This window comes from Silene latifolia, chromosome X (assembly GCF_048544455.1).
Source record: "Silene latifolia isolate original U9 population chromosome X, ASM4854445v1, whole genome shotgun sequence".
NCBI classification, from domain to species: Eukaryota; Viridiplantae; Streptophyta; class Magnoliopsida; order Caryophyllales; family Caryophyllaceae; genus Silene; species Silene latifolia.
Genome location: NC_133537.1, coordinates 11,800,173 through 11,872,261, shown reverse-complemented (window position 1 = coordinate 11,872,261; position 72,089 = coordinate 11,800,173). Strand labels below are relative to the sequence as shown.

Genomic DNA, 72,089 nt, shown 5'->3' with positions numbered 1-72,089 from the left:
AATTAAGAAGCTGCAAAAGTCAAACTCAAAGAAGTAACAAAAAACATAAGGTTAGACTTTTTAGTCATTAATTTGTTAAGAGTTTTGACACATAAGGAAAATCTAGTACCAGTTTTAACACTCGGCGTGTTGGTAAGGTTAATTAAGCTTCTCATTTGGGTTTGTCTAAGGTTAATCTTTGTATCCAATCATGTATGGTGGGTGTATTTGGTTTTTTCATCCACATAAGGATAATTATGCAAGTATAACGAAGATGCTACAAGCCAAGTGATGATGAAAGATTCATCTATTTGGGGCATGTTATCATCTGAGTTTCTGACAGTCAACTAACTTAGTTATCATTAATGACTTGTTCCTTTATTTGAATTTGGAAAATACTTTTGGTATGTACCACCTTAGGTGGAATTCAGATATTTTTCGTATGGGCAAATTTAGTTTATTGTCTATTGAGAAATAATCAATTTTGTGTTTTCCTAATTCAAATAATGGTGAATCTATCATTTTTGACAGTTTTGTATAGTTTTGATTGAAATATATTTTAAGTAAACTTGCATTAAAGTTCAGTGGATATAAAGAAGAATTAAGAAATTACAATTTCTCTTCGGTATGACACATTAAAAGGGAAATTAAAGTTTTGTGTCAAAATGAAATTGTTGTCCCCTTTTACTTCGGATATTCAAATTTAAGGGGATAGAGACAAACTAAAGGGCGATTAGATATGAAGTGATTTCAGATGTCTTAGTATTAACATATATGGATAAGGTGAACCATTTTATACTTAAATATTAATGGTTTAAATTATTATGTTAATTTGTAGACGGAATTTAGGCATGGATATCTAAATCCCATTTATGAGAAGTTAAAAGTTCTTGACGTTTCAGTGAATTTGACTGAGTAATTTTACTCAGTAAAAGAATAGTTTTGTCATCTTTGATCATAAGTGTTAATACTTTGGCAATTGACTATTAAGGATAACAACGTCAAAGTTATTTTTAAGAATTGCTAGAGATGTTCGATCTTGTATATGATATTACACCATATGAGGATTTCTAATATAGATGGTGTAGTATGTAAACAAATAAGATCCTAAGGCCTGGTAAGGAGTGTGATTATTCATACTCTTTTTCATATGATTCTAGTTATAAGTTCTTAAGATTGCAGCTATCTCTGGATAAATTTCTAACAATACCATTGACTATTTAATCATAGTGTAAATAATGTACACATCTGGTACATCCAACTAATTAAGGTTGAGGTTTAAAAGTCATAAGGTTAATAGTTGGACTTAAGGATAGTCAATGATTATTTTGTTGGATAGTACTTAATGTTTTAAGGGTAATAAAGTAATGATCCCACAATAAAGCTATTTAAGACGGAAATTAAGGGGTTCGTTGAGAATATTGAGTTTGAGTGGGAGAAAAGGTAATTGACATTGTTTTTTGTCTCTCTATACAGGATCATAAGATCAATTCGGTAGAACAAACTCAAATATCTCAATAACCAATTCATTAGAAGATCCACATAATAAGGTATACAACTACATTAATTACATTGTTTTCATATATGGATAAAAATGGACAGCAAAGTAGTGACAGACTAACTAGTTGTAATAAGAGTTAAATAATGGAATGGTAAAGATGATTTAATCGCCTTTTGCCAAACCATTGAAGGTCCTAACTCATATAAGTGGATTGATGCCATAAAGAAAATAAGTCATTTGATGAATGATGATATTTGTACTTTGTTCCATTACCTAAAGTTGTGAAATATATTGGTTTCAAATATTCATTTGTTACCAAGAAGGGTGTAAAAGGTAATGTGACAATCATGATCATCGTGTCGGTATTGACTATAAGGACTTTTAGGCATATTCGGTTTTTTGGTTATATTGGATGAATGTTAAAGGTTTGTTTTGCAATGGTGACATTGATGAAACTATTCAGTCTAGAACTTGGATTCATAGATTCAAAGTAGAATTTTCTGCAATAAGGGAATTCATCCAATAAAGCTCAAGTAAGGTTTTCCGTCATAAAGATTACAAATCTGCCTTGCTGTCATCTTATTTGTTTTAGATGAATGGGTAGATGATTGTAGATACTCAAGATTCAGTGGGAGTAAGTAAATATTTCTAGTTAATACCATTTCAGTTAAGGAGACAAATGAGTCTTAAATGCCCTAAGGAAAATATTCGGAAAAATTCATTAATGCTTAAATTCATGTGTCTCAGGAAATATTTAATGTGTTTAAGTATTTTGGTATATATTTAGCTTGTATGCGTTTGAATATTGCGTACATTCTAAAGTTTGTTGGACAGATATTAAGGCAAAACGGATTAGGATCTTGGATCCACTAAGGGCAGCAAAATATATTGTTGGTCATTTATATTTGGAACAAAACATTATTTATAGGAGATCGATTCAGGTTGAGATCATTTGGTATTTCGACTCCTAGTTGGTTATGAACATTTGTCATGAGGCTGCAAATTCGATACGGTATTGAAAGACCACTTAAGTAATTCATGACAAATGTGCAGTTATTATAGTTTCTAATAACATTATAAGTGATGTACTGTTTAAGAAACAATTCAGAGTGAAAAGGTGTCAATTATACATGTTGATACAAACTCCATTTCGCGGATCCGCTTATTAAGGAATTACCACCCACGGTCTTTCTTGAGCCAATTGCTCAAATGGGTGTTTCGGTTTTAAGAAAATTCAGTTTAAGTGGGAGTTTGTCATGTTAGACACATTAAAGTTTACTGATTATTAAGTTCTCAACGAAAATAAGGTTTTCGGTTTACGGTTTCACTCTGTGTAATTTTCGTTGATCTCACTAAGGTGGACCAGTTGAAAATATGCATATAGGGATCACATTCGGATGCTATTTTCATGCTGCACTCCCATGCTCGATTCATGTCGTTGGTTATATTGACATATGTGACCATTGAGGGTCCTGCTACGACAAATTGGAGCAAAGGCCGCTTTGATCCTATGTTAGTATAATTGATGGACCGAATTGCATAAGACGGTTGGAAGGTTGATAGCACTGTTGAGCGCGTAAGGTTATAAAATGAATACAATTTTTCAGGTGTCACACACTATCTGTATTTGACCCAAGTGGGAGATTGTAAGAATATTGGGTCCAATACTATTTATGTGGACACACTATTATACAGATTGTATTTGTTTGCTATCGTTTAAGTTTAGCCCAATATAGTGATCCATCTGGATAATATAACACGGCCATATTAATTACGTCTTATAAAGTATGGGCCGGATATCTTAATTGTGTAGATACCCATTAGGTTACTAATGCATGATGGGCGCATTAGATTAAGGAGACTATATATAAGTCACCTGGGTTATGGTCCCTGGTAGCACACAATAACCTAATCTCCCCGCATCCCATCAGTAGAGAGATCCCCATGGTATGTGTGTCTACTAGAAGACCTAATCCTGAATATCGTCCCTTCAGGCGGTTCATCTCAACCATTCGTAATGAAATCAGGTACGCTTCCGCTCTACAGTTTATACCGAGTAATTTAGTATGAAGTTTATGGTCTCTATTCGGATTAATTCTAACAGATGATCCTCTCTATTGTGGAGGAAAAAAGAGATGTAGTAGAAATGAAGAGGATGTAGATAGTGGGAAATGAGGTGGATGAAAGAGGGAATGTGGTGTCAAAAAAATAGAAAGAAAGAGAAAAAATAAGAGGATGAAACCATCCTCTCTATTATGGGTGCTCTTAGCTTTCACTAATTTAACAGTTCTTACACAATAAATGGACTTTTTTCTAATTGGACACTTCCTATTTTATAGGACGATCTTATATGAGAACTGCTAAAGTTTTTGATATTAAGCAGGACTAGAGGAGTTTCGAGTTTAAAAGGATCGTGTTTGGTTGTATTTCCTCCTGGACCCTGTACTAGACCCCTAAAATTGCAATTACGGCCTGGTTTTGAGGCCCAACAATAGTGATTGTTGTTTTATTATCTTGAGAGTGCATTTTGGTTACTGTTTCAACCCGGTGTGCAACAAACATAGTAATTTTATTTAATAAAATTCTAAATTAACAAGATATACTTCATACAAACATAAATTTAAATTGATCTGTGCCGAATATCCTTCACGTAAACATAAAGTTATGTTTATGTTAAATTGTGAAGCATATTCGGCCGAACAACTGATAATGTATGCTTCACGTAAAAATGGTTGTCAAAACAGGATGTGGTTGGTGAAAATAACTTTGGATTAATCCTAGCGGCTTTAGATTAAATGTCTACGGCAAAACGTTCTAGATTGTTTATTGGTCGTGTTCACAAGTCACAACTTTTACCTTTTCACATTTTGTAATATTATTATTGAATTTATACTCATGGCTACACAAACTTTATTAAAGAAGACTTCTTATTTCTTAACAAATTAGTAGAAATGTTAAGGGGTACTACGTGTCACGTACTAGCCCTTGTGGTGCTTGAATAACACGAACCGGGACATACCGTAATAGCCTATTATAAAATACTGTACTAGCCTGGTCTTTGATGCTTGAATAAAACGGACCGTGACATAACGTACTAGCCTATTGTGATTTGTGAAGTGCTGTCCTAGCCCTTGTCATGCTTGAATAACGGGACGGTGACATACCGTACTACCTATTCCCTCGACCCAACAACAATCATTCTTTGAAAGGGCAAAAACATTAAATAAAGATAAGTCAATATAAATAATTAAAAATAATAAAGTCAACGTTGACTTTTATCAATCTCTTAGTCAAGACCAAATCCACTCACAACTTCTCTAGGTATGAAAAGGGAAACAGCCAAGCTTGTTCACTATACTTTTTCTTGGTTGTTTATTTGATTGACCTAACTTTTATCACAAATTCTTGTTTCAGACGGCTATTTTTTATCTGAAGCTTCGGACGGATATATATGATCATTTTATGGATAAATATAACCACAATTGTATAGTCAGTGTTACAGCTTATGGTAACTTGATTTTCAATAGTGGTCACATTTGACTATAAAATGATTACAAAATTCCGTCTTATTGTTTCAGACCAACTGAACATTTATATAATCAGTATGTCATGTAATACGTGATACGTGACAACATTAAGTGATCTAATAACTTGTGGAAAATTGAAGTTTCATATACGATTTCAGTGCAAAATTTGGGCAAATTCATTGAATGTTTGGTTTAATTTGGCTGCTTACATTAATAAAATTGGGCAATATGTTGTGGGTTAATAGCACTTATAGCAGCCCATGTGATTAATTAGATAGATATGCTTGCTGCATTGGAGCAACTATATGTGATTTGTTTACTAATCCTTTCACTTCCTATCATTTGTTTACCTTTTCTCTTGGCATGAAAATCGAGAAGAGAATAGATGATCATTTATAATTTATAATTATTATAATTATTGGATGACAAGTAAATAATAACGGATGTGAGAGATCAAATTACCTTTTGAAAACATGTCTAATATAAAAAAAGTTAAACAAATGAATTAGGCATCCAGAAATAGAATAAGTAAACAAATTATCGGCACATAGAGATTACACTTTTAAGGTTTCTAGATGACCGTCGTAACAACTCAATGAACTACTCTGTATGTTGATACTACTCATTAGTCGATGAAGGATTTTTCCCGCTCGCTATCACCAAACCGAAAAATAACCGTAATATAATTGAAATCCATCACAAATATATTACTTACATATTTTTGTGGCTATGAATAATGTTTTTTCTAAACACTTCCTCCTCTGTACCGCAGACTATTGTTTAAAACCTTTGTATGAGTTATTATTATAAGGGTTTTTTCATCATGTGCCCAATTGGCACATGATAAGGAGCCAATTAAGGAAAATATTACACCAATAATTCTCCAAGTGTGGTAATTATGAGTTCATAATTCAATATCTCATGATATATTGGTGTAATACTTTCCTTAATTGGCTCTTTATCATGTGCCCATAGAAAAACCCTTATTATAAAACGAATCCAACTCCTTTTCAACTATATTACAATAATGATTTGGTCTACATAACAATAATTACAATATTAACACATACATACAACGATCTTAAGTAAGACGATTTATTAAGCTCGACTCTTTGACCATATTACAATACATAAGGGTTTATTTATTAATAAAAAAAAATGCTGATGAGTATGACCTCATCTTTTGAAAGTTTCGAATACAAAATGGTCCTTTGATTATCAACTACTAGTAGATAGAGGTCTACAACGTTAGCTCAAAAGCTATTGAATAATAATCATAGGCCGGTTGACGATCCAATGAGATTTTAATTAACCAACTCCGTCCTACTATTCAAGTCACTACTCACACAAGTGGTCGCGGCTGCTAATTACTACTTCGCCCAACAATTTGCAACAATCGGATCTTTCATATTCCGATAATATTCCAATGTTATCAATTGGACAAACTATTCAATGTGATAATAATAAATAATTAGTATAACTTTCTTACTATAACCTTGTTGATCACTTAAAATAATTGGTAATTGGTTCGAATTAGGGTTATGACTCTTATGAGTATCACCGTTTGTGACATTATTAACTAAATCAGTTGACAACTGTACTATTATAATGTTAAAGGCGGAGTTTAGAATGAGTTGATAAGTAGTAGTTAGATTTTTAGCAACTCATTGCTTACAGAAAAGAAGGTTGTTATGAGCAAGGGCGTCTTAAAACTATCGGAGGTCCGGTGAGAAAAAAAATGAGGCCCTAAAAACTACACTCGAAACTTTATAAACTTTGAACATATTGTCAAATTTCTGTTTGCTTAACAAATAAAAGTACACCGGTAAACTAACTAAATTTGATTAACAAAACCTTCACCATCACACGTCATAAATAATTTAGTGAAATGAACTAAACAATCACAAATATGTACATAATTATGAAATGCTCAAGTAAATCTAATACAACGAATTAACGAGGGGCGGATTTTGGTCAGAATCGTCAGATTAACTAAATTTTTAGGACCTATAAAACGAATTAACCAAAATAATCAAGAATTAGAAACAAAATTTTGGTTGGAACCGTCATATCAAGAATCCGACCCAATAGTATCATGAATTAACCAAATAATTCAGCCCATACAATGAATTGACCAAAATAATCATGAATTACAAACAGATTTTGGTTTGCAATATTTTTCGTGAAACTCGAAATTAAACTCATTTTATGATATACTAACTTTTTACCATGTACAATATACCATAAACACAGGCGAGGACTGAGGAGAACCGTTAATTCATCAAATCATTGATTTCATTTACCCATTTATTACCATAATATTGTTATTTCATCTCTTTCTCGACTAATTTGCCGAAAATCTTACATAACCCAATCCTAATAGTTAATTTCAACTCATTTAACAAACAATAATTTATATTTATATAAAAAAAATCTAATATGTCATTGTTCGTATGTACTTAAATAGATAGAAGTGTAGGACATATTACATTTTTTATTGATAAGAACTTTATAGTTTATATGATAGGATAAAATAATTTCACCAAAAAGCAATTTCAATAGTGATATTTTTTGTATGCTTGGATTATTTTTGTTATGACTTGTGAACCATAAAATGTAAGTGTATTTATTTTGGCACGTCTTATTCTATGGTTGAGGATATTGCACGTACAATTCAAGGTTGTGGCATCAACGCACCAATATATGTGGAAAATAGTCTTTTCCACTTGAATTTCTCTTTGATTTTAACCATAAGAGTTAAATATTCATCTATATCCCATCTTTTTTGGGAACTTTCGTTCCTTAGTTGTAATGACTTGGCATGTCTAAATCTTTTGTCCATTATTGATATATCCATAACCCATACTCCGTACAAGATAAAAAAGAATTGTGGACCTTATGTATATTTGTGATAGGTAGTGTTCCATTTTTCCACCTTTTTTACTCCTATTATAAATAGGGGAGATAACGAGTCGAACTGATAAGCGCGAGCCTAGGGTTGCTCATCTCGAACTTGAAAAGCTCGTATGCCTATTTGGCTCGAGTTAAGGCTCGATATTGGAAATTGGCTCCATCTCGACTGTTATAGTAGGAATTGAACTCTGACTATTTTATTGTTAGACTAAAAAGTTTAAACCAACTCTCTCATTTCATTATGCTAACACTAATACGAGTACAATACAAATTCTTAAAGAAATTTGCTTGCTACAATTAATTAATAACTTTAATTTGTTGATGTGGATATATATCAATCATTTTGATCAAAAGTTTAGAAAGTTTTTTTTTTTTTTTTTCCATGGATAAGATAAATCCACCAAAAAGCCATAAACTTTACAATTTTAGTAAGTGACCTAACAAAATACTCCATCAAAAGATCATTGTATGTGTCATTAATACTTGAGGTCACAATTAGGCCCCTTATCTAGTACTTATCATATGAGGAATTTTGTTGCTTTGTACGGATTGGATCCAACTTTCGTTTTCAATTTAAGATTTCAATTATTTTTTGTTCATCTTGTTAACAATTCTCTTGGTTCTTAGCTCATTAAAAAGGAAATATACAAAGTGGGTAGGCTCACAAAGCTTTATTTTTTTAAAAAAGTAGCTCCAGTAAATTTTGCAAGCATTATTAATACTCTTGAATTTATTAATTTCCTTTAATTTTGAATGTTCGAGTATATTTCTCGAGAAGGTTATTAAAGGTCAAGTCAAAATGACCAGAATAAAAAAATGAGTTTGCGCTAACAAATAGTACTGAGTCTTGATCTGTATCACCTTCTCATAGACATACATGTAGGGTCCATTAACAAACATTAGTGTCCTTTTACAGCTAACTATAATGTTTCACTATTACATCGAGAGATCTTCTCGAGTATACGTAAATATTAATAAAATACTCAATTACTCATTTTAATAGGACATAACAATTCAGATGTCAACTAGCATAATTTGATAAAATCATAAAAGGTGGTACTGTGGTACTCAACTACTCAGGATCTGAATTCAAATCCCGTCAACATTAAAATCGCATTTATAATATAACTCTCTTAACACGAAAAAGAATACAACATAGCAGTTCGACACTTCATCTAAAAACGATACCTAAAAACTAAAATATATCCAAAACGATACTTGTACACATATAGTTTAGTCGGTAAAGGTTAGCTAAACGTTAGTGACATCGTTGACGTGCCTTATCCATTGATTAATAAGCTTAGTAATGGGAAATATATTAGGCAAAGTATATGTATGTGTTCCCACCCTATGTTATTATAAGTCATATAACCAACTAATTTATTGGACAATTCATGCAAACTGTCCAAATTCTATCTTATTTTTAATCAATTGATTTTACATGTCATCAACCGCATGTTTACGACAACCAAAAGCTTACCCATACAAGTAACACCAACGCATATTATACAGTTCAATATGGGTTTTTGGTTGGTAATACTAATAAAAAAAAAAGAAAAAAAAAATTGAGTGGAAAGCAATGTCAACTCAAGTTTCACTTTAATCTATAATATCTATATTAGAAAATAATTATATTGTATAAAGTTGTGATATAGACATTATTATTAACTCATTTCTCTAGAGAAATCTAGAAAAGCAATTCTTGAACTTTAAAAAAAAAAAATATTTGAAAAATAGACAATAGACATACATCAAGTACGTATTAGAAATGTCTAATCATAATACTATATCAAAGTATAGATAAATTTAGAGAGGTATATATATTGCAAAAAATAAAATTAGATATATTGAAATTAAAGAATTTATACATAAGAGCACTATTATTAAGGCCGGTATAGTACAATTATTAACGTATAAAACCATTATTGATTGAGGTTTGATTTCTTACATGGTACTCCGTATTTTGTATTAGACTATAGGTTGATGAGATACCAACTAAATTCGAATCTTAGACTCCGTTTGGCACGACATTTCAGGTAGCTTATTTGACCAAAGTAGCTTATTTGACCAAAATTTCAGCTACCTGATTTTTTTGCAAGTGTTTGACAAGTAACTTATTTGGTCAAATAAGGTACCTGAAATGAAATGCTACCTCGGGTAGCATTTGAGAAATCAGTGACCAAAATGACTTATTTTCCATTTTGTACCCCTTTATTCTATAATATTAAATAATTTTCATATCCTTTTACGTCATTTTACCAAAATCACTACCTTTTTCAAATAGTTTGCCAAATCCATTTTTATATAATCGATTTTTATCACCCTAATTTTCAAATTTCCTTATCGATTCACCTTTTCGGTTTCATTAGCCACTTTTTCAGTTTTAACTACCTTTTCAAATTTCAAATTACCTTTTCGTTAGTTTTTAAACAGAAATTAAAATTCCCCAAATCTTACTATTTGAAATTTTATCATATAATATGTGGGAGTAGCTTTTGTAGTTCCTTCTTCAAGTTCACTATAAGAGCTGTCTTTAAAGAGACCGTCGGAAGCAAGATTTTTTAAACGATTTTATCCCCTAATTGATGTCGATTTATAAGTAGTTACAAGTAGGAAATGGTACTGTTGTATGGTGATGGGCCGCGCACGTCAATGAGACGTACAAGTAGGCAGTTCTCAACCAATCAACATCTTCAAACATTCTCTTTCTTTATTACCGACCGTTTCACGCCACATCGCAAATCAACTCTATTTCTGATTTTTTAAACCTTAATTCTTAACAATTAAAAAACACGCAATTTTTTTAGATAAAAATATCTGTTTTATAATTAAATACTCATTTTAAACAGGCGTAAACAAAACTGAAAAAGATTCAAAGTATTTTTTTTATACTCTCATTTATTTAAAAGAATAATATTGACCCGATTTATTTGTAAAACTTATATCTCCGTCTACAGGAAGCTGGTTAAAATAATATAATATAATAAATTAGTTGAAAAAAAAAGTATCATGATGAATCCAATTTAATAAAGTGACCTTTGCCCTTATTAAGTAAGGTCATATATGTGGGCTTTTGTGTGTCAACGGTTGATCTTTTTGGGCCAGCTTTAAATTGCCCATATCTGGGGCCCACTTTCTAATTACGGCTGTTCCAGCTTAGATTGGTTTACAGATCATCCATTTGCAGCTTAGCTGGTCCGTTAAAAATAAGTGAAAAAAAAACAGTTGGGCAAATCAAGTGAATGGGATAATATATTTATTGATTTTATTTAGAGCATTCTAAAAGTCAATATAAGTCTTCCTCAAAAGAAAAAGTCAATATAAGTCTCAGGGCCGTCCCTGACAATTTGGGGGCCCTGTGCGACATCTTCAACATAGGCCCTTAATCAAGGGTGCATCTTAATAAGTTAATACGGTTGTAATATATATTTTCTATACTTTCCACGAATAGAAATAGATATTAATGTTTCTTTATAACATGTACTTGGAAATGGCATAGTGGTCAATATTAGCATTGTCACAAACATACGACCCAGGTTTGATTCGCGGTTGCTGTTCTTTTTCTTGATTTTAAATATGCAAAATTTAATTAAAAAGGGAGTTACTGTGAGTCGAACTCGCGTCCCCACTGCCAAAGTGACATCCATTTACCACTGAGACAACAAGCGCTTCTTGAAACAAATACTCGCTATTATGTATAATAACAGATCGCAGTTTAGATTGGGCCCCCTTAAATTGGAGGCCCTGTTCGACCGCACGGGTTGTACACCCATCCAGCCGGCCCTGATAAGTCTACAAGTCATATAGGCTTTTTTTTTTTTTTTTTTTTTTTTTTTTTTTTTTTTTTTTTTTACGCTGAGCGAGATATTACAGCAGCTATTTTTAGTCAACATCGAATAGACCTCTGTTTATACGAAATAGCCTATAAAACACGTACACCAAATTTATCACTGAGAAATGACATATCTTAAGTGAGAATACCGAGATTTTACTTGTTTAATTAAGTGAGATATATATTTTTTATATACAAGAAATTCACGCGTGATTATGCGCCTTATTCGTAATCAGGACGACCATATCAACTTAACTATATATTCCGTATATATTTCAGTCAATCAACAACTTCTTTTTCAAATTTATTTTCGCATAGCAAACGGCCTAGCTAAAATAAAATATAATTATTAAAATTCAAAAAATTAAATTTATCAGTCAGAATGAATTTCCACCTAAATATCCAATTAGTTGGATACCTTTTAAATATCACAAGTTATTGTTGAAGGCGAATATATCGGTTTTAAACAATAAAACGAATCAAACAGAAGAATGAGACGAAAAGCAGAATGTTTAGAGCATGACAAGCTCTTATCCTATCTAGTTATATGTACAGTAGATAGTATCTAATCTGTTTTAGATTTAAAAGTTAAAACGTATATAATCGTCTTAAGAGAGACCAACTATCGGAAGACCTAATACGAACTCTTCAAGGTCTTGGAAGAATATTCAGATATTCTAGTTTTATAATAAAGTGACAAGTGACACCTACTAGTAAGTTCGTGTGTTTAGGTAAGATTAAGATGAAATTAAGTTGGGAGAAATGTAGTAGATTGTGTAATACTCCGTTTGTTCTAGTTATTTTTTGTCCTATTTTATTTTGGGATATCTAAGTAAATTTGTCTTTCCTATTTTAGGAATACATTTGATAAACAATTTGATCATTCACACTCAATTTAATTCACTTATAATTTAATAATTGTTTATTTTCTCTTTGCTTGATTTTTATGCCAAAATTAAAGGAGACCAATTCACCGAGAGGATGGGAGTAGATGACAAGTTGAGCAGCTTCAAGATAATTTCAAGCATATTTCTACACTTTTTAATTCCTTAACGCACTAGTTTTGCTTATATTGCTTGCTTGCTTTTCTTGAGCTTATCTCTTTTGTGCTACCTTGCACTTTCTATTCGAGATTCTATATGCAATGAATCAGGGTACGTAATGCGTGTTATATTCTCTTGTATTACTGCCTCAATCAAAGAGGGTTAAAGAATATTTACCGCTAAAACAAAGTATTTAAATTGGTTTTTTTAGAATGATTGTATCGATTTTTGTGTAAAATGGGTTAAATTGGTCTTTTTTAGAATGATTGTATCTATCTATTTGTCTCATCCACGTATTTATTTGATCTTTTATGAATATATCCATCTTAAATAAGAATTTATGTTAAATATTAATGTTAAATATAATTGGAAGATGCTCCTTTATTACAAATTCGGCCTTTAATAAACGGTCATCTTATCACAATTTAAGTTATATTTTTGATGGGGCATATTCTGCACCCGCTGACCGAGTCAACATATTGAGCAAGGTCAAAGATATCCACAGCAAGTCAACGACTTAGACAAATTTAACCGACGCACTGTCGCTGTCTCTTGTGTCGGCTCTACCGGGACAACTAGCTTGTAGGGCACATATCCGCGTACTCATATCCAAGACCCCTCGGCATGGAGTCAACAGGGCCCGCCGGCCTGCCATGGGTCCCTCGGCCGAGGGTAGATCAGTCTTTCCACCTGCTAGCCACTTGACCACTTGGCCACTACGTGACAAAAGGTGAAAGTCTATAAATACTCCTCAACCCTCATTGAGGAAAGGATCCAGAATCTAACCTAAACACCTCATAATCTGGTAATATCTTCCTTATCTCTCTACAACATATACTTCGCCAAGTAACACACAACTTAATCCCTTTAAGTTCACCGACTTGAGCGGCGGAGTCGCACGCTCGGTGCAAAGCCGAGCCCTCGCTTGTTCATCGTTTCAGGAGAGACCGAGAGGAAGAATCAAGGCAAGGAAGGACATCCATTCACCAAGCTTGCGTGGTAAACAACACTCAAGCCCGGAATTACACCCGAACAATTGGCGCCCGTCGTGGGAAAACAGATACTAGAAGCTAGTCAAATCCCTTAAAAAAAAAAAAAAAAAAAACACAAAACCCACCCAACAAGCTAAGAAGATGTCGAAACAACCAGAGATGGTGCTCGTGGAAAATGAATTCTACCAAGATGACACATTCCACAACTCAAATCGGGCGGTCCCACCTACCGTATCACCGATACGACGAACGGATGCCGAAGGAACAAGATACACCGCTGCCCGCCGACCAAGTCACTATCATGGGACATGTGGTTGATGAAGCTAAATCGAAGCTACTCCTGAACTAATGGGTAGCACGCCGACTCACACTCCACAACGACAAGAGCGGCGGCACCCCCACAAGAGACCAGGGCCCAAAAAGTGACTCGAGAAACTTGAACGAAGCATTGGAGGAAGCGACCATGTCAAGACGCCGGGAGCCCAGAGTGCAAGTGGTAGACTGAGTCCTTCCCGCACTCGCGGAGGACAAAGTCGCCGCAAAGACCGACGAGGCCTGCCCCTGCAGGAGTGAAAGAAGTCCGACTCACCGAGTTGGAGAAGAAGTCCGACTCACCGTAGTCGGAGAAGGAGCCCGACTCACCATAGTCGGAGAAGAAGCCCTTCCCGCCACGGGGAGAGGAGCCGGACTAAGGATGCGAGGAGTCGATCGCCGCGTGTCATTCGACACGTGGTCGACACCCCTCGATGCCTATGTCCTAGAGGTCCCGGTGCCGACTAAGCTAAAGTTGCCACCCATATCATACAAAGGAGAAGGCGACCCAACCGACCACGCCGAGGCTTTCGAGTCTTACATGTCGGTATGGGAGCAACCTGATGAGGTTTGGTGCCGAGTCTTCCCAACGACTCTGCATGGGATGGCACAAAGCTGGTACAAGGGGCTACCCGATGGGTCGGTATACTGTTATGCCGACCTAAGGGACACATTTTTGGCCCAGTATTCTTGCAATAAGAGGAGGGCCGTCGAGACATCGGATCTCCTGACTATCAGACAGGAGGGAGGCGAGTCTCTCCGAAGTTATGTGAAGAGGTTCGACGCCAAGGTTCAGCAGATTCGTGAGCTGAACAGCGAACTGGCGGCCTTCGCACTGATGAAAGGCCTCCCGAGAGGAGACTTAAAAAACGAGCTCATCAAGTGCGGAGGCTCGAACCTAGACTCCGCCAAGAAGATGGCCGACCAAGCCATAAAGGTGGAGGACTATCACAAAACCTGGGTAGGCCCCAGCGAGACCGGCACTCGGAGAGAAAGAGCCGCGGGAGGACCACCGGATGAAGGACGCCGTGACAATAATAGGTCACGGTCTGACAAATCCGCCAGGAAACAGAACTCGGCGGGCGCCGGGGGGAGTTCGGGACCGTACTACCAAAAGCGGTACAATGGTCACACCCCCCTGGTCGTATCTGCTGCCGAGGTCTTCTCCCTGAGCAAGAACGAGGGTCAGAAGTGGGAAAGGCCTCCCAAGGCGAGGGGGGACGGTGACACGAGCCAAGATCTTGAGTACCACGCCACACCGGTCACTTAATCGACAACTCGCCGACATCCGAAGAATGCCATTGAAGAGCGATCCGGAAGGGGAGCCTCAAAGAAATATGTTGCCGGAGGCCAAAAGACTAATACCGGCGGCTCAAATAAAAAATCCGTCTTTGAACGGATAGGAGTAATCCATGTTGTCATCGGGGGCAACGAGAACGGTGGGTCCGCTCATGGGCACAAACGGCACCTGAACGAGCTATATCAGGCCATCAACTTTCTGCCCAAAACAGCGATCCCCGCTTTCAACATCCCCGATATGACTATTGGGAAGAAGGACTACGAGGGAGTCATCGCCCCGCACAGCGACCCACTTGTAGTCCACTTGGACATAGCGAGGTGCCTGATCGACACAGGCGCCTACACGAACATTATGTTCAGGGAATGCTTTCTCAATCTCGGTCTAAAGATTGAGGACTTGAGCCCCTGCACCAATCCATTGTACAGTTTTTCCGGGGCCGGCCTGGTACCCCTGGGTCAATCGGGATCACGGTGATGTTCGGCGAGGGGAATGCAGCTAAGAATGTCCTATCCGAGTTCGTGGTCATTGACGGCTCGTCCGCCTACAACGTTCTCATAGGCCGAGTCACTCTGAGCGAGGCCGATGCAGTAATGTCCATCCGGGCCCTGACACTGATGTATGTCTCGGACCGGGGGGAAGCGCATAAGCTCGTCTCAAAGGACGAAAAAGACAAAGTAGTCAACGTCCAGATATCTGCCAGAGGGTGCAACATGCAATCCCTCAAAGTGGCGAAGAAGTCAGAGAAGGGGAAAAGCCCATCCTTACAACAGAGGGCGACATCATGGATGCCACTTTCTGCATGGTCGAAGGAGCGGAGACCGAAGAAGTGGAAATTGACCCAGGGCGCACCGTAACTGTCGGTGTCAACCTGGAGCCAAAATTCAGGGCCGCTCTCCTAGACCTGCTGAGGAAGAACAAAGACGTCTTCGCTTACTCAGCAGCCGAGATGCCAGGCGTGAGCCGGAGGTAATTGTTCACAAGCCGAACGTACTCTCCACCGATCGCCCGTCAAGCGGAAGATGAGGAACTCCTCAGCCGAGAAAGATGAAGCCATCAAAGCCGAGGTAGATAAATTACTAGCGGCGGGCTTTATCATGCCTTGTACTTATCCCGAGTGGTTAGCTAATGTTGTAATGGTGAAGAAATCATCGGGGCGTGGAGGATGTGTGTAGATTTTACCAATCTTAATAAAGCGTGCCCCAAAGATTGCTATCCCTTGCCTCGAATAGATAGTTTAATCGACGCCACAAAGAGTTACACTATGCTGAGCCTGCCGGACGCCTTCTCGGGTATCATCGGTATTCATGGCCGAAGAAGACATGCCTAAATGCGCATTCATATCACCGTAACGGCACATACATGTATAAAATGATGCCGTTCGGTTTGAAGAACGCCGGCGCAACTTACACAAGACTGGTGGACAAAGTGTTCCAAAATCAAAAAGGGCGAAAAATTGAGGCTTACGTCAACGATGCTATTGTAAAAAGCAAGTCCGACAAATGAGCACTTAGCCGATTTACACGAGACATTTTGTTCACCGAGGAAATACAAGATGAAACTTAACCCAATGAAATGCAACTTCGGTGTCCGGTCAGTAAGTTCCTCGGCGTGCTTGTCGGCGCCGGAAATTGATGCCAATATAGAGAAAGTCCAAGCAATCCTGGACTGCGGAGCCGAGGAATCGAAAAGAGGTTATGATGTTGACCGAGAGGATGGCGGCTCTAGCCCGTTTTATCTCTCGGTCAGCCGACAAGAGTACCCCATTCTTCAAAGTGTTGAAGGGAAATAAGGACTTCACTGGGGGAGGAACAGAGCACGGCTTTCAAGCAATCGAAAGCTCATCTTCAAACTCTCCCAACCCCGTCCAGCCGATCTTTGGGGAGACGCTATATCTATACATAGCAGATTACCTCGGCCACGGTCGGTGCGTGATCATCGAGAAGAAGACAAACAACAACACCCAATCTACTTTGTCACCATACATTGTTGCCCGCCGAAAGAAATTACCCGCCGATTGAAAAAGCGCCTTTTGCCGTCGCTCGCCGCAAGGAAATCAAACCTTACTTCGACGCACATCCCGTGACGGTCTTAACCGACCAACCATTGGAGAAAGCACGAAAAATTTGAGCAATCCGCAGCTCATAAAATGGGCAAGAGAGCTATCCGGCCGGCATTCAATACAAGCCGAGGCCCTCGATAAAGGGACAGGCACTTGCAGATTTCCCGGCCGAGTGCACATATCAAGAAGAGCAAAACCCCGGAGTATGGAAAGTATACACCGACGGGTCCTCCACGACGAACAGCTCAGAGCCGATACTTATCATCAGCCCAAACGGGGACGAGTTTGAGTACGCCTTGAAATTTACCTTCTCGGCCTCAAACAACGAATTCGAATACGAGGCGGTGATAACCGAGTCGAGCTAGCTAGAGTCACGGGCGGAGCGGAGCACATCATTTTGAAAACAGATTCACTTTTAGTGGCTAATCAAATCCGAGGAGAGTACGAGACTCGAGACGACGGGATGGTAAGATACCTGGAAAGGGTAAAAGCGACACTTCAAAATTGAAATCTTTCCGTATACAATGCATTCCCGTGTCCAAAACAACCGAGCCGACGCTCTCTCAAAGCTTGCCGTTCAACCATCAAGAATGTCACGAACCGTCTTGGTGGACATCGGAATGCCAAAAGCATTACCGAGACCGTCGGCATGGTGGGCGACATAGAGGCCGAGACAACGTGGATGACTCCGATAATGAAGTACAAACCGATGAATGAGTTACGGAGGACCGCAGCTCTCACGAAGATAAAGAGGATCGCGGCAAGGTACTTGGTGTTTGAAGGAGAATTATACAGGAGGTCCGTGATAAGACCACTCTTGAAATGTGTCGGCCCAGCCGACGCGGAGCTAATACTGACAGAAATTCATGAAGGTATCTGTGGTCATCACATGGGGGCAAAAACACTAGCCCATAAAGCTCTCTGAGCCGGCTACTTCTGGCCCACCATGCTTGAGGACTCCAGAGCCAAAACCAAAAAGTGCAACAACTGTCAAATGCATGCTCCGGTGATACATGCACCTTCCCGAGACTGCAATGGGTATTTAGTCCCCTTCCTTTTGCACAGTGGGGGATGGATCTACTAGGACCATTTCCAACGGCATCCGGAGGAAGAAAGTACTTGATTGTCGCCGTTGACTACTTCACCAAATGGGTTGAAGCTGTCGCAGTGCCTGCCAAGACGACGGCGGCCGTAAGAAAGGTAATCTGGAAAAATGTCATATAACTCGTTTTGGGTTACCCCAGGTCATGGTATTTGACCACGGCCGAGAGTTTTGGAGTGACACAATAATGAACTGGTTGGAAGAACTTGGTATCAAATTTGCATACTCCTCCGTCTCCGCCACCCACGAGCAACGGACAAAGGAGGCAGACCAATAAAACAATCCTCAACGGTTTGAAGAAGAAAGTTGAAGACCTAAAGGGAAGATGGGCCGATGAACTACCCGGCGTCCTATGGTCCCTCCGGACCACGAGAAAGAAGCAACGGGTACACCATTCCACTTAGTCTACGGGTCCGGCGATCCCCGCCAATTGAAGCAACGGTGCCGACATTCGAACGGCCACCTTAACCCGGTTGAAAATGAGGAAGGTCTTAGAACCTCCCTAGACTTGGTCGAAGAAAGCCGAGATACAGCACGCCTCAACTTGGCAGTATACCAAAACCGAATGAGAAGAGCCTACAACCGAAGAGTCCACAAAAGGGACTTAAAAGTAGGGGATCTAGTCCTAAGAAAGTCGGCCGCCACCAACAAAGGGAACATTCATGGTAAATTGACGGCCAACTGGGAGGGTCCTTACAAAGTGGTTGAAGAAATGAGGCCGGGTACATACCGGCCGACGATATGGAGGGTGTGCCTTTGATGAGCCATTGGAACACCGACAACCTCGGAAATACTTTGTATAGCGGCGAGGTGTCCAAAAACAAGCACCCCAACGCGTGTTTATATGTATTGAAAAATCATCCAAGTTTTCCATCAAAGTGTTTATCCCCTCCGTAGTCATATCGAGGTAGACGCCACGCCCAAGCCGGCAAATCACCCCAAGAAGTAGACGCCACGGCGATCACTACCAGCGCAGCTTGATACTGCGCGAAAGCGACCAACATGCCTTAGGAACGTATAAGTACAGTTGAGACGCAATTCTAGCCGCCTCGGCCAACCGAAGGCCTGGCAGAGGAAGCGATCAATATGTCTACAGATACGAACGCTGTCGAGTCGTAACCTCCGCCTCGGCCAACCGAAAGCCTGGCAGGGGACACAACGGTCGATACGCTAACATGTTCACAGCGGCGGTTGGAAAACGCAAATCGGACGCCTCGGCCAGACCGAGAGTGAAAGAGGAAGCGACCAACATGCCAACATGTTTAAAAAATGTTAAACACAGTTGAGATACGCATTCTAACTGCCTCGGCTAGGCCGAAGGTAAAAACGAAAAGGCGCTCAATTAATAACGAAAGAAGACAAGTGAAGGATTGTGATCAAAGCCCCGGCCAAGCCGAGAGCCAATAAACAAACTTTATTGAAAATGATTACAAGGAGAATACAGACGACGGCCGTCCCCATAGGGATAAGCCAAAACACAACCTACCAAAGTTTTACAAAAAACAAGGAAAAGAAGAACAAAAGGTTACAGACATATCATTTGAAGCGCCAAAAGATGGCAGGGAGGAGAGGCTTAATAATTGGCCCCCGAACAGCTGAAGCTATCCGAGATGCCGGGAGAACCTGGTGACGACCGCCCGTCTCCCTATGCCTGTTGCTGCCCGCCATCGGCGACGTTAGCAGTATCATCGTTGGTAGGCGACCCAGAAGCTGTCTTGGCAGCCTCAGCCTCAGCTGCCCTCATTCTCTCAGCTTCCTCCTTGGCCGCCTTAGCCTTCTCAGCAAGGGCCGCCTTCTCCGCGGCCTCCTCTTCCTCCTCTTCCTCCTCTTCCTCCTCTTCCTCCTTCTTCACCCTCGCCTCCTCAGCGGCCTTCGCCTCCGCGGCCTTCTCCTTAGCTTCAAGCTTGTCATCAAGCAGCTCGTCAAATTTTTGCCACGGAAAGGAGCCATCAAGAAAGAGCTCCCCAATCACTTCCCTGGCGGCTTCTTCGGCCAGGTCCCGGTATTGGGCGCACATGTTAGGGAGGATAACGCGTTGGAGCGTCTCAATGTCCTCCTCCCTCTGGGCGATGATAGCCTCCTTATTCCGAACCACCTTCCCCTGGGCCTGAAACATGGACTTCCATTCGTCCCTCTTCTTAGCATTAAAGTCGGCGACTTTTTGAAGGTGGTCACGCCCCTCCAGCAGCTTAGCGGCATCAGCCTCCGCAGCCTCAGCCTTGGCTCTCTCAGCGAGGACTGCCTTTTCAGCGTCCTCCCTAAGTTTTCTCTCAGCACGGACCGCCTCTTCAGCCTCAGCCTTGGCCCTCTCAGCTTCCTTCTTCGCAGCATCGAGTTCAAGCCTGAGCCGCTCGAGTTGTGGGGCAGCTTCAGCCATGGCCTTTTCTTGCTCCACAATAAGAGCACCGGCCACATCAGCCCACTTCGACAGCATCCTGGCCAAACTCAGGCCCTCCGACCTAATCTGGACGGGGATAGGCTTCGGGAAGGAGGAGACGACGGTGGCATCTTGACCACTTGCTGCGCAGTTTGCTTCTCAAAGACGCCGTTCAACAAAGGTGTCCGGTGAGACGGCGGCGGTGGATCTACAAAAAATTCAACCAAAGCATCCATGTCAACATTCATGGACATACCAGAGAGCCTGTCATCAGGAACGCCTAATGAACCGGCTAAGTCTGAGCCACAGGATAGATCTGTACCAGGCTTGGCCTTCTTGGCCGGAGGACGCATTTCTTTGCCGGCCTCGGCAGCAGTAGCAGCAGTAGAAGTAGAAGCATCAGCGGCAGTAGTAGGCTCTTTTCTCTTACGAAAGAGAGGAGATTCCTCTGCCACGGTGACCTCCTCCTCGGCGGTAATATCGACGATCTCCACGCCTCCTTTTGACCGCGGGGATTGGAGGTGGAACTGTTGTTGACGCCGTCGCCGCCGAAGACTTTGTTTTTCGCGTCCGGCGCGGTATGTTACCGGCAACCTTCGCCTGGGCCGCCGTCGTATCTAGGGCCTTCAGCTGCTGATCCATGAGATCATTTGGCGGCGGTCCTGATCACGGTCCGGGCCTTAGGATGCAAATTAATAATCGTCTTGTCCTTGGCAAGTCCCATTCTCCTAAGGATATCTTCGGACGGTCCGGCCGAAACGGTCTGCAAAGGAAACAAAGCAAGGGTTAAGTAGAAGAAATAAATCAAAGTTCAAATAACGAAAATATTAAAAGCAGAGATGGGCCTCACACCGACCCCACTCACCCCATTCGAGGGCCGGTATGAGGCCGACGTGGCAGAAAGCAGCTCATCCCGAAGAATGATCTCGTCGGGGGGCATCCATCCCTTCGGCATCCCATTCTTCTCGACCTCAAACAAATGCCTCATCGCCCGCTTCTCATCCGCATTAAGAGGGACCTGCGGCGTCCATCTTAAGCTTACTCCGGAGACCCATTTGTCATGCTCCCCTTACTCTCGCATCGCAAATTGACACGGTCGAAGGACCGGGCAAAGGGGATAATCCTCCCGAACCTCAACGTACACCCACCGCGCCTTCCAGTCCTTGCAGAAGAAAGCTTATCAACGGAGACATAACCCGCTCCGTCTCGCACGCCGTACCACCCAACGCGACCGGGGGGACGGCCAAGGTGATGAAGCCGGCGGAATAAGTTAACCGTTGGGACCTCCCCTTGAAAAGGCAGAGCCACACAAAGCCGACTATAGTCCTAATGGCCAACGGCGCGGTTGGGCCACGGCGACGTTCATGGCTTTAATTATGGCCATAACGTATTCATTCAGAGGAAACCGGAGCCCATACTCCAGGTGTCTGATGTATACGCCGATACAGCCCGGAGGAGGGCAACAGACGGCCTGACCCTCTCTAGGAATAACAATCTTATACTCCCTGCCGAAGGAGAAATGATGTTCGAAGAAGTCAGGACCAGAACAACGGGCAAATTTGTGGGTCCAAGCACGGTCGAGCCGACCTTACAGCGCCGTCGCGTGATCCAGACGTACGGCGTCTCGTCATCAGGATGAGCCATTTCCTCATCATCACCGTCATCATCAACATCATCATCATCCTCCCAATCCTCCAGAACTTTTGGATCAACTTCAGGAGAAGGAGACCTAGGGCCCTCGGACCTTATCGAACGGGCGGCTAGTGCCTCCTCTTCATCAAGACGCGACGGGAACCCCTGGCGCAGATTACTAGGTCCGGCATCAGCAGAAGACATGTTCACAACAAAGAAACTTAAACGATTAAAAAGTTAGAAAATTTGTTTGTTTACCTTGGGAAGAGTGTTACGCCGAGTAACGCTCAAGACTAGAGAGAAGTTTCACAAAGAAAGTTAAGCAAGAAGAAGAAAATTTTTGAGAAAATGAATTTGGAAGGCCAAATTCAGGGGCTAACTCTCCTATTTATAGGGCAAAGCCCACTCAATCCGACCAATCAGGGCAAAGCCCATGAAACGTCAACCAATCAACAACGAGACACATGTCAAGCATGCAGCCATGGAATGTCAATCGACAAACAGCTTAAAAACTTCTTCAACACGCTCCTTGACAGAATGCCAATCGACGTATCTTCTTCAACACGCCCCTTGGTATCTACTTGCCAAACGGCCACGATTCAACCAAGCTTGACAAAGACCTACTGGGGCAATCAAAAGCACACGCACTCACAACCTCGGTCTCCAACCGCGCCACTTTCTTTTCCACATCGGATGTCCATTACACATCCATGTGGAGGGGGATATGGTACGGTCTAAGCAAAGACCAAGCCGAGGTAGAAGAAGCCGGGGCATAAATTTTTACTTGCGCAGAATACGCTCAACACTCATCGAAGGTCCATACCACGGCATAGACTACGCTGGGCAAATTGATGGGGCATATTCTCGCACCCGCCGACCGAGTCAACATATTGAGCAAGGTCAAAGATATCCACAAAGAAGTCAACGACTTAGACAACCCTAACCGACGCAGCCAGCCGGCTGTCTGTCTTTGTGCCTCTACTGGGACAACTAGCCAACCGGGGCACATATCCGCGTACTCATATCCAAGACCCCTCGGCATGGAGTCAACAGGGCCCGCCGGCCTGCCATGGGTCCCTCGGCCGAGGGTAGATCAGTCTTTCCACCTGCTAGCCACTTGACCACTTGGCCACTACGTGACAAAAGGTGAAAGTCTATAAATACTCCTCAACCCTCATTGAGGAAAGGATCCAGAATCTAACCTAAACACCTCATAATCTGGTAATATCTTCCTTATCTCTCTACAACATATACTTCGCCAAGTAACACACAACTTAATCCCTTTAAGTTCACTGACTTGAGCGTCGGAGTCAGTACGCTCGGTGCAAAGCCGAGCCCTCAGTTTGTTCATCGTTTCAGGAGAGACCGAGAGGAAGAATCAAGGCAAGGAAGGACATCCATTCACCAAGCTTGCGTGGTAAACAACACTGCTCTGGAATTACACCCGGAACAATTTTTTTTTGAAAAAAAATCCTCTAAAAACTAAAATTAAAGTAAAGAATGATATGAGTTAAATGGAGTATTTAAGAATATGGATTAGTGTTGCATGAAGAAAAACCTAAGTGAGCTATTAGCTCAGAAGATGAAGTAAATTGAAATTAGCTGAGATTAATAGAGCTAAAATAAGTTAAACTAAACTGAATTGTGAAATTAAGTCAAAATGAAGAGAGCGTTACTCGAGTCATAAATCCTACACGACTAATCAAACCTCTACTACATTCAATTCAAAATTACTCGCTATATAATCTCAAACGTATCTTGAATTAATCAACATGCATAAACCTGGCGTGTGCTCCAAAAATTTAAAAAAGACATGCGACGCAATAATTATATGCATCAACGTATTAAAAATCTTTGTGATTAGAAAATATGTAGAATTATTAACAGAAGAGTTTTGTATGTAATTTGTGTGTTTTGATTGCATTCACTGATGTCAAATATATATACAACCTATGAGATCAAAACTAGGTTACATAATTGATATGCTATTCCTAATTGTATGCTAACAAGAAAGATATGTGCATATTTTGTGCTACAAATAACCGAAACGCAATATTCGGAGAATATTGCCTCTAACACCCCCCCTCAAGTTGGAGCATGGGAGTCGGAAATGCCCAACTTGTCGAGTAAAACATGAAACTGCGGTCGACCCAAGGCCTTGGTTAAGATATCAGCCAATTGAGATTGTGTATGAACATAGCACGGTAAGACCACACCATTCCGAATATGAGTACGAATAAAATGACAATCAATCTCAATGTGTTTTGTACGTTCGTGATAGACCGGATTGTTGGCGATATGCATAGCACTTTGATTATCGCAATGTAACCGCACCGGCTCATGGAAATTAATACCAATGCCGCCCAGCAATCCCGTCAGCCATAATATTTCACATGTCGCAGCCGTCATAGCTCGATATTCGGCCTCCGTAGAAGATAAAGAAACCGTGGCTTGCTTTTTCGTTTTCCAGGAAATAGGTGACCCACCCAAACAAACGAAATAGGCAGTGATAGACCGTCGAGTTATCGGACAACTTGCGTATGCAGCATCACAATAAGCTTCCAGCTTGAGTTCCGAATTAGCATGAAAAACGATACCTTGACCCGGATGACTTTTCAAATAACGGACAACCCGCAAAGCCGCTTCCCATTGAACACAAGTCGGCTTTTGCATGAATTGTGAAAGTATATGGACCGAGTAAGATATATCGGGACGTGTAAGAGTCAAGTAGATGAGCTTACCAACCAACCGTCTGTAACGAGCGCCATCATCGAGGGGTGCATCTTTAGCGAGAGCCAATTGGTGCTTTTCATCCATTGGAACACTAGCGGGTTTACAACCACTAAGGCCTGTCTCGGAAAGCAAATCAAGAGTATATTTCCGTTGACAAACAAAGAGGCCCTTCGAACTAGACGCAACCTCAAGACCCAAGAAGTACTTCAATTTTCCCAAATCTTTCATATGAAAGCATTTGTTCAAATAAGACTTAAAATTAGAAATAGCTTTTCCATCATTTCCAGCAATCACCAAATCATCGACATAAACGAGAATGTGAATTTCAATCCCATTTTTGCGACATGTAAACAAAGAATTATCGGAAGCGCTAATAATAAAACTATAAGAAGATAAAGCTGTAGCAAGTTTGGCATACCAACACCTTGGAGCTTGACGGAGGCCGTATAAAGACTTGCGAAGATGACAAACTTTACCCTCAAACCCTTTACTAAAGCCAGGCGGCATTCGCATATACACTTCTTCCAAAACACAAGATGGGTCTAACTCACAAGCCCAAGAATGCTCTTATCTCCCAAAACCAATTGGCAATGGGAGAAACACCCCTAGGCCTTATAAGATAGACAATCTCTCTCTTTTTCACCGATGTGGGACTCACAAGTGGATTTATACTCCAACAAAATATTTTGGAAATATTATCACAACGTAACATGATTCCATGATATAGGATTGACCTTGAAAGATTCGTAAAATCTTTTGAATCCCAATCTCTTTCGTACTTGCCAAAATCCTTGATTACATTTCAACAACGTTCAAATTAACTTCTTGTCCCCCAACTAAGGCTATGTTTGTCAAGACATTTTAGGTACCTGATTTGATTAAATTAGCTCATTTGATCAAAATTTTAGGTACCTTATTTTTCGTAAGCGTTTGTCAAAAAGTTTATTTAACCAAATAAACTACTTGAAATAAAATGCTACCTAGAGTAGCTTTTGAGATTTCAGGTAGCTGATTTACTTTTATTTTACTTTTTTTGCCCCTTAAATCTATATTATTAAATAATTATCATATCATTTTACGTCATTTCATCAAAATCAGTTACCTTTTTAGTTAGTTTACCAAACATTTTTTTATAAAATCAGCTACCTTATCCGTTCCTAATTTCCAGCTACCTTATCAGTTATCTTTTCAGGTTTCAGTTATCTTTTCACTTTTCAACTACTTTTTCAGATTTCAGATACATTTTCAGTTAGTTTTACCAAATAGAGCCTAACATTACAAATATGATCGCAAATTTTTATGCAAGATTGATATATCCGTTTTAATAATAAAACGAGTTAAATAGATAGACATGACAAATGACATAATATATTATTTGACTTGTTTTAAACTTAAAACAAACATAGTTATTTTAAGAGAGACCAACTAAAATATGATATCCCCGCATTTTGATTTCATAAATAATTGTAATCGGACAGTGATAAACAATTGTGGAACAGCTAGCCTAGATCTTGTACTCCATGATAATGTGATATGTATTCTTTTCTTCAACTTAATTAAATTTAGTTAAATCTTCACTAATCGTACTATTAGTAAACTACATTATGTGTTCAAATATCCAATAAGTTTTTTTTTGAATTAGTTTCGTATTCTTATTAAAACAAATTTGCATTTGATTGAAATACAACCGGAAGCTGTTCAAGAGAAAACTCGATTTTCAATCTTTTGTATACTAAACCTGTTTTCAAATTATATAGTCTTCTATTATTCTTATTATCAAGAAAAAAATGATTTTTGATTGAATAATTGAATGTTTTAATACATTAAGTGTTGTGCGGAAGCGTGAATATCTCGTGTTGGGCCTCTGCTGCATCTGTGTCTACAACCCATAATAGTACGATATTGTCCGCTTTGGGCCAAGCCCTCACGGATTTACTCTTGGACTACTTACCAAAAGGCCTCGTACTATTATATTTAGCAGATACTTATAAAGATGATCTTCTATCTTTATTCTACCGATGTGGGACATGGGTTTGCACCCTAACAATCCTCCCCTCAAACCAACGACCATCATCTTGACTCGGACCTTGACCTCTATGGAGGACTCCCACACTTTACGGCCCCAACTCTAGACACCCGAAACATCACAAGTCTTGATAACCTCCCCTTAGCCGACACACCATGCTATCACGAGCCATGTCTTGCACCAGATGTCACCGCCTGGTCAAGTGAGTGCCCTCACATGCTCCTGAGCCTGCATGTCCATGTGCCCTTCTTGGGAATTTGCTACACATGCATATCGAACATCCATCCAACCTGGAAAGGACCCACCAGACCTGTGGCACCTAATCAACAGTTCTAGTACACAAATGGTCTTTGTCCCACAAGACCTATGACGCCTTTCATCCATTTAACCCTGGACCGGGCTTGCTCAAGGACTCACCTCGAGCTAGGAGTTCCATGCCTTCAGTGTACAACTTCAAGTATTGGGCCTGCTGATGAATCCTCGTGTATAGCCCAAGTCGAACCTTGGGCTCTGATACCACTTGTTGTGCGGAAGCTACGATATTGTCCGCTTTGGGCCAAGCCCTCACGGATTTACTTTTGGGCTCTTTCCCAAAAGGCCTCGTACTATTATATTTAGTAGATACTTATAAAGATGATCTTCTATCTTTATTCTACCGATGTGAGACATGGGTTTGCACCCTAACAGTAAGAATTATAAATTGCTTTATTAAAAATATGGTCTTGTAAAGAAATCACATTTTACACGACCTTGTCTAATACGGAGTATTTGTATAAGACAGATCAATGGGTAATACTTGTAAGGAAATTAGCAGTTAATGTATTATATAACTGGTTGTATATACAACTTATTCAATGTAGTTGAGCTTTGTTATAAAATTATCGAGTTCTACTAACAAAATTATCGAGCTATGATACAAAGTTATTGAGCTTAACAGAATAATTATTAAGCTCAATAACTTCGTAAAATAGCTCAACAACTTTGTGACGGTTGTACAATGCTACTATACAACTGGTTGTAGAATAGTATTTGTGGGAAACTAGCCTGTTATTCTAGACTTTTTAGGGGGCGTTTGGTTCAAAAATTAGATATGAAATGGAATGGATTCTAACTCCAAGGGGTATGGAGTTAGAACCCCATACATGTTAAAGTTGTTTGGTTCAATCCGGGTATGGGAATAATAATGTGTTGGGTGGAATGAAGTTGGAAACTTGGGGAGAGAGATGGGTATGAGATTCCAAGGGGTTGGAATGGAGTTAGAATCCATTAGGTATCTAACTCCATTCCAAAATGCTCCAACCAAACATTGGAATGACCTAAATCCATTCCAATCCATTCCAATCCAAAAGCTCCAACCAAACACCCCCTTAGTTCTGCAATAAGCTTGTCTATTATGTGTGTACTGTCTTACACAAGTTTATCGTAAAATAAGCTACTTTTGTACGAGTAACTACTTTACACTAATAATAATCTTATAGGAACTAGTTTAAATCTCATGCAAATGTACGGTTTTTTTAGATCGTAAATATATATAGAAATTAACATTTAACAATTAAACTTTAAATTTAATATTATAGTCTACAATTATTAATGATTAGTATTAAGAAGTAAAAATTAAATTAATTTATATTTTCATTAAAAGGTAAAATTAGTGATTATTATTAAGAGGTAAAATTTATATTTAACTTGTTAAATTTAATGTTGTAGTCTACATTTCTTAAATATTACTCCCTCTATTTTTTTTATATATGACTTTCTCACATTTCGAGACACTCACTCCCCTCTTCAATATTTTTCAAAATATAAAATTAAATATTATGATATGTATACTCATATGAAAGAACTTTTCGTGAGTAATTTAATTGTATAATTTTTAAAAAATTTGAACATATATATTTTTGTAAATATTAAAGTCAAAAACTTACCTCGAAAAAGCAAAATGTCCTATATATACAAAAATGGAGGGAGTAGATACATTTATGATAAAAAAAATGATGATAAATGAGTATTAGTAAAATTTACTCTAGTAGTCTGAGAGTGTATGATATAATGTCACAGGTAAAATGTATGGTAGTCCAAAATAATTGGTAGAATAAATTTCTTTACAAAGATTGACACACGAGAGTTGTAGAGTATATGTAAAACCCAACCTTTACATAGAATATCCTAAATTGCTAGGCCCAACTTGTAGAAAAATGGTTTGAACGATAGAATCCCTAAATTCACCTATTCTTTTAGTAGATAGAGGATTATAACTAGTTAATATTTAGAGTAAATTATCAATTACACCCACGCTTAATTCACTTTTGTACATTTACTCCTACGTCATTTTTTTTGAAATTACACCCAAATTAATAGTTTAGGTTATATTTTGCACCCAAAATCGGTTTCAGGCTATATTTCGGTCAAAATTCAAATTTTTTGGGTTAAAACAGTAATTTTATGACGATTTTGCCCTTTCTCCTGCTTCATTCTCTTTTTTACCATTCTCTCTCATCTTCTCCAATTTGATTTCATTCATTGTGTTCCTCGTCATAACTCTATGCCCACTTTTAAATCCTCTCCTCTCTTATTCTTTGTTGAAGTTAGCATTCATATGCAACTATATGCTTTTAATATTTAGGCTCGTAAGTTTCCCGTCGAAAAAGGAGCTCGTAGGGTCTTTATTTGACAGCATGTAAGTATGAGTTTAGGCGCCTCCTTTTCAAAACCCAAGCTTTCAACCCGAGAAGGAAAGCCAAGACTAAAGAAGATTTCGGATTCTTAAAAAGGGGAGTATCCTTCTCTTTAATGAGAGGAATGAAGATACTCGATCGTGTTTAATTTAAGGTTTTCGTTTAATTTTGTTAAAGTTCTTACTAATTAGGTTGCCTTTTGATTTTTATCTTTTGAATATAAGCTACAAACAAATAAGAAAAAAGAGAAAGAAGGAGAACTACATAAATTTGGGGATGAATGAACAATCTTTCAAATATAGGAAGTCAATAATTCAAGATACGATTATGACGGAGATTTAGGGGAATTTTTAAATGTTTGAGGAAAATATTTGGGGAAAATTAGGTTGGAGAGATGTGATGGGGCATATTCTGCACCCGCTGACCAGTCAACATATTGAGCCAGGTCAAAGATATCCACAGCAAGTCAACGGCTTAGACAGTCTAACCGACGAGGCCTGTCGGCCTGTCAGATGGGTCCCGGCCGGGGCAACCAGCCAGCCGGGGCACACATCCGCGAACTCATATCCAAGACCCCTCGGCGGTGAGTCAACAGGACCCGCCGGCCTGCCATGGGTCCCTCGGCCGAGGGGTAGATCAGTCTTTCCACCTGCTAGCCACTTGGCCACTTGGCCACTACGTGACAAAAGGTGAAAGTCTATAAATACTCCTCTACTCTCATTGAGTAAAGGATCCACAATTTAACCTAAGAATCACTATTTATCTGGTAATATCTTCCTTATCTCTCTACAATATACACTTCACCAAGTAACAACAACTTACCTCTCTAAGTTACTGACTTGAGCGTCGGAGTGAGTTCGCTCGGTCCAAAGCCGAGCCCTCAGTTTGTTCATCGTTTCAGGAGACCGCAAGGAGGACTCAACTAAAGACGTCATTCTACAAGCACGGGTGGTAACATATAACTGCTCTGGAATTACACCCGGAACAATTGGCGCCGTCTGTGGGAAAAGATACTAGAAGCTAGTCACATTCATTCCCAAAAAAAAAAAAAAAAAAAAAAACAAAAACCCACCCAAAAGCTAAGAAGATGTCAAAACAACAAGAGGTATTCGTAACTGACGAAACCGAGTTCTGCCAAGATGATACCATCCACAATTCTGGAGTTGCGCAGCCCTCCACCGGCCGGGTAATTCAACCGGAGTACGGGATGCCAATAATACCAGATACGCCGCTGCCCGCCAACCAGGTCACCATCATGGGACATGTGGTTGATGTAGCAAAATTGAAGCTACTCCTGGACCTCATTAGTAGTACGTCGGCTCACACTGTCACACCGACAAGAGCGGCGGAACCCGTCCAGGAGACCAGGGCCCAGAATGTGACTCCAAGAGACTTAAATGGAGCACTGGAAGAGGCTGGCCCTGTCAAGACGCCGGAGGAGCCCAAAATGCTAGTGGTAGACTGAGCCCTTCCCGCACCCGCGGAGGACGGCGTCGCCGCAAAGATCGACGAGGCACCCCCGCAGGAGTGAAAGAAGTCCGACTCGCCGCAGTCGAAGAAGAAGCCCGACTCACCGTAGTCGGAGAAGAAGCCCGACTCACCAGAGTCGGAGAAGAAGCCCTTCCCGCCACGGGGAGAGGAGCCGGACCAGGAATGCGAGGAGCCGATCGCCGCGTGTCGTTCGACACGTGGTCAGACAGCCCCTCAATGCCTACGTCCTTGAAACCGCCGTGCCAACCAAGCTAAAGTTGCCGGCGTTCACATACATGGGGGATAGCGACCCCACCGATCATGCCGAGGCCTTTGAGTCGTACATGTCGGTGTGGGAGCAACCCGACGAAGTCTGGTGCCGAGTCTTCCCAACAACCTTGCATGGGATGGCTCAAAGTTGGTACAAGGCTGCCCGACGGCTCGGTATCTTTTACGCCGACCTAAGGGACGCCTTCTTAGCCCAAAGACTTTGCAATAAAAGGAGGGCCGTGGAGACATCGGACCTCCCGACTATCAAGCGAGGAGGGAGGCGAGTCTCTCCGAAGCTATGTAAAGAGGTTCGACGCCAAGGTTCAAGCAGATTCGTGAGTCGAACAATGAGCTGGCACCTTCGCGCGATGAAAGACCTCCCAAGGGGAGACTTAAAGAACGAGCTCATCAAGTGCGGCGGCTTGGGCTTAGACGCCGCTAGGAAGATGGCCGACCAGGCCATCAAGGTGGAAGACTATCACAAGACTGGGTAGGCCACGGCGAGGCCGGGCACTCGAGAGAAGAAGAGCCACCAGGAGGACAACCCGGATGAAAGACGCCGTGACAATAATAGGTCACGGTCCCGATAGATCTCCCGAAGCGAGCTCGGCGGGCGCCGGGGGAGTTCGGGAACGTACCACCAAAGGCGGTACAGTGATCACACCCCCGTTGTATCTCGCCGCCGAGGTCTTCGCCCCGAGCAAGGGCGAGGGCCAGAAATGGGAAAGGCCCCCAAGCCGAAGGGAGACGGTGACACGAGCCAAGATCGTGAGTACCACGCCACACCGGTCACCTTATCGACAACTACCGGCATCTGAAGAATGCCATTGAAGAGCTAATCCGGAAGGGGAGCCTCGGCAAGTATGTTGCCAAGGGCCAAAAGATTGAGGCCGGCGGTTCAAATAAGAAATCCGTCTTTGAACGGATAGGAGTGATCCATGTTGTCATCGGGGGCAACGAGAATGGTGGGTCCGCTCATGGGCACAAACGGCACCTGAACGAGCTGTATCAGGCCATCAACTTTGTGCCCAAAACAGCGGTCCCCGCTTCCAACGTCCCCGACATGACTATTGGGAAGAAGGACTACGAGGGAGTTATCGCCCCTCACAGCGACCCACTTGTAGTCCACTTGGACATATCCAACCACCTGGTCAAGAGGTGCCTGATTGACACAGGCGCCTACACGAACATCATGTTCAGGGAGTGCTTTCTCAACCTCGATGGCCCGAAGGTTGAAGACTTGAGCCCCGCACCAATCCGTTGTACAGCTTTTCCGGGGCCGGCCTAGTACCCCTGGGGTCGATCAGATTGCCGGTGATGTTCGGCGAGGGGAATGCGGCGAAAAATGTCCTATATGAGTTCGTAGTCATTGACGGCTCGTCCGCCTACAACGTCCTCATAGGCCGCGTCACTCTGAGCGAGGCCGATGCGAGAATGTCAATCCGGCCCGACACCGATGTATGTCTCGACTGGGGAAGCGCATAAGCTCGTCTCCAAGGACGAGAAGGACGAGGTGGTCAACACCCGTGATATCCGCCGAGGGTGCAACATGCGGTCCCTCAAAGTGGCAAAGAAGTCGTGAAGGGGAAGAGCCCATCCTTGCAGCATGAGGGTGACCCGATGAATACCGACGTCGGCATGGTTGAAGGAACCCCGACCGACCAAGAAGAGCCGCATCCCGGCGATGGGAAATAACCACCGACGGGTCCCCCACGGCGAACAGCTCGAGGGCTACCATTCTTATCACCAGCCCAAACGGGGACGTGTTTGAGCACGCCTTGAAACTTACCCTCTCGGCCTCAAACAACGAATCCGAATACGAGGCGGTGATAAATGGAGTCGAGTTAGCTAGGGCTGCCGGGGCGGAGCACGTCGTGGTGAAGACATGCTCACTGTTGGTGGCCGGCCAAATCAAAGGAGAGTGTGAGGCTCGAGACGGCGGAATGGTAAGATACCTGGAAAGGGTAAAAGCCGACACCGCCAAAGTGGAGTCCTTCCAGATACAGTACATTCCCAGGTCCGACGATCCCTCGAGACATACCGGCTGACAGACATGGAGGGTGCACCTTTGATGAGCCATTAGGGCACTGACAATCTCGGGAAAAATTTTGTATAGCGGCGGAGGTGCCCAAGACAGCTGTGGGCACCCCAACGCATGTTTATATCTAATGAAGAATCGTCCAAGTTTTCCATGAAAGTATTCATTTCCCCCCATAGTCACTATCAGAAACAGACACCGGCTCACACTGTCACACCGACAAGAGCGGCAAATCATCATCAAGAAGCGTGCACCGTCGCGCACCCCAAGTAGTAGACGCTACGGCAGTCAACCCAAGAGGTGGACGTCGCAGCAGTCACTCCAAGTGGTAGACGCCACGGCAGTCATCATCAAGAAGCAGGTACCGTCGCAGTCACTCCAAGTAGTAGACGCTACGACAGTCACCCCAAGAGGTGGACGTCGCAGCAGTCACTCCAAGTGGTAGACGCCACGGCAGTCATCATCAAGAAGCAGGTACCGTCGCAGTCACCCCAAGTAGTAGACGCTACGGCAGTCACCCCAAGAGGTGGACGTCGCAGCAGTCAATCCAAGTGGTAGACGCCACGACAGTCATCATCAAGAAGCAGGCACCGTCGCAGTCACCCCAAGTACTGGACGCTACAACAGCCACCCCGAGAGGTAGACGCCACGGCAGTCATTACCAGCACGGCTGATACTCGCAAAAGCGGTCAACGTACCTTGGGAACGTTAAACACAGTTGGGATACGCACTCTAGACTGCCTCGGCCAGGCCGAGGCGAAAACAAAAGAGGCGCTCAATTAATAACGTAAGAAGACAACTCAGACGAAGACGAGAAAAGACCTCGGCCAAGCCAGAGGCAAAGTGAGAACGTTTACAGTTAAGATGCTCAACTACCAGCGCAAGAAGACAACTCAGAAAAATGGGGTAAAGACCTCGGCCAAGCCGGAGGCAAAAGAAACGAGCTCCTATTAAAAATGTTCAACAGATTACAAGAAATGCAGACGACGGCCGTCCCCATAAGGATAAGCCAAAAGACAACCTACCAAAGTTGTACAAAATACAAGGAAAAGAAAGGCAAAAGGTTACAGATATCATTTAAGCGCCAAAGGATGGCAGGGAGGAAAGGCTTAATAATTGGCCCCCGAACAGCTAAAGCTATCCGAGACGCCGGGTGAGCCTGGTGACGACCGCCCGTCTCCCTATGCCCGTTCGCTTGCCATCGCCAGCGGCGTTAGCAAGATCGTCCTTAATGGGCGACCCGTAGGGTCGTCTCGGCAGCCTCAACTTTCTCAAGAAGACCACACCTCGGCGGCCTCAAATGCCTTCATCCTCTCGGCTTCCTCCTTGGCCGCCTTAGCCTCCTCAGCAAGGGCCGCTCTCTCCGCGGCCACCTCTTCTCCTTCTTCACCCTTAGCTCCTCCTTGGCCTTCTCCTTCGCGGCTTCCTCCTTAGCTTCGAGCTTGTCATCAAACAGCTCGTCAAATTTGTCCCACGGAAAGGAGCCATCAAGAGGAAAGAGCTCCTCAATCACTTCCCTGGCAGCTTCTTCGGCCAGGTCCCGGTATTGGGCGCACATATTAGGGAGGAGCACGGTTTGGAGTGTCTTTATGTCCTCCTCCCTTTGGGCGATAATAGCATCCTTGTTCCGGACCACCTTCCCCGGACCTGGAACAAGTCCCTAAATCGTTCCTCTGCGTGAAGTAAAGGTCGGCGTGCTTCAACGAGGTCACGCATCTCCCGCAGCTTAGTAGCTTCAGCCGCCGCAGCCTCGGCCTTGGCTCTCTCAGCAAGGACTTCCTTTTCAGCGTCCTCCCTGAGTTTTCTCTCAGCACGGACTGCCTCTTCGGCCTCAGCCTTGGCCCTCTTAGCCTCCTTGTTCGCCGCGTCGAGTTCCAGCCTTAGCCGCTCGAGCTGTGGGGCAACCTCAGCCATGGTCCTCTCTTGCTCCATAATGTGGGAGCCGGCTAGCTGAGTCCATTTCGCCAGCCTCTTGCCTATTCTCATCCCCTCTGCCACAAGCTCGGTGGGGGAAACCTTCTGAGGTAGGGGATTGACGGCGACATTTCTATCACCCGCCTTCTCAGGCTGCTTCTCCAATTGCCGCACAGTGAGGACGGCGGCTGCCGACGGTTGATCTACAAAAGTCAATTAAAACATCCGTGTCAGTATACATGGACGTATCGGAAAGCCTGTCATCAGGAACGCCTAATTAACCGACTAAACCTGAGCCACAGGATGTATCTGTACCATGCTTGGCTTTCTTGCTCGGAGGACGCATCTCCTCGCCGGCAGCCGGTTGCAACGAGCGATGAAGGCGATCGCGCAGGGGGTGGGCCCTTTCCTTTTACGGATAAGGGGAGATCCCTCCGCATCGGAGTCCCCCCATCGGTAATATCAACAATCTCCACCGTCTCCTTCTGGGCTGAAGGGATAGAAGGTGGAGCGGATGTCGATGCCGTCTCCGACGAAGATTTTGTTTTCCGCGTTCGGCGCGGCATGTTGCTAGCAACCCTCGCCTGGGCCGCCTCCACATTCAGGCCTTTCAGCTGCTGATCCATCAGATCAATCGGCGACGTCCTGCGATCACGGGCCAGAGCCTTAGGGTGCAAATCAGCAACGGTCTTATCCTTGTGCACCCCATCCTCCGAAGGATATCCTCGACAGTCCGGTCCAAAGTGGTCTCATAAGAAAACAAAGCAAGGTTTGAGTAGAAGAAATAAGTCAGAATTCAAGAAACAGAAATATTGAGAGCAGAGATGGGCCTCACGCCGACCCCACTCACCCTGCGCCAGGGCCGGTATGAGGCCGACATGGCAGAGCAGCTCATCCTGAAGGATGATCTGCGTCGGAGGGATCCATCTTTTCGACACCCCACTCTTGTCCGTCTCAAAGAGCCTCATCGCCAGCCTCTCATCCTCATTAAGAGGGACCTTGTCGGCGTCCATCTTAAGCTTTTTCCGTTTAACCCATCTGTCATGCTCCGCCTTAGTCTCGCACCGCAAATTATCTTGGTGCTGGAAGGACCGGGGCAGCGGATAGTCATCCGGCACCTCAATATACACCCACCGATCTTTCCAGTCTTTGCAATAAGACAGCTTATCAACGGAGACGTAACCCGGCTCCATTTGCACGATGTACCATCCGACGCGACCAGAAAATGACGGCCGAAGGTGGTGAAACCGACGGAATAAATTAACCGTTGGGACCTCCCCCTTAAAGAGACAGAGCCAGACAAAGCCGACTATGGTCCTAATAGCCAACGGGTGCAGCTGGACCACAGCGACGTTCATGGCCCTAATGATGGCCATAACGTAATCATTCAATGAAAACCGGAGCCCGTACTCCGTGTGCTGGGATATATACGCCGGTGCAACCCGGTGGAGGGCAACAGATGGCCTGACCCCCTCAGGGATAACAATTTTGTATCCCCTGCCAAAGTAGAAATGGCCCTCGAAAAATGTCTCGCCGGAACAACGGGCGAACTTATGGGTCCAAGTACGGTCGGGGCCGACCTTACAGGGGTCGCCGTGATCCATGACGTACTGCCTCCCCTCATTAGGATGAGCCCTTTCGGCATCATCACCGAAATCGTCTCCGTCATCATCAACATCATCATCATCCTCCCATTCCTCCAAAATTTGAGGGTCAACTTCAGGAGAAGGAGACCTAGGGCCCCCAGACCTTAGCGGGTAGCGTCTAGCATCTCCTCCTCATCAAGACGCGACGGAGAACCCCCCGACGTCGGTTTACTAGTTCCGGCATCAGCAGAAGACATGTTTACAGCAAAACTCACAAGTTAAAAAGAGAAAAATTTGTTGGTTTACCTTGAAGAAAAGTACTAGCCGGAGTAGTGACACTGAAAAATAGAAGAGAAAAGCCCTTGAAAGTCTAGAGAAGAAAATTTTTGAGAAAATGAAATTGGTGCCCAATTTCGTGGATTAACGCCCTATTTATAGGGGAAAGCCCATGAAGAAGGACCAATCGTGGCTCACCCATGAAACGTCACCAATCAACAAAATGACACGTGTCGGACATGCAACCACGGAATGTCAATCGTTGCAACAGCTTGAATGTCAATCAATGCAACAAAGACTAAGCGTCTTCAACACGCCCCTTCATATCTCTCTGCATGTTCATCTTCCTCAACAAATTCCTAAGTATCCGTTTCTCCGTCGGCCACATGATCAACCAAGCCGAAAGCACCGGCCAGGGGGCAATCGAAACAACCCAAGCACTCTCCACCCTGGTCTCAGCCAGCGTCATTGCCTTTTCCACATCGGATGTCCATTACACAACCATGTGGAGGGAGGATATGGTACGGCCTAAGTAGAGCCACGCCGAGGTAGAAGAAGCCGGGGCAGAAAATTTTGTCTTACACAGAATATACGCTCAACATACATCGGAGCCCATACCACGGCATAGACTACGCTGGGGGCAAATTGATGGGGCATATTCGCACCCGCCGACCACCAACATATTGAGTCGTCAAAGATATCCACAAAAGAAGTCAACGGCTTAGACAGTCCCTAACCGACGAGGCTCGTCGGCTGTCGGATGGGTCCGGCCGGGCAACCAACACCGGGGCACACATCCGCGAACTCATATCCAAGACCCCTCGGTGAGTCAACAGGGGCCCGTCGGCTGTCATGGGTCCCTCGGCCGAGGGGTAGATCGCCTTTCCACCGCTAGCCACTTGGCCACTTGGCCACTACGTGACAAAAGGTGAAAGTCTATAAATACTCCTCTACTCTCATTGAGTAAAGGATCCACAATTTAACCTAAGAATCACTATTCATCTGGTAATATCTTCCTTATCTCTCTACAATATACACTTCACCAAGTAACAACAACTTACCTCTCTAAGTTACTGACTTGAGCGTCGGAGTGAGTTCGCTCGGTCCAAAGCCGAGCCCTCAGTTTGTTCATCGTTTCAGGAGACCGCAAGGAGGATTCAACTAAAGACGTCATTCTACAAGCACGGGTGGTAACATATAACTGCTCTGGAATTACACCCGGAACAAGATGAAATAGGGAAAGTAACTCGGTAATAGACGCGGGGGCAAAATCGTTACTTCATAATTTTTTTCGCCTGAAAATGGTGTTGTGTGCAAAATATAACCTGAGCTATTAATTTGGGTGTAATTAAAAAAAAAAGACGTGGAAGTAAATGTAAAAAAGTGGATTAAGCATGAATGTAATTGATAAATTACTCTAATATTTATATTCGTTTTACACTATACTAGTGTAAAACCGCCTCACGAAAAAATAACCGTAACTAAACAAAAGCATTCTCGAATGGACAACTATCTACGACAAGTAGGCAGGTCGATCAGATATAACTAACCGACTCCTTGAGTCGTTTTTATTTTACTCTGACGACAACTATTGCTGTTACGAACGGACAACTCTTAACCAACTTTCCCGGGAAATTTCCATACCTCACTTCAAATATCACTCTACATCAAAATTAATAAATTAAAAATTAAAATTAATTTTTTTTTTTTCATTTTCACCTGCCTATAAATACCACACGCCTCTCCTCCTTTTCTGGTCCATGTCAACACTAAAAAAAAAAAAAAAACAGAGCAAAAATTAGAAAAAAAAAAAAAATGGAACTACAAAAACAAAACTCGAGTTCGAATTTGATTCAAGGGAAAGTAATCGGTAAAGGGTCATACGGAGTAGTCCGTCTTGGGTTTCGTCGCGATAACGGCCAAACCCTTGCAATAAAGTCTGCAGACAAGAACTCTGCTTCTTCTATTGAAGCTATAGACAATGAGATTAGTATCCTGAGAACTCTTTCGTCGCCGTACATCGTAGAGTACTACGGCGAGGAGGAAACGACGTCGTGTAAGAGTTTACTCATGGAGTATCTACCCAAAGGTGACGTGGCAAGGGGAGGAAGGGTGGATGACGTGGAGGTAATTCGGTCGTATACGTGGTGTTTGGTGAAGGCGTTGATGGAGGTACATAGTAATGGGATTGTTCATTGTGATGTTAAAGCGAGTAATCTGTTATTCGGGTCGGGTCAGGATTCTTTGGTTAAATTGGCGGATTTCGGGTCAGCCAAAAAAGTTGGAGACCGGGAAAATGTCGGGTTTTTTGGGAGTCCGCTTTGGATGGCACCTGAGGTTGTACGACGCGAGTCGCAGGGGTTTGAAGCTGACGTGTGGTCTTTGGGGTGTACGGTAATAGAGTTTTTTACCGGGTTGCCAGCTTGGAAATTTGATGATGTCCATAGTGGGTTATTTAAAATTGGGTATTCGGATGCGCTGCCCGAATACCCTGACCGTGTGACGGAATTAGGGAGGGATTTTTTGGATAAGTGTTTGGTCAGGGATGTCGGGCAGCGGTGGCGGTGTGATCAATTATTGCAGCATCCGTTTCTCCTCCCTGTACCTGAAATGAAGGTATTGAAGCCTTCTCCTAGAAGTATTCTTGATTGGGCCCACGACATTGGTGTCGAGGACGAGGACGAGGACGAGGACTGTAAGTTTGGAGATTCGGGTAGGGGTAGGATTGCGGAGTTGGCGACCGAGGTAGGGGTAAATTGGGAAAGTGATGGTTGGGTTGAGGTAAGAAGTGTGTCACCAGGGGTAAATTTGGGAATTGAGGATTGTGATTATCTTACGTGGATTAATTTAAGTGAAGAAATTAATGACGTGGAAATTAGTGGTGGTGATGACGGTGAAGATTGCGGTCACGGTGGTTTGTTATGTCGGCAAGAGATTATGGAAGATAAAAATAGTAATGATGTAATTAAGGAATCATTTTCATCATTGATGATGTTATTTATATTGTGTAGTTGCAAAAAGATTGGACAATTAGTTGTTACCATGATATTGTTGATGAAATTAATTCGAATATATTGTTTTTGGAACAAATTCATATTTTACTTTTTTCGTGTTATTTTCATTTTTTTAGTTTATTTTGAAAAATGTCGATACAATTAAAATAAAATATGAACTTAAATGAGCTGAGGGTTTTCTCGTCTCCCTAAGACATAGGAGAAATTCAAACATAAATCATTCGAGTTGTTGATAGTCTCGACCCTTGAACTCATGATACTAAAGAGAAAGTCTCTAACAAGTAATTAATGGGGTGAATAATTGGTTAAAATATGAGTGAATAATCTGTATGTCTCAGGTTTAAATCCTCATGAGAACAAATGTCTAAGAGTTAACTTGTAAATTGCTATGTATATTTGAGATTCATTAATATCAGTAGTGGTGGAGCTAGAGGGTTAGTAGAAGTTCTCGCCCTGCTCTCATATGGAAATTTCAAAAATTGTAGTTAAAATTTTCCAACTTTTCCCGAGCTTTTCTTATACCATTACATATTTGCCTTCGCTGAAATTTTTTGCCCCCGCTAAATTTAAATGGGATATTCTCTCGTGTATCCCTCAACTTTTTCATTTTCTAAGATGTACCCCTTTTTTTGCAAAAAAAACTTTGACCGTCTATAACTCTTTGCTACAAGTTCAGAATACGATAAAACCTTTTTATCAAATTGACCGTCTTTAATAGATCTTCAGTTTGAAAAAGAATTTACCGACGTCTCAACTCGTAGTCGAGAATTATGGTCGGTCAAGGCTTATTCGTTAAAAAAAGTTTGACCAACTATAACTACCGACTACGTAAAAAGCGGCGAATTTTTTTTTTTTTCAAATTCAAGGCCTTGACGAGATAATTGGTTTGGAAAAAAAATTACCGTTTTCTAAACTCGTAATAGAGAATTATTGTCAATTAAAGGTTTTTTGTGAAAAACGAGCGGTACAACTTAGAAACAAAAAAAGTTCAAAAATATCCGAGAGAATATCTCAATTTAAATTCTAACTTCACCACCACCTAATCTACATATGGGTGGGAACTCAAATGCGGAAACGCTAGTTATACGATGACAACAACATAGTATTAAGTTTAGCCGTTTAGGGAAGGATAACAACTTAAAAACCACGTGGAGAATTGATTTTGATGATGTAAGTGATGAAGTAGACGTTACAAATTTGAATTGCAAACCAAGAGAAATTTCTAGTGATGTGATGATGATCTAGTTGATGAGTTGATCACTATGGAACTTTTCAAGTTCAAAGCAAAATCAACTATGAAAAGTGTTTAATGAAGGTCAAAGTCTTTTACATTTGGCTAAATTTGAATTGGGATATTTATTATAGTTTATAGTTGCCAAGTGTAAAATGTATAACATTTGTATCTTGGGAGTGGGTTTATGGTTGGTTGTCAATATCTCTCAGGTTGAAAAATGACATTCAATATGTTTACCTAATTATCAAGGTCAAAAATATGTATTCACACATGTTAGTTATCTAATTTGGTAAGGTTGTTAGATAAAAAGACAAAAAAAAAAATATTATATATCATTTGGCGAAACTCGTTTATATTGTCTTTATATAATTTTTTTCAGTTAATAATCAATCTTACCCTACTTCTTAACGAATCACTAAAATCTACCGTACATAGTATAAAAGTTGAGTTTTTTCTTCGCTTCTGATTGACTGTTGAGTTTTTATATGTGGGTTCCCCCATGTTTTCTTATTCATTTAGTTACCCTCTCTCCTTAACACAATTCCTATTCTTATCTCTTATTTCTATTTTAATTACTTACTCCATGTTAAAACATAAGTTAAAATTTCACAATTTACATACATCCAACGGGTCTAACATGTCAAATACTTTTAATATAATTCTAATAAAATACGGTTGTATATTATCTAATATTCAAATCTAATATTTATCAAAATCCGAATCTCCAAATATGCACTATTTAAATTGTCACAGTATTGAACATTTAATCACGATCAATTATATGTTCATGTATATAATAATAGCGCTTTCTGTTATGACCCGTGCATTTTTTGCACGGGTATAAAACTAGCTGACAATATAGACAAAGTAAAATTAAGGTAGTTAAAGAGTTAATTGTGGTTAACCTTTTACAGTTAAGCATATTGATGATTTTAACTGCTAAATTAGCTAAAAGAATATATTATTGTTTAGAAGATATGAAGACTGAAGTAGAGTAGTAACCAATTAACAAATATCACGATTCAATGAATTAAAGATCAACTTGAATATTTTACCTATTTGTCCAATTGCTTATATAGGATATACCCTAAACTTTTGAAGTGAAAGATACGATTACGAGCCGTCACGACTCATGACTCGCCAATCACTAATCCCATATATACTATTTTGATATAATTAACTCTTATTTACTAATCCCATATATAGAAAAAGTTCCACATTTTTACGCCTAAAAACACCTTTTCTATTTTGATATAATTAACTCTTATTTACTTTCCTATTTTGATATAATTTCCTATTTACAAAGATTTGTTGTATAGAGGATTTATTTCTAGTTTTTGTGATAAAAATTTCGTTGACCTTCTAAGATAAGTCTTAGTTAAAATATATGTTATTAAAAAAAATCTCCCCCTCCATTTTTAGTCTTCCCATTTATTTTCTCTTAATCTGCTAGACAATATTTTGACCGCTCTTTTCGACACACATGTATAACTTCTTTTTTGTTTGAAAATGATATTTTGTGAAAGAAAAGAGATTTTGATAAATGAGAAAATATAAAATAAATTGGAGTATAAAATAATATCACTAATTTCGCTTAAAAAAAAAATATTTTCAATAAAATACACATTTCATGTCACTACATAAATCTCTTGATTAATTTGGTTGTTTTAATTTATTTTTCAACTCAAATAAAATAATGAGAAACGTTACAAAGTAATGAATTGTCAATTTTTAATCAATAAATAATATATTAAAAATTAGAACTCTATAAATACCGTACATTACATGTAGTTAATTGCGATTGGGAGGGGTTTAAATACCGTAATCCTTGGACACGCCCCGAAATCCGGATTAGTCGGCCCAATGTGGTTTGGATTACCGGATGGTTTAAACCAAAAAAAACATGTAGTTAACTATTCTCTAATGACCATCACTAAAAGTTAGTTAATTATAATAAGATTAGGCCAAGTAAATAAGTTATGGGTCATGAGTCATGAGTCATGAGGATTGGGGTGATGAGAAGTCCCATCCCAGTATCCCACAAGTAGCTAAGTATAAGTAAAGATCAAAATCAAAGTTAAACCACACAAGTTGTAGAGGTATGGATTTATCTATTTTTATGAATTTCACATGCACAAATAGTGGCTCATGTTTTTCCCAATTTGTGTAGATAGGTACATAGATAGGTCTTCTAACTTGAAAAAACAAAAAACATCTTGCATTCAATTTTGTGATTCACATGGTTTCAGTTATTACTTATTAGCCATGTTTCACATGGCCTTTGGTTCTCTTGTAAGTCCATGTCTCTTCTTCTCACATGACTTGCTTTCTTCTTGCCTATTGTTGTCATCCACAACTTTTTGTAACCCCTCTTAACCTTGTGGAGTATGGACAACTATGTAAGAAATGTAACACTCAAATAAGTTTCGCTATTTTGATATTTGATGATATAATTGCATGTGATTTTTTTTCATTGGATTATATCTTTTTAAGTTAGTGGAAAAATTTGTGACGGTAACAATGATGAAATTGCGCAAAATATATTTTACGAAAAAGAAGTATGCCATGTATGAAATTATATCTGGGTTGTTATTTGTTTGGTAATATCAATATATATATTTAGTTAATAAGTTGTTACAAAGATAGTTAAAATGTATAAGTCTGTTACATGCGTGACGTCGTGACAATGAGTGACCAGAGACGGTACTAAAAATGAAAGTTTAGGATTACAGACTTTTTACTTGAAGTTTAGTATATGAATGGAGGAAGTATTTCTCAAGGGCTTATGTTCAAGGATAGCGAAAATCGGTTACCCACCCCAATTTACATCTCTTGTATGTATCGACGTCAGGGTATGTAATCGTTTACAACATTATGTAATTTTTTGGGACACTATTATTTATCGGTAAATATTTTACTCTCAAATGTCTAATTTCCGATATACAATATGTAGTTCTTGACACTAGAGGTAAAGGTAAAGCTTCGTAATCAAAGAATCAAAGATCATAGACAACCCTACTTTGATTACGATATTTATGCGTTCGGACCTAGTAGAATCGGAAAAGTTCCTTGAGCTACCTTTTCATTTATGGTGAAGGGATGTGAATCCACAATTTAGTCCAAAATTAAACTGGGTTTTCTAACAACATTCAATTTTTTTTTTCTTTTTTTTTTTCTTTCTGGTGACGAGGGAACCCACAACCACTACCTTCCGTGCACACTGGGTAAACCTACAAACCACGTATACCAGATAAATTACCCGAGGGTGACATGCTCGAAGTCTATTAGGCATTGACTCAGGCCAAAAATGCTCCACAAGATTTTGCTCTTGAGGAGGCTTGAATTGAGGCTCCTGGAAATTTTACCCAAGTTTTAAACACTAGACTCCATCCTTGCAGGCAACATTCAAGTTTCAACTCGACGCATTTGGCAACATTCAAGTTTTAACTCGACGCATTTGGCAGATTTCTGATCACATAGAATGCAGTTTTTATGTACTCTAGGTAGTAAAGAAAGGGTTAAATACCCGCAAAACAAGATACATTTCTCATAACGAGTCGGGAAACTCTTCCATTTAATTGAATCAAAATAACCAGATGCCATTAATGAAACTATCAAGAGCTTAAACTCCCTACAACAGTGACAAGCCTCAAAGAAAGTGAATAGTATCACGAAATGACGGCAAAAATGCTGAGTTTCCATCAGTGGTCTCATGGCATAGACTTGATGATATCAGAATCACCAGCATCGATGACACTCAGGCAACACACCCTGTAGTACTTTCCGCAAGCAGTTCCAAGGTCAACATTGTCTGAAAACACAAACACAAGCTCGCTTATATCCCGAGTAACATAAAAGTCACACAATGGCTGGGATGACGCTTTATCACAACATTTCACAAGTAGTTAAGTTACTAGAGGAACAAAAAGGTCCTTTCATTTTAAATAGGATAATGTCGAATTGAAGGAGTGAAGTTGGATGGCAATACAATATCACTGGCTTGCGGCTAGCCCGTAAAATGTAAAATGACTAATATCTACTGCCCTACTGGAACATACGATAAAAGAGATGTATCAAAAGTTACTTCTATCTCATACTCCGTATTTACTAGTTAAAATCATGAATCCGGGTCATACAATGGAACGAACGACCAGATATAGGAATCATTCATTAACAAGGCGAAAACAATAACCGTAGACCTAGCTAGGATTCGTGAAAACAAGATTGAAATAGAAATGTAAAAAAGTTCAAGGAGAAAGCAATACGGAGTACTTACTTCCATTGTAGTGGTGAACACCAACCTTCGCCAACATAGCATAATACTCAATCTCAGACTTTCTAAGAGGGGGGCAATTGTTTGAGATGATGACCAACTTGGCTGAAACAAAAGAACGGAATCATCTCAGTATTTTGGTTCAATTGAAGACTCCATTATATAAGCAAGCAATGAAAAGTTAACAGGGGCTAAGTGTAGTAGCACAACAGTGTAGTAGCACAGACAAACTAGGTTGACTATGAGCAACAAGGCAAAGAACTATACTGGCGGAAGCACCAAGGCCAGCAAACTTCAACAAAACATGACATTATTGACCCCGATTGTTGAACTTAAACACGATGAAAAACCCAATCGTAGTAAATACTCTGTACCAAACTCTATTCACAACATAATGCTGAATAAAAAAAATTGACCACTGGAATGTCTTTAAATATAGTAGAGACAAAAGTTCAGAATGAAACGTCCTATATAAATATAAAGTCGGGAGTTGCAGCACTTGACCAGCTAATTCAACCGCACCAATTCTTCCTAAAAATGCCTGAAACAGATGAAGAAAGCATGCTCTAGATTTTTTTCCCTAACACTATTAAAGTGAGGTTCAATATGATCAAATAAGTGGATCACAATACGGTAGCCTAAAATTACTTCCATTACTCAGGTAATCAGACGTTCAAGTATAAACCACAAAACATGTCCAATCACTTAACTTTTAACTCTACCAGAAAACAAAGTTTATTGCCTTATTTAAACTTAACATCAGTTCGCCCCATTTTTCTTCTTCACTTCACTTCAGTATAGAAAGTTACAGACCAACAGAAGGGGGCCTAACAGAATTTGTCTTCCAAATAAAATCAATTTCTCACAACTCTGGCGCTCATTACCAGCACTGAAACCACCACAACAAATAAAACTAGTGTCATAAACCTAGCTTACAATGCCTATCTTTCAAATACAATTAAAATCTAGCAACTCAAGTACTCATTACGAACACCGAAATTGCCACTACAGAAATAACTAAGGTCATAAACCTAGCTAACAATGCCTACCTTCCAAATTCAATCAAATTCATGCTACTCAGCCTACCAATTACCAGCATCAAAATCGCCACAACAAACATAACTAGCGTCATAAACCTAGCTAACAATGCCTACCTTCCAAATTCAATTAAATTCTCGCTACTCAGCCTACCAATTACCAGCACCAAAATTGCACAACAAACATAACTAGCGTCATAAAGTTAGCTAACGCCTAACACTGCCTACCTTCCAAATTCAATCAAATTCTCGCTACTCAGCCTACCAATTACCAGCACCAAAATCGCCACAACAAACATAAGTAGTGTCATAAACCTAGTTAACAATGCCTACCTTCCAAATTCAATCAAATTATCACTACTCAGCCTAACAATTACCAGCACCAAAATCGCCACAACAAACTTAACTAGTGTCATAAACCTAGCTAACAATGCCTACCTTCCAAATTCAATCAAATTCTCGCTACTCAGCCTAACAATTACCTAGTTAACAATGCCTACCTTCCAAATTCAATCAAATTATCACTACTCAGCCTAACAATTACCAGCACCAAAATCGCCACAACAAACTTAACTAGTGTCATAAACCTAGCTAACAATGCCTACCTTCCAAATTCAATCAAATTCTCACTACTCACCTAACAAGTACCAAAGACCAAAATCGCCACAACAAACTTAACTAGTGTCATAAACCTAGCTAACAATGCCTACCTTCCAAATTCAATCAAATTCTCACTACTCAGCCTAACAATTACCAGCACCAAAATCGCCACAACAAACATAACTAGTGTCATAAACCTAGCTAACAATGCCTACCTTCCAAATTCAATCAAATTCTCGCTACTCAGCCTAACAATTACCAGCACCAAAATCGCCACAACAAACATAACTAGTGTCATAAACCTAGCTAACAATGCCTAACTTCCAAATTCAATCAAATTCTCGCTACTCAGCCTAACAATTACCAGCACCAAAATTGCCACAACAAACATAACTAGTGTCATAAACCTAGCTAACAATGCCTAACTTCCAAATTCAATCAAATTCTCGCTACTCAGCCTAACAATTACCAGCACCAAAATCGCCACAACAAACATAACTAGTGTCATAAACTTAGCTAACACTGCCTACCTTCCAAATTCAATTAAATTCTCACTACTCCGACAACCAATTACCAGCACCGAAGTCGTTGCAACAAGAATAACTAGCTCCGTAATCATTAGCTTGATTCGGTAATCGTAGCCAATCACGTTCTCACGAAACCAAATTACAACAACTTCCGTATCAAAATTACTCTACATTTACAATATGAAACTCAAAAAAAATCCAAAATTAACTAAAAATATCAACAAGTAAACAACCTTTGGAAGATCTTAGGGTTTTGAGGACGGTTTTGTAACCAAGAGTGAACTTTCCACTCTTCATCACAAGAGCCAACCTATTGTTGATACTCTCATGAGTCTTCTTCTGCACATTTTCACCATAATTAATTAATTACAAAATTCAATATTTCGCCATTAATTTTGTGCAGAACTGAAGAAATAATCGACGAAAATGAGGCGAGAGAAAATGGAGTTTACCGTCTTCTTCGAAGAGGCGACCATGGCTGCAGCGGCGTCGACGTCGGTGGCGGAGAGATTGGGGGAAGGGGGTGTTACGGTTTGGAGAAGTATAAGAGAATATAGAGGTTTGGGGAATTAGGGTTTTGCCAGGGGAGTAAGTTAGTGGACTACTTAGGATACCGTTATGTTTAAACCTCGCAAACGGGTCGGATCAGTATTGACGGATCATTACTGTTTGCGAGAATTTGGGTCAGATTGAATTGGGATGGGTCAGTATGTGATATGCTATTATCGAGTTATTTAGAGATTTAGAGATAAATTGGTAATGGTCAATGTGAAAAAAAATAAAAAAAAATAAATACAGGTCAAGGTCGAGGCATATTGTCTCAGGTCAATTTATTTAGGTTACAGGTCAAATTTCGGTCCTCGATTCAGATGTCAGGTCGTGTTGCTCATGTCGGTCATTACGGTCGACCAATTTTATCACAAGTTACGTTGTTTAGACTTTTTTTTTTTTTTTGGTCAAACGTTTAGACTTGTGATAATGGTATAGGTTCCCTACTTATGTTCTTTTAGATTGAAACGGGGTTGAGTTGAATTGAAGCAAATTAAACTAAAAATAACATTGATCTGAATTTAGAGAATTGAAATTCAGTTCAAGAGGATAAGGTATAACGTTACAAATCGCAAAACCAGGTTAATTAATTTATTTTCGATATTATGTTTGGCACAATTTGTTTGAAAATGTTGTATTCAAAAGCTAAGAGCACCAATTTGGTGCTTCTTTTTTTATGAATAAAATGATGGTTTTTGAATTTTTGAGAATTTTCTTTTAACTTTTATATAATGGTGTGTTTGGCCATAAAGTTACTTTTAAGTGAAAAAAACACTTTAAAAAATTAGGCCAAACATACACTCGACAACAGTGGGTGCTGCTCCCCTCACGACGCGTGCCCTATGAATAGGGATGGCAATGGTTCGGGTTGAATCAGGTTTTGCAAGATCCAAACCCGATCCTTTTACTTATTGGATCACCGATCCTATCTAAACCTTATCCATATCCAAAATTTTAAAATCCATACGCAATCAATTATACTTTTTTCAAATCCATACCACCCAAAATCCATACCACCCAAAATCCATACCCGATCCACCATATAATCCAAAATTCAATTCGAAACTTGATTTACTATATAAAATTTTTATCTTATATCAAAATAATTGAAATTTCGAGGTTAATAAAGCTTAAATTTTGAAAAATATTTGATTGGACTGGGTTTGGGTTTTTAAGTAATTGATCGAATGGATTTTTAAAAGGTGGGTTCGGATCGAATTTTCTCATTCGGGTCGATTTGGGTACGGTTTAATTTGGGCCAAAATTGTCATCCATACCAATGAAGAAGTAAAAGGGCTAGCCATCCCTCCCTCTGGGCAACAATCGAACCCCGGAACACATCAAGTTTAACAAATTGACAACAAAGGATACATGACTCAAAACACGGAAGGAGCATATGCACCATTTAGACTACTAGTTGTTGCTCCGCGCCCTACTCGGCACGGTGCCCCAATTTGACTAATTTTCTACCAAACCTCGTTAGTAGGCATCGAAGTAGAAACGTAAATTGCCTTTCAACTGATCAGAAACGTCTGTATAACAAAGTAGCGTAATAAATATATCTATGTACTACAATGCATCAAGTAATATGTTCTGTTACTTGAAATTCTGGTGTAATAAGTGCCATTTAAAACCCAACTATGGTACCACACGTACTCGTTCAGCAAATATTAATGATATTCATGCTCAGAAACACAGGAGTAACAAAAACGACTTCTGCAAAAGAAACAGACCCTCCGGGTTATGGATGGCCGCCGAAACCACCTGCACAGGAATAAAAAAAAAGGGAAAACATTTTTTAGTCCAAGTCCTTTTGTGTAGTTGTCTTCATGAAAACCGTAATGAACCCTAAAGGACATGCTTTACTTGTTCTAACTACAAGTCCGTAATAATAACTATGAAGTGGTAATTCTAGCTCCTAAATACAAATTCCACAAAAACCGCACCTCTCGCCTATCCTCTTCGATTCTACGCCCACAAAACTATTGGCTGACTCCTTTTCCCAAGACAAGGAGTAACGCAAGTAAAAAAATATTCATCTATTCCGAACCTCTACCTCCATCCCATACTCACGTCCACTTAATCACTCACCAAACTCAATATGAATATACAAGACGAACATTGGCGGTATTGATTTTTAGGGGAGAACAGGTTTAAAACCTATGAGCACACTGTGATTACTGAATCGAAATCGTAATCTTTTCACTTCAATTCTATCAAGTGAACACCAAAACCACACATGAAAATAATACCAACAAACTGGAGTTTGGGATTAAGTACCTTAACTGGATTTGAATAGGACTAAAGAGTAGAAACTAATGACTTCTTGTCACCGCCCTCATCAACTCATACATCTAGCATCCGCTTCTCCGCCGCGAGTCACCCTCAACACCGCCATCTTCAGTTGCGCTACCGTAACCAGCCCCGCCCTCTTTAAGAACTGCTAGAACCCGGCTGCAGCTCTCAGGACGAGTAAACAAGAACAACAAAATGTCAACAGGAAGCCTTTAAAAGCCCCAAAAATAAGGGCAAACTAATATTAACGATGAAGGGAAATAGTTACGCCGTTAGGGCTTCGGAATTAGGAGAAACCTTAACTACATGAAGATATACTGCTTTACAGAGTTTATTGGCTACTGGAAGGAATGTTGCGACTGTTTGTTTGACTGGTTCAAGATGAACAACTGAATCCGCGAGTGCCATATGCTCGTGTTTCAATCCCCTCCCGGCCTCTTCTACAACAGTAGGAAAAAAAAACAGAATTAGAATAACTGAGACCAAAACAACTTAAACCTTCTATTAACATCAAAAGTCCACCATCCAACACCAACCGCCACCGCTGGCCGTGCCGTAATGTGTCTTAAGCTTTAAGTCACAAAAAAAAGTTAAAACAAAAAAAGTAATGATATATCTTAATAACAATACTATACAAATAACACTTACAGGAAATATTAGACATTAAAACAAGCAGAAAAAAAAACTTACAAATGAAGGGGAAAATCTCGCAGCTTAGTTTTTTTCCCTTCTTAGGTGCTCTATGGCCGACAACCTGGTATTCGATAACCTTAAACATTGGCATGCCCACAATTTAAGATCTGGGAAAAATATGAATGTAGTAAGTAGTCTTTCTGCGAAGTAAAAAAAAAGGTAAAGAACACATCCAAGAACAATTTATTCATTCTTTTCAGATCAAGTTTATCCATAAAGCTAACGCTACGGATCACCCCATACACACACCTCACCACCCTCTCCCCTCCAAGCCGACCCCCACAGAGCTCCATCCTAAATTACCCCTCCCTGGTCGTAAATTTACTAAAACTACCTCTCGCCCTTTCTGAAACCCGCCGTCAACTGTGGCCCTACTACCCCCTCCTCTAGTCCCCCATGAGAAATGATCTAAGAAAACAATTACCAATTTTCATTTCCTCATACCCATTCTTCCTTTTAGTTCATCAATTAATTCATCTTTTCCAATTTGGTTGTTCGTCATGTTTGGTTCATTAGGCTAAAGTTCAAGCGCCTTCCTTGGATTCTGGTTCTAAAGACAACGGCAACCAGGCCCTTTTATGCCAGGTGAAGTCATAGGCAAGCGGAGCTCGGTTATTACTAACTTGTTTGTTTCGACATGGCACTCTCCCTAGTATATCCTACAATATCATAGGCCCCTCTGAAGCTCCGACTATACCTAATAGGATATATTATAATTAACACGACAAAGCAATAAGCTAACCCATTGGGCTGCATAATGAACTATTCGAATAACTTAAATAATAAGCATCATCGGGACCTAATCCTACCTACCTATTGATAATTTTCTGGCGTATTACAAAACCAAGAGACAAATCCCAAGAACTCTTCAATTTGGGACGTTCATGTGAGTGACGTCAGAAGCTCCAAACACCAAATCGTAAGAAATTTTTCAAAATATATATACAACAGGAAAAAAATATCCATCGAACTTCAGCCACAAAATCATAATCATAATAATTCCTTTATTTTGCAACTAAAAATGTACCAGATATGTGAGAGGTTTATTGTCATTGTGCCATGTCAATGCCTCCCTCCCCCTCTCTTCCTATCTCCCCTCTGCCTCTATCCATCTCACTTCCCTTTTTACTGTAAAAAATATACGTGTCCGTATCTTGTCATCCTAGCACTGTGTAGGGCCCGGTATAACTCGAAAAAGGCAACACACAACCTTATCTAAACTTGTGGAGGTTTACAAAACTACGTTACAAATCAGTTTTAAAGAACGTTACGACCGTATTTTCTAAGAAACTACGCTTGAACAATGTTGACACCACGTCTCTTAAGGCAGTAACAAGTAGCTATTTTTCAAAAGTAAAGTGAATTGGTGGGATGATAGGCAGGCAAACAATAGACAGCTCTCAAAAAGGCAAATAGCTTACTTGGAAATCAGCCTTTAAAATGAGACCCTGTTTGTGTATAGGCAACAACTCAGCATTCATTTAACATGATATACCCGACCTTTAAAGTTTCACTATTTAAAGCTGAAACACTATAACCTTAAACTACAACAGCCGGTCTTAAAAGACAAATCAATACGGCACCACATCAAAAACTTTGTTCCTGAATTGATCCATCAACGTATCTCGGAATTTAACAATCAGACCCAAACCCAAAACCCAAACCCTAAAAATAACAGAAGATCAGAACATTCCACAGGTAACAAGATGAAACAAGAATTTCAGACACAAGACTTCTAAGAAAGCAAAGATAATTTGAATGAAAAAGGCCAATCATCAGTCGTACGTTGAAGACCCACTTCATTCAGTTTCAGATAGCCTCATAGTTATACAAGTTCACCAACACTGCTGACAAGTTCTCCACTCGTCGCTCATCCTACAATCATTGAATTTCTCATACCTGAGTAGAATAGATTCCACTGCTACCCAAATCAACCATAAAGCTCCATTTAAGAAGCCAATCATAAAAAAAGACGTGTCACAATTATCTCTCTTTATTTCAGAAAAGGAAAATATAAATTTTGATAAACTATCTGCCTCAACGCTTCCTGCTTAATCTACTCGTGACTACCTCTAAGTTACTTGAGTACCTTCGAGTAAAAGTGACAAGAAAATAAACATCCATAAGTCTCCTTAGAAAGATGGTTAAGAAAGTAAATTCCAAAGATCTTGACAAATAGAAAAGTATTGTATCACAAATTATGGAACATAAACACCATGCTAGTCATCTACAGCCCCTTCGAATCAAACATCACCAAACACATACCAATCTACCATGACTACCTGTATATCTTAATGTTAAGGACACTAAGGCATTTGAGAAGATAAAACCTAGGTTCTTGGTTTATGTCAGGCTTTGTTGGTTCATTTTGATATGCACAAATCTTAACCCCAAATTTCAATTTTACACTCTATGACACAATTATTAAACATCTACAAGAACCTTCAACCCTAAAAAGTTGCTTCTTCTAGTAGAAAAGATGACATGACCCAATGTAAAAGAACTAAAGCACAAAGCAAAGTAACATTATTTTCAGTACTTACATATACCAGTTTAACTACTTTAGACATTCAACACTAATCCTAAACCAGAGGCAATGACTCAATTGGAATTCTGACCTGTGTAGCATATACTTAAAGTTTGTCCTGGCAAAGACCTTATCTTGTTTGTGGTGAAAGACATAACATGAAGGAAAAAATCTGTTAAATGATTGATGGAAAAGGCAAACGGAAAAAGGCCAGTTCTGTATATTTCATGAAAGCATCAGCTAGCTATTCATTTAAATCGACCCTCTGTTGTATCAAAAACGCAATTACCAAAGAAAAATAGCAAAGATCCTAAAGCTCAATTTACAAAGTTGATACCTTGAGACATGAGAGTAGAAGAATAACAACATAACCAAGTGCCTTAAGGGGTGACGATGTAAATGGTAGCGTAAGGGCTAAGGGGTAAAGTCGATGAGAGTTATAAACTTGAAAGGAATATCAGAGTCCCAGTTTAAGACCTTATGCTTACGCTCACCATCATATCATATAGATAGAAAAGGAATCACCATATCAATTAAGATTCGATTTGATATGGGAAAATTATACGATACGATTCGATGTGGGAAAACTGTGTTGTCGTAAGCGTAGTCATCAATCCAAACTAAATATTCGTGATAATCATCCAAAATTGCCATTCATCTCCAAACATCATTAAGATCCTACTATGCTAGAACTTATTAATCAATATTCTGAATTCCAGAAAAAACAAATCAGAGCTAAATCAAGACCCCAGATCAGAAAACATAAAAGCAGTTAAGTTTATTAATTAAAAAACTTTAAAGTATTTAATTCAGTTATTCAACAAGTCTCCTAATACTCAGCAAAACAATAAGCCAAAGATCAAAAGTAAAAGAATTAGATGAAATCCCAGAAAGCAATAAGCATAATAATAGGGAATTCAAAACATAATGATGTTAATAAACCACCAGAGCAGACCTAATTACTCATATAACGATCTTTACAAACCCTATATGATTACCAACATCTAGTGCACTAATTGAACCATATTTTTTTAAAGCAATCAAAAGGAAAAATCAAAGTAACAACAGTATATCAACAACTAATTTTAATTAACGAGCTCAGATTGTAATTCGTACCTTTCAAAACGCAGCTATCTGCATAAAGCAACCAAGATAACCAGCTGCAGTAGTTCGGAAATTCAATATATCCGTTCGGGTTGTACTTTGATAGGCTTACCTGAATGAATTTCCTCCCTGAACAGAAAAAGAGAAAAAAAAAACGATTGTGATGCTAGATTTGCAGAGGGTGAACCTAAATGAAGTAGTAATTGATGAGGATATTCATCACTAAATGTAAATATGGTAATTAGAATCATATGGGGAAAGGCTAATTTACCAGTGCTCCTTAATCAGAAGCACGAGATCAGAAAACAAATATCCTCGCTGTAGTATACTTATAGAGAAGTGTACAAGTCTATAAAATCATAGTCATTCTATGTTTCACTTAGCTTTGAAAGCAGCATGCAATCATTCACTCGAGCTACAAAGCATCAATACCTAATGCAGAAGTGATTCCATATTCTGATCCAAGACAACTTAAAAGAGGTTCCATCGTTGCGTCAAACCTGCCGCCAAGTAATACACCATCTAATGCTTGACCAGAAGCTGCCGGTCTCTCCCACGTGGTCATTGGTTTAAGAGTTGCAAACAGGTTTCAAAATGAAATTATAAGCAAGAAGCATATAGGTCATATTTTTTCTATGAATCAAAAGATTTAGCATACTGTACCATAGCATGCACCTGAAGACCAGCTTCAACCCAATCAAGTTCATTACTCTGGAAAAACTTGGTAGCTGTAAGAGATCTGAAAAGATGTTTATTCTTCTGCTTTAGGGGGTCTATGATCCAGCTCATTCAGCACAAAACACACTGATAGTTTTTGATAGCTGACTCTCACTTTGACGGTTTATGACGGCGGACTGCAAATTGAAACCAGAGTGATAAGCATCAGAACAGGAAACAAAAACAATACTCATCTCTGCATAGGAACATATTCATCGCTAAATATGAATATGGTAATTAGAATTATATAGGGAAAGGCTAACTTACCAGTGCTCCTTGAACCACTCTGAGCAAGCGGTATATCTTCAGCACGTCGTGCTCAACCAAATCTCATATTAAATGGCCTTGGAGCATACAACAATGAAATCCCAGCAGCAATAGTGTCAGTGTATAGCTCCGAACTGAGACTAAAATAATAAATAATAAGACGTAAAAATGCAACGTAATTTTGTAGAATACAATTAATTAGGGTTAGAATCAATACCTCGTCTTCTAAGGGCACGCTCCCACTCCGCAGCACGAGGCAATTGCAATCGCAACAATGACAATGTACTACATAAAAGCCATAAAAGGAAGCCCACAGCTTCGCTTAGGAGTCAAAACCCCTAGGAATACAATAAGAAGGAAGATAACGATAATGAAAATAGAAATAAACAAACGAACAACTTTAATGGAGAGTCAACTCATGCAAGGGCAATGTTAAATAGGCCTGGAAAGCAACAGCAACTGGGCCGTAAAACATGATAAGAGGTGGTAAAAAATTGGACTTTAAAGTGACGCCAGAATCAACATAGCAAGTAGCAACAAACCTGAAGCTGCTGTTAGTGGAGAAAGTGGTACATCACCGAAGAAGTGGAAGGAGGCAACAATGCCGTAATACCTAAGATCAACACTCATAAAATAAAAGACAAACGAAACAGAGCTATGTAACCAAATCCACGAGATACAATAATAAACACTATACCTAAATTGTTAAGTCAGCGGAAGCGTCCGCTCTACAGCATTGCAAACACAACACGGACAAGCTAACAAATATATAAAAGAGAGAAATAAAAGGAAGACAGGAACTCAGATTACATCACCTACTGCAGGCAGCGAGCTAAAACCCCCAGGAATACAATAATAGGAGGCGTCCACTGCCACGGCCAACAGACCTGCAATCACAGCATTGTCAATCTAAAAAGCTGAAAATATCGAAAAGCAATAAAAAGAAGATAAGACCCGCAAAACCGCAGCCACTACATGGACCACTTCAAGAACTGAAAATTCATACAAGTAGTAAAAGGAAGACATCAGCTATAAAATGGCTCACCTATTGCAGGGGAAGGGGTCAACCCAAATCCGCAGTCAATCCAGAGGCGTCCAAAAAAAAAAAAGCTAGGTATTTACCAAGAAATGGAAAACAGCCCTGCATGTGAACATCTGCAAATCGTAAGCAACCTAGCTAGAAAACCAACCTCAAAACTGTAAACGATAAGACGGGAATACGCAAGAGGAATGACGCTTAAAAAAAACTCTAAAACCCAAATAATTAAAGAGGGTTACAACCGATACCTTATGTTATGAGGTCAATCTCTAACTCCGTAGCCGAGACAATTTAAAAAACGATGACGACAACCTAGTCAACAAAGCCAGCTCTGATTAGCAACCAAAAATCCCAGGAATATAACAATAATTAAGTAGGGTTAGAACTAGTACCTCCCGTTATGAGCTCAACCTCTACCTCCGTAGCGGAGACAATTTAAACCACAACGACAACAACAAAATTATCAAAGCCAGCTCCGATTAGCAACCAAAAATCCCACGAATAAAGCAATGATAGAAATAAAAAGGAATTAAAAAAGGAATACAGTAATTAATTAGGGTATGGATTTAATACCAATACCTCCTGTTATGAGCTCAATCTCTAACTCCGTAGCCGAGACAATTTAAACCACAACGACAACAACCTAGATATCAAACCCAGTTCCGATTAGAAACCAAAATCCCTAGGAATACAGCAATAATAGTAAAAAAAAATTTAAAATTTAAAAAATTGGCTAAAGTGTAGTGAGTGTAGAGCAAAAACCTCAAAATGAAGAAGACACAAAAACCTAAATCGATGAGAAATAGTAGCGAAACGAAATACCTGAGATGGGAAAAGTAATAGCCATGTGAGGATGAAGCAGGGGATGGGGATTGAAGAAGATGAGCCCTTTGATTGACGCGCGGCGGATTGAGAGGACGGTTGTGGATGGTGAAGCCGTGAAGCAGGATGGAGAGTGAGCAGCAAGATGAAAAGGCGGAATGAAAAGCAATGAACGAAAGATAGGTTAAGTTAGAATGGAAGGATGAGATTGAGGGTGAGAGATCGACGGTGGACATTTGGCAGCCACTATTCATCGCTACAGTAACACAAGTTCTCTCTTTTTAAAGAGTAGGGATATAAACAAACGTTTGGTATAGCTTTTCATTTACGATTTGATGGTAACAGAAGCCGGTAGAAATACACAAAACTTGACTTCCAAGCTCCAACCACACTATTTTGACTATAAGTACTATCACAACTAACCCTGTATATACCTTGGTTCCTAAAACAGAAAAAGAAACACCAGAACCTTAAAGATCACGAGCTATTTACACCGATATTTTACCCCTACGAGTGCATTTACAAAACTTGGGAAGTTGTGGTAGTCATTGCTTTCCGAGAAGGACATGCGCAAAAACAAGAAATCAACTATTTCCGTTGCTTTTTGGGAAGTGATTCTGCCTGCAGATCAACCTGCCATAACAAAGAAGAGAAGTAGGGAACGTAGGGAACGTTTCAGACTTTCAGTGATGGAACACAATAACTACGGAGAACGAGAGTAAATGAACATCACCACCGACAAAACAAAGCTTTTATTCCAACACCAAAATGATTGAAGGTTGGCTAAAACATCATCCATATTATTGGTGATAAAAGTTATAAAAAAAAAAAAAGACATCAACCGTCTTTTCTCTTTCTGGTGGCAAGAGGGGCAGGGCATATATGCAACTGCAATGGTTTAAAATGCAATAAGATTCAAGCAAAACAGATTACTTACAGAATCAGATAACTGTTCGCGAATATACGCCATTGATCTCAACATTGCTCCCAAAGTATCCCTTGAAACCTGAAACTTAACCTCCGACTCTCCAGTAATTGTCTCAGTGTCTTGAAGCTGAATTATAAGCAATTACCATAAATATTTGATCATAATCAAATGGTGGTACAAACATATACTCCGGATAATATGTTGATGATAATTGAATGGACAATAACAGAAATCTATCTAATGTCTGATTAGAAATAGCGTTGTCCGAAGTTCCATATAGCAATGGTAGTTGTCTTCCGGCACCTACTAGCCTACTAGTCTTGACAGTAGAGAAAATGTCGATCTACTCTCCATCACATAACTATACTTTAATTTAGATATTAAAGCTAACTACACGTCAATCTACCATCTCAAGATATCCATAACTCCGCCAATCTCCTTCCCTTTAGATTTCCTGGTCAGGTATACATTTATCTTCATTTTCATGAATAATAGTGCTAACTACAACTATTGCTACTATAATAGCGACAATTTTCGCCCCAATGTAATTAGGAACCACAATAAATAAGGAACTACTAGGGAAACCAAATAGGAAAGTAGGGAAAAAAGAGGTGGTGATGGACAAAGCTAATCACATGCCTTTAAATTGATAACAGCAACCCTATTAGCGGGAGTTGACAGCTGCTCACTGATGTAAGCCATCGATCTAAGCATAGGTTCCAAAGTAACCCTTGATAGTTGAAACTTCACTTCGGATTCTCTTGCAGGACTTGTGCTGTAATCTTGCAACTGCACAAACAAAAAGTAGTAGGAAAAAAGACATTTGATGTCAACTCAGTAAACAAGTTAAATGGCTTTACTTTAAACAAGTCACTAAGACACAAGGGTGTCAATATCTGACAAACAAAGTTGAACGAGCAGTCGTTAAAGGTGAAATCCGCCAATTCACTTGGGTTCATACTAGGAAGAAAATTACAGATTATTTAAAGTTCCACAAAAAAAATCTTGGCTCAAATTCTGAAGCTAGAACGAACAACCTTTTCTGCCCTATCACTGGCTGTTTCATTTACAATCGCAGACCATTAGTTCTTGAGTACAGAAAAGGTCCTTAGAAGTTAAATGGTAACTAATAATAAAAACATTCAGCACCTTCAGGTTGATTACAGCAACTTTATTTGCAGGCATTGAATTCTTATTCTCCATGACCCATGTCATTGACTTTAGACAAGGAAGTATAACCTATTAACAACAACAAGAGAAGCTTAATCAATCGCTTTATGCCTCTATGTGCATAAGAACGCAGAAAGAAGGCATACACACATCTACTGACATACCATGTTAACCGAAGGGACTTCATCGCGAAGGGATGTGGATGCCATCCGAACAAGATGCATATCACTGACAGGACGAAGAAGCATGGCTGAGTCATTAAGATTGAATTGACTGCCGATTTCATCTTGTTGGGGCCATAGTAAAGGGGTGTCAGCACTAATTGAGCCTATGTGAGAGGTCGGAGGTGTAATATTAGAAACATTTTTCTTCATAAGATTGATCTTCTTCCACCCTTCTCGTAAAGCAGTCACCGCTGCATAATATGTCTCTGATGTTAATGCCCCTTCCAGAGCATATCTAATAGCTTCTCGGCATAAAGTACTATACCTTGATGCCAATGATTCTCGTGCACAATCTGCACTAAGTTCATCTGATATACCCACACTCTTGGCATTCTTGGTCCAACGATTCAAGATGTAATATGATGGTAATGTCAGCACATTGGTTACTGTGAATACTGTCAAAATGTGTCTGCAGAGTATACCTGAATACTCGAACATCAGACAGCTACAGCTAGCTCTCAAATCAGAGATACTTAAGATCACAGTGTACGCCTTATGATCGTCTTCAAACTTTGCAACATGATATGTGCTTGTGAGACTATCACCACCAATTCTATTAGCTGTATAAACAAAGGTTTCAACTAGTTCTTCCTGAAATTTCGCAAATATTTTCCTCGTGTATAGGTCTGCGACCTGCTTCTCCATAGGGGACGGTGTCTTCAAATCTGGTCGGTTGGAGAACGTATCAAAATCTGCCTTAATTTCCTCGTCAAGCCAGTACTCCATAACTCTTTCATACTGTCGGAAAAGCATTGCCAACGTGGTGTGCTCATTTACATGACCTTCAAACAAAGAACAGTCAACTCCCTGGTTAGGAAAAACTGCAGCAAAGAACGAATCTCGAAAATACACAGGTACCCATTGTCTTCTAGCATCATAAATTGATTGAAACCAGTCATTGTTACATAGATCATACTTCTCAGTGATTGAAGCCCAGGAAGATTCAAAATCGTCAATTGTTTCTGTCAAATTAACACAGTTGTATAGTTCACCCTCGAAGTTAGGATATGTTAGGCAAACACGAGATAGCCTGTCACGGCCTTCCCTCAAGACATGCCACTTGCTGATACAATGTCGGGCCTTTGAAAAGATCTGATCAACTGCAGCTTTTAGGGCTCTGTCTTGATCAGTGACAATAGAAACCGGAGGACAGTCACCCATGGCAGTAAGAAATGTCTTTAACAACCATACAAATGAGGCCTCAGAATCATTAAGGAGCAATGCACAACCAAACAAAATAGGTTCACTGTGATGATTCACTCCAGTGAACACGGCAAATGACACTTTAAACTGGGTTACTCTATAGGAACTGTCTAGGGTAACTACATCACCAAAATGACCATAAGCAGCCCTCGACCTAGCATCAGCCCAAAATACATTTGCCATTCTGTTATCCTCATCAAGCTGTATGGCATAAAAGAAACCGGGGTTTTCCGCCTGCATATTTTTAAAGTAGTCCAGCATATTTTGAGCATCTTTCCCAAATGTTCTTCTTTGGACACCTGGTCTAATTGAAGCATGGTTTACGCAATTCTCGTTATTTTTGACGGAAAACACGCTCCTGGTTCCGTGGTTTGTGCCACTAGACACCTGACTACCACGGTTCCCGTCCATACTTACATGCATAACCCCAGCAGGCACCACAAACCCCAACTGGAGCGTATTGCGAATTCTGCACCGTATTACCCTCTCTAACGCGTGATTATGCTCCTTAACAAACTTCGCCACAATCCACTTACTACCCAGTATTAACTCTACCTTACCTTCACCGTCGCTTCACACAAATCAAACCCCCACACAAACTGCCTAACTGTACCAGAACACAATTCCTACAACGAAGTTTAACCCTAAAACCTAACTCAACATAAAACGCTTTGGCAGCACCGTCAGACTCAAATTCCATACCCACTTGCGGCTCAACGACACCATCCCGAACCTCCCCTAAAACATCAAAACTGTACTACAATTCAATTCCTCCCCACCTTCACTACCCTCAACAGTTCCATTATCGGTCGTTGACTGAAACCTCGTATCATAATATTCTACCAAACATCAATGCATTCAACAATCCATCATGCGTACCTCTCAACAAGCAAATGCACACTTAGCACTTCACTGCAAAGGATAAAATCCGTTTAACTATGGTAATTAAATTAACTAACCCTAGTTTAATGTTCTATAATAAATAATAATCCGTATGAGTTAGTCATGGGTAAAGCGGTTTTACACAGCGGATTACCATATTTGTGGAATTGTGGGTGAAAGTAGAGTCATTAAAAAACCCGTTTTACAATAAACTTGTGCAGGACCATCTACCCAAGTAAATTAAACTATTAAAGGCAAGTGAAGGAAATATATGGAAAAAAAAGGGGGAAATTGAGCAGATAGAAGATGATCATACCATGAAGATGTAGCTATGGAGGTGTATCGACGGGGATGATAGAATCGTCCGAGTCGGAGTCTTGGGGACAAACAAAAGGGAGACTGATTTAGGACACGGTCTCACACTAAAGTAGGTAATTACTATTTCATGCACGAATTTTACTAAATGAGATGAAGTGTTTTACTCTATATACTAGTTTTTGAATCCGTGCAGTAAGTTTTTGAACCCGTGCATTGTATGGGTGGCAACGAAAAGTTTTATTGAAGGTTAAAACTTGCGTAAGTTTTAGATTTAGTAAAATAACTAAATTTTAGAAATACTTTGTCTACCCATACATCTTTGATGAGTTATTGGGTTTATATTGGATTAGTTTTATTCGAAGTATTCTGCTTTTTTTTTTTTTCTCGACCTTTTTACTTATGAGAAGTGAAATCGAAAAAGTGAATACAAAATTATTTTAGATTTCATAACTGTTATAAAATATAGAGACTAGAGAAGGAGAATGAGTGGATGGTAGAGAACTAGAGATGTGTGTATTTCTCATTGGCACAATAGAATATATATATATATATATACAACACAAGTTATGCAATAGGAATATAAAGTGATAGTCTAAAACCATCCTACCATTAAGGGCATTCATACTACATGATAGGTTATCGCACACCTATGCAAAAATAATATTTATACCCTAACAAAACAAATGAATGTAGTACGTAGGGGTTGAACCACAGAGAAACGGGAGTTTATAATTTAGTTGTTATGGATTGAACTTTTATCTCGGTAGGTTAACGGTTGATTGATTGGTTTGGTTTGATGTGATGATAAAACAATAATAAAAAAAATGTCTAGGGAGGTCGGGTCACACATGTTAATTATGTAAATGCTCATGTCAAGTTAGGAAGTTGATTTTACGATAAATGTTTAGGCTTAAAGACACTCACCTTACGATATTAGTGTCAACCATAAACCGGGTCCTAGAGAAACTCTCGTCCATGACTAGGTCGTCCTACTATACATGTTTTGTCTAATTCAATTCCGTGCCTCTCGACTTATAGAATGAATGAACAAATTTAATCAATTGAATAAGACCTTAAACAAAGATTAAACGTTATGGCACAAGCATGTGATAGAAGCAATTTGAACAATATTATTATTAACCTATTTTATCATGTTATATACTTAATTTGCATGGCTCCCCTAGCCCTTAGACTAAGAGATTTAGCTACTCATGTTAAGGTGCAAATTGTAAACTATATAAAGAGAAATGACAAACATGGTTGAGTGATTTATATGAACTGAATGTTTTAACATGTAAAAGAAATTAAACTAAAGTAATCTAATTAGAGTGCTAAATTATAAACTAATATAAACTAAATAGATATGTAAAAATGTAAACTATATAGAAATACCTTAAGGAGATGAACTTTGAATGGAAGAACAATATATATAACCAAATGCTTGAAAATGTATTAAGAACCAAATGTTTAAGAACTACAAGCTTAATTAATTTATAAACTAATATGAAAACTATTGAGAGAAATTGTAATGCTTAAGGCTATGAAAGAGTAAAATGAGACGCAAAATTGGATGCATAACCCTTGGAATACCTCTCCTATTTATAGGAGAGGAGAAGGAAAACGTAAACAATCAATGAGCATGCGGCCCCGATCGGGGTTGGGCGGCCCCGATCAGGGTCGTGGTTATCCGGGTATTTTGGCTTAAATTCTTGTTTAATGCTTGAAGGAATCCAATGTTTGCGATAAATGATCCTTAATGCACCCGGGTAAATGCTTCATCTATCATATTTAGAGCTCCCAAAAAGTATCCTAAGCATGTTGGAATCTTATGTTTTTCCACCTTGACTTGGACTTGAACATTGGGCTTTGACTTTTGCATTAGGCTTCAATTGTAATCCTCACTTCAATCCAACAAATCTTCATGCAAACACCCATTCAAACACTTCCATGCTAGTCCAATATTAGGTCTTGTTTAGCTTAGTGGACTTAGTGTAGAAAATGATAGGAAAAAGCCTCTAAATGCTTATATTCCTATAAAAACATGTTAAGACAAGCAAATACACTAGAACAACAAATATATTAGCTTATGACACTATGATAAGTGCTAAATAACAAATAAAATGGAGCTAATATAGAGGATGAAAGTATATAAAATATGCACTTATCACTACATTTATGTACATTCATAATAGTGCGACTAATGGACATCCACCATAAGATATTTCATAATACTCCCCGTTGGATGTCCATTCTCGTAAATACGTTGATGAAGTTGCCTCATTAAAAACCTTAGCATGAAAACCCAGTGGGAAAAACCACGGTTAAGGGAAAAAGAGTGCAACACGTATTTACTCCTCCTCTTGTTAACATCACTTAAAAATCTTTGAGGCGACGTAGACCAATGTTGTGAATTAACTTCTTGAATGTTGCAGTTGGAAGTGCCTTGGTAAAAAGATCTGCCAAATTTTCACTTGAGCGAACTTGTGATCACAATAATATCACCATTCTTCTGATATTCATGAGTGGAAAAGAATTTTGGAGAAATATGTTTTGTTCTATCACCTTTGATTAGAGGTGATCATGGGCCGGGCCGGGCCGGGTTTGGGCCGGGCCCAAGCATTAAATTAAGCCCAAGTGTGCGGGTCGGGCCGGGCCGGGCTACAAGTGCGGGCCTATTTTGTCGGCCCAAACTCGGCCCATGCGGGCTTAAGCGGGCTTTCGGGCCGATTCGGGCCAATTCGGGCTAAATATTTTTTCTCTTAAAATAAGTTTAGAAATCCCCTTTTGAAGTTATAATACTTTGTGTATTTGTTATCAAAAATTTCGTATAGAGTTGTCTGATTTTTTTCGAGTATTGCAATTAAGAAGTAGTAACCTAATGTAGCTTTTATGATATTGCTTGAGGTGACTTATACAAACTAAATGCACAATTTTTAGTAGTGTAATAATATATTTTAGTGCGGTGCTCACTGTATGTTGTTGTAATTTTGTAATTGATTTGATATTTGTTTTTCTTTAGGCTCAAAAACATTGACTTAGCACGCCGATAATGGTAAATAATTTATTTTTTAATATGATACAAAATCATTAGCTCATTTTTTATCATATAAATACTGGTGAAGGAAAATACTAAGCCTTATCAAACTAATACATGTAAACAAGTTATTACGGCTTATTTACAATACAACAATTGATTGGTTAATTATTTTACTTAATGCTTATTAACATTCTTAAATTATACATATTTATAAATTTTGCATATGTTCGGGCCGGGCCGGGCAAAATTCGGTCAGAAGGTGGCCCAAACCCGCCCTATTATATTGAATCGGGCCATGGGCTTCGGGCCGGGCTTTTCGGGCCTAAAATCGAGGCCCAAGCCCGGGAAAAAATCGGGCTGGGCCGGGTCGGGCTAGCGGGCCTGGGCCATATGATCAGCTCTACCTTTGATATATCCTTCTTTGAGTTGTGCAATGCAAGCTGCATTATCCTCATATAAGACCGTTGGAGCTTCTTTCCTGGATGATAAACCACAATCTTCTCGTATATGTTGAATTACAGATTTTAACCATATGCATTCACGACTAGCCTCGTGAATTGCTAAAATCTCTGCGTGGTTGGAGGAAGTAGCAACAAGAGTTTGCTTCATAGAACGCCAAGATATAGCAGTGCCTCCACATGTAAACACATATCCAGTTTGTGATCGAGCGTTGTGCGGATCAGATAAGTATCCTGCATCTGCAAAACCAACTAAATCTGCCTTTGATGAATTTGAGAAAAACAAGCCCATATCTTTTGTGCCTTGGAGGTAACGAAGTATATGTTTAACACCATTCCAATGTCTTCGGGTAGGGCATGAACTAAACCTCGCTAGGAGGTTCACGGAAAATGCTATGTCGGGTCGTGTATGACTAGCAAGATACATCAATGCTCCTATTGCACTTAGATATGGCACTTCAGGACCAAGAATTTCCTCATTATTATCCTGAGGACGAAAAGGGTCCTTATTTGCATCAAGTGACCTCACAACCATTGGGCTGCTCAAAAGGTGTGCCTTATCCATGTAAAACTTGTTTAACACTTTTTCGATGTATGTTGTTTGATGCACAAGAATTCCATCATTCAAATGTTCAATTTGTAACCCTAGACAAAATTTTGTTTTACTAAGATCTTTCATCTCCAATTCTTTCTTTAAGCATTCTACTGTTAGAGAGATCTCTTATGGAGTCCCAATAATATTTAAATCGTCAACATATACTGCGATTATGACAAATCCCGATCTTGATTTTTGTATAAAAATACATGGGCTAATAGGATCATTTTTATAGCCTTTACTTAATAGGTATTCACTTCTTTAGCCCATATAAGGATCGATTCAACTTGATGGAATATTGTTCTCGGGAGCCCGAATTTTCTGCTTCTGGCAGCTTAAATCCTTCTGGAAGTTTCATGTAAATATCATTTTCAAGTGGGCCATACAAATAAGCTGTAACTACATCCATGAGACGTAAGTCAAGTCCCTCTCTTATTGCCAGACTAATTAAAAATCTAAACGTAGTTGCATCCAACACGGGAGAATACGTCTCTTCATAATCAATACCAGGTCTTTGTGAGAGTCCTTGTGCAACTAATCGAGCTTTATATCTCACAATTTCACCAGATTCATTTCGCTTCCGAACAAAAACCCATTTGTATCCCACTGGTTTTACACCTTGAGGTGTACGGATTACTGGTCCAAATCTTTTCAAGAGATTTTAGTTCTGATTCAATTGCTTCCTTCCATTTTGGCCAATCATCTCTTTGTCTACATTGTTCAATAGAATTAGGTTCTGATCCTCTTCATTTTTTATAACATTTAACACAACATTGCATGCAAAAATATCGTCGACGTCGATTTGATTTCGATTCCAAGTGATACCAGACATGATAAAATTTATTGAGATCTCTTTATTTTCAGGTACCTGAGTTTCTTCTGGAACTAAATTTTCAATCATGTCCAAACTTTCTTTAGGAGATTTTTGTAAATTTACTTCATCCTCGACTGGACCATCTTCATTCTTTGCCCCTTTTCTTTTTCGAGGATTTTTATCCTTGGAACCAATTGGTCTGCCACGCTTTTGGCGTGAGCTAGACTCATTACCAATTCTAGTTTGTCCTTCTGGGATCTTTGTAATACTACGGATTTCTTAGGCTAAGTACTCGACCGAGTAGAGCCTACTCGGCCGAGCAGTGTAGATTGTGTAGTCTGTTTGGCTACTGTCGAGGAATACTCGACCGAGTATACTCTATACTCTATACTCGACCGAGTATCCGGTCTGACGAGTAATATTTCACCGGTTTGATGCGGGAGTGTTTAGGGGTTATTTATTCGATAAAGCAGTTTCTAAACATCATTTTACAAAACCTAATCATACTTACGACATCCTAATCACTCCCAAATCTCTCCTCTGTGTGTGTGGTCACCGTAGCTTTCGCATTCAATCTTTCATTCTTCCGTCGGCGAGGACTTCGTAGAGGAGTCGTTCTAGTGATTGTCTCCATCGTTGCTGATTGTTGCTAACGTAGGGTTTTCCTACTCAGTCTCTGTTGGTTGATTTAAGATGTGTTTGTATTGTAATTGTTGTTACCTGCTAATCATCGGAGTATGGGTGTTGTGGTGACGGTGGTAATGTGGTTGTATTGTGACGGTGGTGGTGTTGTGACAACTGTGATGCTGTGGTACTGTGATGTGTGTGTTTGTTGTGGTGGAGTCACTTGCGGGAGTGACTTCACACCCTAATTTGCCCTCCGTGGAACCCGTCACGGGAGGGGATGTGCACATTAAGGGACAGGGATTGATAATCGCTCGTTGATGAGCTGGACTTGGTGGGGATGGGCTGCGGTCCCCCACCGGCGGAGTGGATTACCTGTTGCGATGGGTAATCCGGCAGGGCTACACACTTCGGTGTGTAGTCAGTTACTGTGGAGGATGATCAGCCGATTACATTGTTTGTTTGTCTTATATTGATTGAATGGTACTGATCCCGTTGTTGTTTGTGGAATATGCTGTGATCCATTCGGGGATGGTGAGCAGGTTTGACAGGTATTGCTTTTGGTGAGCTTGGGCGGTCATGGGGGAGTCATCTTCACCAGTTATAGCATCACAGTCTCGAGTCTTAGTTATGACTTTGTAGTTGTCAGCTGTTGGATTTATTTCATTGGTTTTGGATTTGGATTTAGTTGATGTAAACATTTACACTTTTCAGTATTTCTAATAAATGTGTTAGGACAGACGCTTTTGATATGTACTAACCTCAGACAACCGATATGGTAATAGCCTTTCATGCTAGGGTAGTCCTTGGTAAGGTACCTTGGTATGAGGGGGTGTTACAAAGTGGTATCAGAGCCGAAGATTCTGGCACCTAAAACTAATGAACCCAATGAACTTAGGGAGTCTAAATAAAATGAACCCGGGGAGAGTTGTTTGGAGCTACCGCAAAGACTTGGGAGACGTCCTGAAGTCGCATCAAGGCCCTTACGATCTCAAGCCGGTCACATGGGGGGGAAACTGTTGTATGTTTGAGTCATGTGTGTTTGATACCTATAATTTGAATCTTGTGAAGTTGTTGGATGAATGACGAAAGTGTTGGAACGTGGTAGTATATGAGAGGTGAATTGTGAATTCGTATATGTTATATCTTGAGCTTGATGAATGTGATCATGTTACCTGTTTAATACGATCTTGAGCAGGAAGTATGATAGTGGTACATGTGTATATGAACATGATGATGTTAATGTTTGGTTGTTGGTAGTAGCATATGGTTCCGGTCACGCATCTATATACATGAATGTCCTGTTTAATTTTCATGTGGATGTGATAAAAGTGCATCTGTGTACTGGTTTCTTGAAGTATTGGGTCGTTATTGTTTGTTTTATGCATGTTTAAGTTGTTTTGTTAAGAAAAGATTGATTTCTATAAAGACCGATCATGGAAAGGTTGTCTTAAAACTGCCATAAGTCGAGTTATAGAAATGATATTGCTGTGATTCCAATTGGAGGTAATAGCTTGTCTTCTTACGATTCTAACGATAAGTCACACGTCCGAAATGACCAAGTAACGAGTGAGATATGACTGTTTTACAAAAATTGGACGTTGCTGAGAACTGTGCCGATACTCGACGGAGTAGTCCCTACTCAGCCGAGTATCTTTCATACTCGACCAAGTATTCCATATTCGGCCGAGTAATCTGTCTGTGATAAGCCTGTTCAGCTTTTGGAGTCATGAACTCGGCCGAGTAGTCTCATTACTCGACCGAGTATCCTGTACTCGACCGAGTACGCCATGTACTCGATCGAGTACCTCAGTGGGCGGTCATTATGAGTCGGTGGCTATGTTCTTACATTTTTTTTGAGTCGGTGGCTGTGTTCTTACACTTGTGTTGAGTCGGTGGCTGTGTTCTTACACTTGTGTTGAGTCGGTGGCTGTGTTCTTACATTTGTTTTGAGTCGGTGGTTATATTCTTACATTTGTTTTGAGTCGTGGGGTATGTGCACCCGTATGTTTTGAGTCTTTACGCATTATTTTATATGTGACGGTCTTGATACGTAAGTTACCAAATGCTATGATAGGGAGAATGTCGGCTTATGAGGGATATGTGTTGGATAGGAAGGACATGAGTGATATGTGGTTGTGAGGGATAGGGGAAAAAGGAAAGGGAAGAATGGTGAGCTAATCGAGGTAAAGAGCATATTTTGTGAGATATGGTGAGTGATATAGTCATATGTTGAGTAATATAAAAGTAAGTATATATGAGCAAGGGTGATGTAGGTGTACAGAAACGTGAGAATGAAATATTGAGATGAGGGATGTGAATAGTGACAACTTGATAGATGTAAGGATTTATAGAGGGAGATGGTTAGGATTGTGTTGGTTAAGAATATATAGGTAATGAAAGGTTGTTACTTGTTATAGAGGGATTGAGATGAAGGGTATTAAGTGAACTTAGATGGAGCTATATCGCGACGTGAATTTGTAGAAAATGAATGAGTTTGGGAATTTGAATTATCAAGAGGCGAGGCTAGTGTATAATTCTTTGGGCAATTAACGGTATGAGGTGAATGGTTTGTTTTCTAGGGATACGAAAGGGAGATATAACTAATTAAAGGGTAACTGCTAGTTATGGGGACTTGATGGTGACAAGTGCGAGTGAATAATATGAAGGGAGATGATCAATGATAAGAAAGAATGATAAGATATTGATATGAATTAATGGAATTTGAGTTGTGGAGTAACAAGAAGGTAATCAGATTATTAAGGAGTTAGGTAGAAGAAGGAAGAAGATAAATTATTTAGTGGTATTACTGGATAGAGGTAAATTGGGAGAACGTTGATCAAAGTTATGGGACATGGAAATAAGGAATCAGGGAAAGGCAAGATAGCATTATGAGAGGATGTCACTACAAAAAGAATTAGCCATAGCTACAGAAATTTTGCGACGGAATGATAATCCGTTGGTAATTACTCTTTTGCGACGGATTTTGCGATGACCACATTTAGTTGCGATGGAATTTGCTATGACCATTAGTTAGCGGGTGAAAATTTCAATGGCGCCTAATTGTTGCAACAGAGTTTGCGATGGACTACTTTAGGTTGCGACGGAAATTTGCGATGGACAACTTTTTAATTACGTTTCAAACTATTAGGAACTAACTTAAGGGTGATTAGTAATAATAATATAAATGTTCCGTCGCAATATTACCCAAACCATCGCAAGGGAAAAGTAAAAACCCTCTATCCCTAACTCACATAACACAATCCCCAAATCAAACCAAACACCAATTCCCTTGTTCCTCCATAATTCCCCACCGTGTCCTCCGTCATCGTCCGCCGCTCTCGTCTTCAGTCTGGTCCACCATCCTTTTCGATCCGTCATTGCCCTCAATCCATCGCAAGGTAATTCATTTTCTGGTTCTATTTTCTTCATATTATGTGATTTAATGAAACAATCAAAAGAAGTGCTACGATTTTTTGGCATAGTTGTCTGGTATTTCGATTATTATAGCTTCATATTCTTCAAATCAATAAACCCTAATTTCGAAACAACCCAGTACATCTGCTTCTAATTTCTCAGTC

General features: G+C 40.0%; 4 protein-coding genes across 15 annotated transcripts; 1 reads left to right on the top strand and 3 right to left on the bottom strand.

Annotated features, from left to right (window-relative positions):
* Nucleotides 1-39,372: 39,372 nt before the first annotated feature.
* LOC141616883 (mitogen-activated protein kinase kinase kinase 18-like) lies at nt 39,373-40,915 on the top strand. Its single transcript, XM_074434039.1, has 2 exons — nt 39,373-40,518; nt 40,910-40,915. The coding sequence occupies exons 1-2, from the start codon at nt 39,373-39,375 to the stop codon at nt 40,913-40,915; spliced, it is 1,152 nt and encodes a 383-aa protein (XP_074290140.1).
* Nucleotides 40,916-45,312: 4,397 nt separating this feature from the next.
* Nucleotides 45,313-48,837, bottom strand: LOC141622880 (large ribosomal subunit protein eL30-like). Its single transcript, XM_074438908.1, has 4 exons — nt 48,695-48,837; nt 48,476-48,581; nt 46,082-46,183; nt 45,313-45,616 (listed from the first exon to the last, which is right to left on the bottom strand). The coding sequence occupies exons 1-4, from the start codon at nt 48,716-48,718 to the stop codon at nt 45,516-45,518; spliced, it is 333 nt and encodes a 110-aa protein (XP_074295009.1). The 5' UTR covers nt 48,719-48,837; the 3' UTR covers nt 45,313-45,515.
* Nucleotides 48,838-50,310: 1,473 nt separating this feature from the next.
* On the bottom strand, nt 50,311-63,103 carry LOC141622877 (protein FAR1-RELATED SEQUENCE 3-like). Of its 12 annotated transcripts, XM_074438907.1 has the most exons (20): nt 62,979-63,103; nt 60,518-62,692; nt 60,333-60,422; nt 59,823-59,972; nt 59,193-59,309; nt 58,256-58,888; nt 58,013-58,076; nt 57,826-57,846; nt 57,682-57,745; nt 57,440-57,535; nt 57,210-57,281; nt 56,937-57,007; nt 56,612-56,732; nt 56,395-56,534; nt 55,843-56,264; nt 55,423-55,539; nt 51,777-51,886; nt 51,384-51,523; nt 51,072-51,253; nt 50,311-50,555 (listed from the first exon to the last, which is right to left on the bottom strand). In XM_074438907.1, exons 2-6 carry the CDS (start codon nt 62,201-62,203, stop codon nt 58,844-58,846), a joined length of 2,088 nt encoding a protein of 695 aa, XP_074295008.1. In that variant the 5' UTR covers nt 62,204-62,692; nt 62,979-63,103; the 3' UTR covers nt 50,311-50,555; nt 51,072-51,253; nt 51,384-51,523; nt 51,777-51,886; nt 55,423-55,539; nt 55,843-56,264; nt 56,395-56,534; nt 56,612-56,732; nt 56,937-57,007; nt 57,210-57,281; nt 57,440-57,535; nt 57,682-57,745; nt 57,826-57,846; nt 58,013-58,076; nt 58,256-58,843. The 12 variants fall into 12 exon arrangements, with proteins under 12 accessions (XP_074295008.1, XP_074295003.1, XP_074295007.1 ...); XM_074438902.1 differs by having other exon boundaries at nt 51,384-51,526; nt 57,092-57,281; nt 57,826-58,076; XM_074438906.1 differs by having other exon boundaries at nt 51,384-51,526; nt 56,612-57,007.
* A 3,286-nt stretch (nt 63,104-66,389) lies between these two features.
* Nucleotides 66,390-67,154, bottom strand: LOC141616882 (secreted RxLR effector protein 161-like). The gene has a single exon (XM_074434038.1). The coding sequence runs from the start codon at nt 67,152-67,154 to the stop codon at nt 66,390-66,392; it is 765 nt and encodes a 254-aa protein (XP_074290139.1).
* Between the last annotated feature and the right edge of the window lie 4,935 nt (nt 67,155-72,089).

Bases quoted from the DNA above. Each gene is read 5' to 3' on its own strand.
- LOC141622877 (XM_074438898.1), bottom strand. From the start codon at position 62,203: ATGCATGTAAGTATGGACGGGAACCGTGGTAGTCAGGTGTCTAGTGGC. The intron at 60,423-60,517 runs GTATGTCAGTAG...TGTTGTTAATAG, and splicing joins AAGTCCCTTCGGTTAACATG to GTTATACTTCCTTGTCTAAA. The intron at 59,973-60,332 runs GTGCTGAATGTT...TTGTTTGTGCAG, and splicing joins TTGCTGTAATCAACCTGAAG to TTGCAAGATTACAGCACAAG.
- LOC141616883 (XM_074434039.1), top strand. From the start codon at position 39,373: ATGGAACTACAAAAACAAAACTCGAGTTCGAATTTGATTCAAGGGAAA.
- LOC141622880 (XM_074438908.1), bottom strand. From the start codon at position 48,718: ATGGTCGCCTCTTCGAAGAAGACG. The intron at 48,582-48,694 runs GTAAACTCCATT...GAAAATGTGCAG, and splicing joins TCGCCTCTTCGAAGAAGACG to AAGAAGACTCATGAGAGTAT. The intron at 46,184-48,475 runs GTTGTTTACTTG...CTTTTGTTTCAG, and splicing joins AACCCTAAGATCTTCCAAAG to CCAAGTTGGTCATCATCTCA.
- LOC141616882 (XM_074434038.1), bottom strand. From the start codon at position 67,154: ATGAAAGATCTTAGTAAAACAAAATTTTGTCTAGGGTTACAAATTGAA.